The 72089-nt window shown below is 45.8% G+C and overlaps 1 protein-coding gene across 1 annotated transcript; it reads right to left on the reverse strand.

The window, feature by feature from the left end:
* Positions 1-9022: 9022 nt before the first annotated feature.
* Positions 9023-48813, reverse strand: LOC115474092 (UPF0565 protein C2orf69-like). The gene is given in 5 exon segments (XM_030209421.1): positions 9023-9201; positions 9204-9590; positions 9593-9862; positions 9865-9901; positions 48282-48813. Coding segments are annotated over 5 exon segments (1110 nt in total). The 5' UTR covers positions 48582-48813; the 3' UTR covers positions 9023-9085.
* Positions 48814-72089: the final 23276 nt, after the last annotated feature.

Here is a 72089-nt window from a genome sequence, read left to right on the forward strand (position 1 = left end):
AATAAGCTCTTGGATGGAGTCATGCAAAGGAGAGGCTCGAGCAGGCTTTTTGGTACTAGCCACCTAGGCTTCACAGAGGAGGCTGTGCCACTGGCAGGGTCCTCAGAGAGAGCCTGCAGGGCATCAGAAATAAGTGCTGGCAGCTCATCACGGTGGAAAGTCCTCACCGCGGAGGGATCGTCCAGATCCTGAGTCACTTCTGCACCAGGCTCTGGCTCCTCAGACCATGAAGGCCTGCCAGAGTCCTCCGAATCCTCGCAGCCCGACCACGGGGGGGGGGGGGGGGGGGGGGGGAATGGAGGTGCAGCACTCTCTGAAGGGGAAAGAGCCCTTCTGCGCTTCATATTCTGTCAATTATCAGGGAATAACGCCTCAGAGGGCGTACCCAGGCTAGAATCCACCGGGGGGGGGGGGGGGGGCATTAGAAGAGGCCCCTGCAGGGCTTTGTGGGAGAGCTCTTAAGCATGTATGCTTTATGCATTAATAAGACAAAATCAGGGGAGAAAAACTCACCCTGGGCACCCAGATCTCTGCCGGGGCTAGTAGCTCTCATATCAGCCTCACTCCGAGGCCTCCCCCCTGGGTTCAGGACTCTCCGTCTCAGCAGAGGTCGCGCCATGTGGTAAATTCAAAATGGCGTCCGCTGCCAGCTCAGTGCGCGAAGAATCGTCGCTCACCATGCTCGGGCCGGCTCTAACGTCTGTACAGCACGATTTACAGAGCCCTGCTGCTAACTGCGCTTGCCACACTTTGAACAGCGCCTTACTGTCTCCGCAGCCATCGCCGAAAATGGCGGTAAAATTCAAAATGGCGGTTCGTGCCAAATCGCCCCGATCGTGGGCCCACCCCGGAGGAGTCAGAAAACTCTTACCTCACTGGACCGAGTATCACAGCTCCGGTCCCACAGAAAAAGGCAAGGAAAAACCTCTATTCCTTTTTTTTTTTTTTTTAACGCTGTGAGGAAAGCAGAGGTAAATAGAACTCCGGAGGCTCAGGTGAGTGGGAAAGGCAGGGAAAGGGCGAACCTATGTGCCTGCATCCACTGTTGGTGGGGAAGGACAGGGAAAGCTAAGCAATATGTCCACATCCACGGAGGTATGGGTAAGGCAGGGAAAGGGCGAACCTATGTGCCTTTAAAGTGAAGCTGCTATAGCCTCCAACACCCCTGCTAACAACTGGCAAAAGCACAGGAGCAACCTCCAGGCAGATTTTAGATGGAGCTCGAAGAAGCTGCAGCCACTCTGCTAGGGGAGATAGAGAATACTGAAGAGAGAAGTAGAGCAAGCTGGTATGAGGCACTGAAAAAAAGTGTGCTCTCTATCTCCCTCTGCTGGTTGATGGACACAACCCATCTGTAATGGCTGCATCTGCTTGATGACAAGGAAAATATTTTTTGAACCTGAACAATTGAGATCATTCCTTGATATGAAAAGAGACTAGACCTTAATTCAAATAAGAGTCCCGTAAATGAATTCAAAGGGAACCACTGTTTGATTTTGTTATATATTATTTCTTATTATACCAACTTCCTTTGGTTATATCCATCTTGAATCCATTTCTCTAGAGAACTATAAACCCAATTTGGAAAACACTTTCTATGTAGAATATTTCCTTAATTTTATGTATCTAAAATGGTGTATCTGTTCAATGTATCTTTGTATTAACTTTAAAATGGTAAATAAAAGAATTAAAAAAAGAAAAAAGTAGAGAGAAGGACGACAAAAATGATAAAGGGGATGGGATGACTTCCCTATGAGGAAAGGCTATGCAGCTAGGGTTCTTCAGCTTGGAGAAAGACGGCTGAGGGGAGATATGATATAGGTCTATAAAAAATGGAGTGGAATGGGTAGATGTGAATTGCTTGTTTACTCTTCCCAAACATACTAGGACTGGGGGGTGGGGGTGGACTGAAGCCCATGTAGCGGCTCTGCAGATATCTTCCAGAGAAACCAAACTGGAGTCTGCATAGGAGGAAGCCTGAGCTCGTAGAATGAGCACGAATTTGCACAGGAGCTTGCTTGCCCAATGCCACGTAGGCCGAAGTGATGGCCTCCTGCACCCAACCGCGCTATGGTGGCCTTGGAAGTCATAGGACCCTTCTTACTGCCTCCAAAAGGATGAAGAGATGGTCAGAAAGACTAAATTCATTCATCACCTCCAAATACCTGAGAAGAGCCCGTCTCACTTCGAGGCAGCGAAGAGCCCGGAATTGCTCGGGGTAATCTTTCCAGTGAAAAGTCGGCAAATGCAGAGACTGCCCCAAATGGAAACGAGAAACCACCTTGGGCAAAACGAAACTTTCCTAATCGATACCCCCACCTCCGTAAAACGCAGGAAGGGGTCTCTGCAAGAAAGAGCCTGCAACTCTGAAATTCTCCGAGCTGAAGTAATGGCTACTAGGAAAATCGCTTTCAAGGTAAGATCCTTAATCGTAATCTCCAATAAGGGTTTGAAAGGAGGACACTGAAGTGCTTTGAGAACTAGATTAAGGTTCCAGGGTGGCAGAACTGGCACGTGCGGAGGACGCGACTGATTTACACCCCTCAAAAAACGAACCACATCTGAGTGGGAGGCGATCAACGCCCCCTGAAGCCGGCCTCTAGAGCATGCCAGAGCTGCCACCTGCACCTTAAGAGAACTCAACGAGAGTGATTTCTGTACACCCTCCTGAAGAAACGCGAGGATAACCGATACCGAAGCCGCTGACAACCCCGAACTCGCACACCACGAATCGAAGGTACGCCACACCCTAGCATAAGCTATCGAGGTGTATCTTTTCTGAGCCTGAAGCATCATAGCGATAACCGCGTCCGGATACCCTTTCCTTCTCAACGCCCTTTCAAGGGCCAGGCCGTATGACCAAAGGGGGAGGGATCCTCCATCATGACTCGTCCCTGCAGCAAGAGACCATCCTGCGCCTGGAGCCGGAGCCGACGATCGAACAGGAGCGTGACCATATCCGTGTAGCAGGGATGTCTGGGCCAATCCAGGCCACCAGGATCACTCGACCGGAATGACTGGCAATGCGAGCCAGTAAGCTGCTCACCATAGGCCACGGGGGGAATGCATAGAGCAGGCCCCTGGGCCAAGGTTGTAAAAGAGCATTGATGCCTTCCAAGCCCAGCTGTCTTCCCCTACTGAAGAAACGGGGAACCTTCGCATTGAATGCGGTGGCCATTAAGTCCATCACAGGCATCCCCAACAGGCAGCTATCTGATCGAAGGCCAGAGGGGAGAGTGTCCACTCCCCCGGCTCCAACTGATAGTGACTGAGAAAGTCTGCTTGCACATTCTGTGACCCCGCTATATGAGCCGCCGTCAAGAGAGAGAGATGAGTCTGCCCAACAGCCGATCATGGCCGCCTTGCGCGCTAGTGGTGCACTCCTAGTGCCCCCCTGATGGTTCACGTAGGCGACCGCCGTCGCATTGTCTGAGAGAACTCGAACTGGGCAACCACGAAGAGACAAACTCCCGAAGGGCCAGACGAATCGCCCACAAATCCAAACGATTGATGGACCAAGACGCCTCTGTTGAGGTCCAAATGCCCTGGGCTGTCTATTGGAGGCAATGAGCCCCCCAACCAGACAGCGATGCATCCGTGGTGACGATCTTCCATTCCAGGGTTTGCAGAGGAATGCCAGACATCAGATTCTTATGAATGAACCACCAGTACACGATTGTGTGCAGACGGGTCAAACATGGCACCTGAACCTTGCAATCCTCCAAGAGAGGAGACTAACGGCTCAGGGCCACTGCAGGGGGCGCATGTGAGCTCTGGCACACTTTATGACATCCAAGGTGGAAGCCATAGAACCCAGAACTTGTTCATAGTCCCAAGCCTGCGGGATCGGAGTTTGGAACAGAGCTCGCAACTGACCCTGCAACCGCTGTGCTCGAGCTGAAGGAAGAGAAACTATCCCTGTTCGGGTATCGAAGCACACTTCCAAGTATTCCAGCGTCTGGGAGGGCATAAAGCTGCACTTTGGGAAGTTGCTCACTCAACCAAGCGATTGAAGCAACCAGACCACTCTGTTGGTTGCCCATTGACTCTCTTCGAAAGAAGATGCCTGCACAAGCCAGTCTAGATAAGGATGGACTTGAATCCCTTCCTTTCTGAGATAGGCCGCCACTACGACAAGGACCTTGGAAAAAGTCCGAGGTGCTGTGGCTAGGCCGAAGGGCATCGCTTTGAATTGAAAATGACTGAGCACTGCAAAGCGAAGAAAACGCCTATGGGGAGGCCAAATTGGAATGTGTAAATAGGTCTCTGAGATCGAGACGTCAAAAACTCCCCTGGCTGCAATCACCGAGCGTTTCCATGCAGAAATGCCGAACCCATAAGGACCTGTTGACGCACTTGAGAGCTAGGACAGGTCGCCAAGAACCGCCCTTTTTTGGTACCACAAAATAAATGGAGTATCGACTGCACCCTCTTTCTGCTGGGGGTACAGGCTGGACGGCTCCCAGTCGTCGTAAGTTGAAGAGGGTGTGACAAACGCCTGCCCCTTAGACTCGGCAGCCCGTCTAGCTCCAATCAAAGTCTCTTAAAGAGATGCTTACTTTTTTTTTTTTTAAACTCAGGAGAGAAAGGCAACACCAGATCAGGCCCACAGCCCTGGGCGATGGAGGAAAGGAAGGGGGAGACTGGGAGGGACCTGGCACCACCAGGTGTGCACCAGAAGCTACAAACAGCCACTCAACCCCTGACTGTGCTAAACTAGGCCCAAAGGACACCAGTAGTCAGATCAAACCAGAGCTGCACAGAGATCCCTCCACCTGCTAGAGAGAATACTGAGGTTTACTTGGCTGAACAGGTCCACATATAGCAAACCTCGGAGGTTCTCTCTCTCTCTTCCTGCTGGTAGAAGGACACAACCCATAAGTCTCTGGATTGATCTGTGGGATGCTATGGAACAGGATGCTAGGCTTTTTGTACCTTCAGTCTGTCCCAGTTTGGCAATACTTATATTCCCTGGTTCTCACTTGCTATAAATACTACACCACTGTAAGCTACTTCAGAAAAAGTGAAATTGGACACAGAAATGATTAGGGATCAATGGTAAGGGCCCATAAACAAGTATTTGCTTAAGGCCCATTATGGTGATAATCTAGATCTGCTTAGGGGAACAAACCTTGGAGTTACTCAAGGCACACTTTGTGAAGTCTCATGCCGCTGGAGGTAGCTTTTGGCATGTATCTAACACCAGGATGTCATGCAAGTCAGTCACTAAAATCATACTACACTTGGTGCATTTTCTGAAGCCACTGCCATGCTTCTCTAAAATAAACTTTAAAAATGTAGGGAAAAACAAACAAAACAAAAAAACAGTTTCAACTCCAACTTGAAAACATGCACTGGGCACGGCAGACAAAAAAACAAAACTGGACAGAGGCCACATACGATGCTGAAAATAAAGCCCTTATATATTAAGATGAACTCTCCAAGGTGGATCTTGCCAGCACTGTGAGCATGCAAGGATAATGCTTCCTAGCTAGGAAAAACTAGCTGTATTTTTTGAAAAGCTATTAAAATCTATTTCGTGCTGCTTAGATGCTACAAATGTGCTAAAACAAGTCCTTAGGACTATAGAAAGATTTAATACAGATGAAAAATGGAAATGGGATTTTATTTTTAGATTACTGCAGGAGTATGAAGAAAACTCAGGACAAAACATCAAATTACTAACAAAATTTAACTACAATGAACAAAGTTGCTGATTAGACATTAGATTTGTTGACCTTTAGTTTTATATTCAAACAAACCAACCACACTACTTTACAAATTGGACACATGCTGAAGCTGTAAGCCAGTAGTGAAGGAGGGGGGATTGGCTTTCAATCCACAACTTTAGTACATAAAACTTCCTCTTAGTAAGCTAGTTGATCACATTAATCAAATGTATTTATGCATCACAACTCAACAAATGCAAACACTTGGATCAAACTCTGTATTATTTTTTAGCTATTTAAAATGGATGAATCTCTTAATACTCACATGCCATTTTCTCTGATGCAGCAAGAAGAGCTATTTGAGCCAGTATGGGAACGATCTCCCACTCAACCCCACCCCCCCCCCCAAAAAAAAAAAAAAAAATCCAAGTTTAAGTTGTTTGCCTATGGCAAATATCTTTTGGCCCTTATGTACTTTATACACTCATGAAACAGGAACTAAAGTTGTCTCAGATTTATACTGGATAGTAAGTAACTTTGCTCACCAACCAAAGTTTGAAAGTAACATTTCCAGTGCATTTGTAGTTCTTCTATCACTATATATGAAGAACTATATAATCCAAGTTTGGTTAGCTTATTCAAAATACAGATAGGAACCCCCCCTCCCCCCAGGCTGTACAGATAAATATATTTGGTCACACTAAATTATCTTATAGTTATCTTTCCATTAAGAAACATTTTATCACATCAGAAATAGTGGATCTGAATATGTCACACCATAGGACTGAGTGTTATTGTAGAAAATATAAAAAGCATATCACAATCGCTTAGCGAAATGAACTGGATATGTTTTGGAAAAAGTCATTTCAGTAGTTGAATTAGAAAGGAACACCTCTGGAAGGCACGCTGTGCAAACATAGGTATGAATCGCATCAAATGAGAACACACACCATTCTGGAACTCAACAGTTTTCATTTTTACTACAACTCTAGCAGAGCAATGCTATTATGCTTATACATACATCTTGTAACATTAAATTTTAAACATATAATCCTTTTAGTGTTACTATCAAGTACCAATCTCAAGATTTTTAGAAAATGGGTGTAAATACTAATTCCAGTTGTAATAACCTTTTCTTGGCTATTGTTTTAGAAGGCACTCTGCTTTAACTTTTATTTTTGTTTCCCTGAAGTATGAACAGTAAAATGTATATGTGGCCTATATCTAACAATTACATTTCTAGGTCTTTCCCTTACACATGAATGTATCTGCAATTTTACTTTATCATTGTTCGGAACCCTTTTTCACCAAAACTGTTTCCATATTTATCTTATACTAAATTTACTTATATATGAAGCCACTTTCACATTATTCCCTAACCTAGTACCATATCTTCCAATTACCAGCTAATCTGTCCCTGTGTAATATCTAATAAAGCATGAGACAAGTGGAGTACAGAAAGATATTACACTACTGCTGTAGTTCAGTAAAAAAAAAAAGGCTTCTCATTCTTTTAGAGGAATGTGTTGGAAAACATAGTTCAGAGACTTGAAACGTTGAACACTTAATTCACAGTTTAACTTGGTGAATCCTAAACTGTCTCAAGACTTCAAATTGGGTCAAAAAATGCACCAGATGGGACAGTGCCACATTACCTCCCTCTGGGCTTCCATTTAAATTTGTACCTGACGGCGGAAGTGGCAGCAGTCACAGTCAGCCTTGTGAAAGCTAGCTAGCTAGCTTTCACAGGCCCTGTCATGGCCTTCTATGAGGGATTCCTATGAACCTGAAAGCCATAGAAGTGGGGCCTGCGAGTGTGCTGTTACTATGCCACCAATACTTTTCTGTTTCAGGAGTATGTAGGGCAAGAGAGGAGGAAACTTACTTGCTCTTTTATTAATCGGTGCCTTTGGTGATAAGTTACAAAATAGCATAGAGTAGACCCACAGCTTAGGAACAAGCTCAACATATAGTTGTCAGTACCTACCCCAAAACCAACCTTGTTACACTATGAATATACAACATTGCCTGATTTGTATAGCTTTTAATGCAACAGCAATTTGATGCACAACTTTTGATCTGTTTCCTGTTAATCTGGGCTTTAGTTTAATTTGAACAGGCTTCTGCTGAGGCTATGTCACCAAAAGTCCTCATTCAGATAATGCAGATTCTACCCTTTATCAACCTCCTCACCATGTTTGTGAAATGGCTCGAACTCCTACCCTTTTGGGGGTGAGTAGGAATATGAATACTTTCTCTCTAGCATTTCAAGCTCTTAAGTCTAGGAGCAGGATAGCATAGCTCTGGAATTGTATAAAAAAAAAATAAACCCCCACCCAAGGCTTCAGTCTTTTATACGTGACTCAATCAAGCTGACCCTGATTAATTTATATATAATGAATCTGAGACAGATAATACGAATTCCACTATCAATTGACTGGTGGCAGTATTGGACGAATAAGCTAACTGAAAAGCTAAGTCCAGTGCCCAATTTCAGAAGCGAACCACAATGCCTTTTCCCTAACGTGCTGAACATTTGTTTCACTCTCAGGCACAGTCATCCCAATGAGAACTTCACAGGATGGTTTCCAGCTCACATTCTATTCTTTACTGAAGTTCTAGTTTACTGACCATGCCAATTTGCATTATTTTAACATAGCACACTTTACAAATGATATAGGCATCAAAGAAAAAAAATCTTATTCTCATCTGCAAAGGGAGAACTGGTCAAAGACTTGCACACAGACACATGGCCTCCATACTTCTACTGTACTAAACTGTCAAATTGAATTTGAGCTATTACACGTTAGTTTTATTACAAAACTTCTGTACTTATAGTACATCCCAAACTCTGTCATAAGCTAAAGATTTACTGTACACTGATGGTATCAGTTTCTTAGGACTTACATTAGGTTGTGATGCCTTAAAAAGGGCAAAAGATGTAATACATGAAACTTTGGAGACCACATAACATTAGATAACATTTGAAGAAAAGCACACATTTTCTCTCAAAAGGTCAGACAGTACATCATGCTTTCAAAAAGCTATCACAATCTAACAAAACTCCAGTTACCAAAACTGCATCATCAATTTGTCTCGCATAAAAAATTGTTATTTAAATGTATTTTGGTTCTAACATTTACAAATGCCTCATTTTTTATGCACCAACACTGTTTTACAATGTGCCTTCATCCTTTTCTAAAGTTCAGAAATCCTGACTTTTACTGGAAGATATTCATCCAAAAAACACTTTTGTATTTAAGGTTAGACAATGAACTGGAACTTAAGAGTAAAATATATTGAGAAAATGAAAGCATTACAGTAGTTTTGATTAGATTTTCTAACCACTGATGTGAGTTTTACAAAACAAAGTTTACATTTTCATTTTAGACAGTATGTTCATATGTGTTAAAGTCTCAAAATACATTGTGAACTCTGAAATGATTATCCAAAGATGGAGGCTCATCTGCAAAATGAAGTTGGTTATTCACTTGTACGCCATATTCTGTGAGGATCTGTACAAATTTCTTAGTTCTTTTCCAATCCAGGACCGCATTGAGTCCTGCACTTGGTACGGTGTCACATGAGTGTGAACTGTGATTCCTGTCTGTGCAAATCCTTTCAATAATCTAGGACATGTGACCCATGTATTGCTCCCACCTGAATGACCCCCATCCAACCAGTACATTGCTTTTATATTTGTTATGAAGGAATTTATGTCTTTGTCTATCTTAGCTTCATTTAGCTCATAGAGCAACTGATTCAAAACCACACAACCTTTGCTAAAGCCAACTAAACTAAATGACACAGAATCTGGCAATGATGGAGATCCAAAACTGATAGGAAGAAGTTTAGAATAGTCACTTTTATCTGCTGGGCAGCCATTTGTGGTACAAGTAGTATTAAAGTACAGCTGGGTGCTTCTGTATCTTCATCATCTCCATACATGATGTTTTGAGAGAAAGTGTTCTCAGCTAGAGAAAATGCATTAACTAGCAGTGCATGTAGGTGTTTGAAAGCTCCAAAGTCAGTGCTATGTTCTGGTGCCCCAAACATGTTGTTTGCCACAAAATTATCATAGCAGCTAAACTTATGCAAATGCATACGAGATGACTTGATAACCCAAATGTAACTATTGGGGAAGCGGCGAGCAAGAACAGCAGCAGTATTTTCTAAACTCCAGTGTTCCCACGAAAGTTTTCAGGGTGGCAAGCCATGATGTTCTGATAGTTCTAGAGTAAAAGGAAGAAAAAAATTAATGGTATTAAATATTGAACATAACAATGAAGGAATGAAGCCTATAATATTCAATTTAACTGTTTACATTGCCATCATTACCAATAATGTATTGGGGGGGGTTCAAAATTCTACATCCTCAAATCAGTTTCTCCTCTTATCTTTCCAGTAACTACATAAATACATAAGCATAGTCTTTAAACCCAATATCCTTTTTCCCCAACAGAAAAATTTTATGCTGCTCATCCCAGAAGCAAGCAGTGGATTTTCTCAAGTCCACCTAAGAGTGGTTTATGGATTTTCTTTTTTTTTTTTAGGAATTTGGCCAAACCTTTTATGCTAACTGCTTTCACCACGTTCTCTGGCAACAAATTCTAGAGTTTACACACTGAGTGAATACATATTTTCTCCTATTTTAGAGGTACTACTTAGTAGCTTCATTGTGTGCCCCCTGGCCTTGTACTTTTGGAAAGAGTAAAACGATTCATGTCTACCTGTTCCACTCTACAAAACAAGGTAACCACTGTTTATACATCTCTCCTACTGGTTTGTTATGATGATTCTCCCTTGCGGCATTTGTTAATTCTGTTACTCTAGCAAGAACATTTAGTTCTTGTGTTTTTACTAATTATTTAACAAACTAGGAAAAAAAAGAATGTCGAGAGTAGTGGAGAGAACTCTAGGGGCTATGGAGAGATTTGGCAAGCCACTACTTTTTCAAAGCTAATTTTGCTGTCAAGGTAGGAGGGAGAAGGGGTAGAAGACTAGGCTTCTTTTTTTGAACATTCTAGCTATCTGAAAGGAGACTGGGAGAAGTATGACCAGCAGTGTTAAAAAAAAAATAAATAAATTTTGTAATTTTGGAATGTTGAGATGGGATCTGCGACTTGAGTGGAATAGTCACTTGAGTACTGGCTTGCTAAAATTCTTAAAATTTTGGGATAAGAGAAATTGTGAGTTAAATGGAGAATTAGGTCTTCATTTTCTTTCCATTAGTCCTTAGCACTAAGCGAAGATACTTACCTGCAGCAGGTATTCTCCGAGGACAGCAGGCTTGGTCTGGAGCTTATAACAAGCTTTAGAACTTTGTGGAGCACACAATACGCTCCACTGGAGGTTTGACAGAGGGCTTTGACAAAAGCAAACCTCTTGTGAAGCGAGCTAGAGACTGTCCAGAGATGGACATCCTCTACAGATTGATAAGCACTAATTGCACTGAGGTGAACCCTTACGGAGTTGGTCTTGAGACCAGATAGAGGTGTAGAAGGTATTCAAACAGGGTCTGTGTAGGGCAGGCACAAGATCTAGGGCCTTGCCCTCACACCAGATGGCAAACTTCCTCCTTTGAAAGAATAACACCTCTTAGTGGAATCTTTCCTGGAAGCCAGCAAGACTTCGGAGACAACCTCCGACAGACCCCAGGAAGTAAATTCTAGGCACTCAACCCAGGTTGTGAGGGCTAGCGACTGAAGGTTGGTATGCAGAAGAGATCCATCGTTCTGCGTGATGAGGGTCAGAAAACACTCCAATCTCCACAGTTCTTTGAAGGATAACTCCAGAAGAGGGAACAAGATCTGCCGTGGCCTGTAAGGTGTGATCAAGATCATGGTCCCGTGGGCTTGCTTGAGTTTCAGTAAAGTCTTCTCCACAAGAGGTATGGGAAGATATGCATACAGAAGTCCTGTCCCTCCATGAAGGATGAAGGCATTCAACACTAGTCTGCCGTTAGTCTGAAGTCTGGAACATTACTGAGGAGCTTTATGATTCAGATGAGTGGCAAAGAGATCCCACCGAAGTGGTGCCCCACACTTGGAAGATCATGCGGGCAATTCTCATGCTGAGAGATTACTCGTGCGGTTGCACAATCTTGCTCAGCCTGTCGGCCAGACTGTTTTTTTTGCCTGCCAGATAAGTGGCTCGAAGAACATGCCATGCTGGCAAGCCTAGCGCCACATCTGGACGGCCTCCTGACACAGAGGGCGTGATCTGGTGCCTCCCTGCTTGTTGGCGTAACGCATTGCGACCTGGTTGTCTGAATGAGCACAATTTGGTTAGACAGCCGATCTCTGAAAGCTTTTAGAGCGTTCCAGATCACCCAGAGCTCCAGAAGGCTGATCTGAAGACCTGTTTCCTGGATGGACCAGGCTCCTTGAGTGTGAAGCCCATATAGATGGGACCCCCAACCTGGGAGAGGTGCGTCCATTATCAGCACCTTTTGAGGCCGAGGAATTCGGAATGGGAGACCCAGAGTCATATTGGATTGAACGGTCCACCACAGTAGAGTGTGAAAAAGTTCTAGATACACCCAGATGACATCCTCTAGATCTCCCGTAGCTTGACACCACTGGGCTGATCTCATGTGAAGGCATGCCAAGGGAGTCACAAACTGTAGAAACCATGTGGCCTAACAGCATCAACATCTGCTGAGCCGTGACCTGCTGAGACTCGAACCTGAGAAACCAGAGCGACTAGAGTGACTGCTCTTGGTCCTGGGAGAAAAGCTTGAACCTTCTGCATATCGAGCAGGGCTCCAATGAATTCCAGTGCTGGGTAGGCTGAAGATGGGACTTGGGGTAGTTTAAAAATGAATCCTAGTAGCTCTAGCACCCAATAGTCCTCCGCATGGACTCCTGAGCACCGTCCTCAGACGTGCTCTTCACCAGCCAATTGTCGAGGTAAGGGAACACAAGCACCACTAGCCTGCATAGCGATGCTGCAACTACTGCAAGACATTTGGTAAAGAACCTGGGGCTGACGTGAGGCCAAAGAGAGACATGGTACTGGAAGTGGTGTGTTCCAGCCGAAACCAGATTTACTTCTGGTGAGCAGGAAGTATCAGAATGTTGTGTGTATGCGTCCTTTAAGGCCAGGGAGCATAGCCAATCACTTTCCTGAATCAGAAGGGTGCCCAGGGAAGCCATCCTGAACTTTTCTTTGACCAGGAATTTGTTCAGGACTCTTAGGTCTGGGATGGACATCCCCCCATTTTCTTTTGCATGAGAAAATACATGGAATAGAATCCCTGCCCTTCTTCCCCTGTAGGGTCAAGCACCCCCAATACCGATGCACACCATTGCAGGTGGCCATCCAAAGCTTAAGGAGCAAAGCCTGGATACACTCATCGAGGGCAGACACTGGGGAAGACTAGGGCATCAGCTCTGAGACAGGCTGCAGAACTGATGGGGCCGAGACTAGAGTCGGGTCCTGGTTGCTTGGGGCAGATGCCTTGGTACCTCCTGAATAGAGGGGAGTAGTCCCCCCAGCACCGACGCTTTTCGAGTGCCAAATCCCTCTGTGCTCAGGAGCTCCTGGCACCATGTGTCGAGGACGACTGATGCTTCTTGTCCTTGTTGGCAAAGAGGAGTCTCAATGCTGAGCGAAGGGCATCGAATCCTCATGTTGCCTTGGGTTGGGTCCGACGCTGGTCAGATCCCGGGGGTCCTGTTCAGCAGTCTGTGTTGAGACAGGTGGAGACCCACTCGACGCATGACTCCCAGTGTCCATGGGTCTCAAAGCAGCCATATGGACCGATGGTAAAGTTGATGTCGAGGATTCAGAACTGGCTCCAAAAATCTTCTCATGTTGAGCCTCTCAGGACACCTGAGTCATCTTCATCTGAAGTTAAGGACACAGTTGGCAGGGCTATGGTTGGCCCTAAGCACTGAAGACACCAAGAATGGGTGTCTATGCCAGAGATTGTCCGATTGCAGCAGGTACAGCGCTTAGAGCCACTGGGAGGTTTAGTGGACATGGAAGGAAAAACTTCCATAGCCAAATCAAAAGACGCAATGGTGCCTGAAAAAAGGGGCAAGGCATCAGGAAAAAAGTCAAGGGAAAAACCCGACCGAAGACTAGGCCTAAACGTGGCTTAAGTCACAAAAAATAAAGGAAACTTTAAAAAGGGAACAATAAACAACTATATGGGAAGAGAAGGAGACTGAAGCCCAGAACAGGCACAGTGAAAAAATTGCTAAAAAAGCCAAAAAGGCATTTAAAAGGAAAAAAAAAAAAAAAAAAGAGAGCTCTTCCAGACCGGGAGTGAAGAGAAAGTACAAATGTAACCTCTCCTCACTGCAGTACAAAAACTGTGGTAACTGTGCCCTCACGGCATGCGGCAAGGCACCCGCACATGTGCAGTGGAGCATGTCTCATGCTCTACAAAGCTCTGTAAAGCTTGTTATAAAGCTCCAGACTGGGCAACATGGTGCTGTGTTACCCACTTGTGAGTATTAATGGCCTGCTTGACCTCGGGAGAATTCCAGAATCTGTGGGATAGATGTGTCCATAAACAAGCAGGTAGGTAGAAAACTAAAACTGAGCTGAAACACCTCTCTTGGCATCCAGTCCAGCTCTCAGTATTAATGTAGACAAGTAGTAAGGAGAAACTCAGAATAACACACACCAACCATAAACAACTCACTAACCTAACACTAACTAGATGAGCACACATGTGAGGATCTCTCATCACTGGACAACTTGTAGAAAAGAGATAAGCAGGACACACCATGCAATGTACAATCGTTATTTGACCCAAACATTTCAGGAACCTTCCCATTATTCTTGAGACTTGTCCGATCCGAGCACTAACGGAAAGAAAATTTAGCTAAGACCTAATATCTCCTTCCATTATGTAGCTTCCCACTACTCCAGAATCTGTGGGATGTTCAAAAGCAATCCCAAGAGTGGGTGGGATCCTGGCACTGCCACTGAAGATCGAAGCCTTAAAACTAGCTTCCGAGCATACTGCAACATCCACCCTGTAGTTCTTGGCAAAGGTATGCAGTGACCAAGTTGCCACCTTGCAAATATCCAGACAGTTAAAGTAGTCTCCGCCCAGGATGTTGCTGTATGCCTTGTAGAATTATCCTGCAAGGCCCGAGGCTGCTTCTCTGTAAGCAAATAAGCTGACATGATAGTCTCCTTCAGTCATCTAGCAATGTGGGCTTGGAAGCCTTGAGGCCAAGCATCTGTTTACCAAAATGTACAGTCCGTCCGATTTGCAGAACTCATTCTCAACTTCCAGATACGAGGACTACTCGCATTGAAAAGCTTCAGGAAGAATACGGAGCTTTTTCACTCTGTGAAAGGACAGAAGCTCCACAGATTGGTTGAGATGAAATGCTAATACCACTTTCAGAAGAAAGGAAGGAAACGTGTGTAGGGAGACCCCTCATCTCTGAAAAGCAAAGAAAGGGATCCTGATAAAAGTCCGAAGCTCCAAAACCCTACAATGCAACGCAACAGCCACCAAGAATACAGTCTTTAATGTAGATCTTCAAGGAGGTCTTCCAGAGTGGCTCAAAAGGAGGTTTTTGAAGAGCCCAGGACTAAATTAAGGGTTCCACTCTGGACAAGGGTGGACGAAAAGGAGGCCACAAGTGGCCCAGCTCCCCACAGAATTGAATGAGGTCTGGTGAGCTGCAAGAGATGTCTTCTATAGTTGGCCACCTGAAACAGGCCAAAGAGAGCAACATGAACTTTAGAGAACTGAACACCAATCCTTTCTGAAGGCCTGCCTGGAGAACACTAGGATGTGCATGATATAGAAGAAAGGGAAAAGTCTGCGCTCAGAATAACAGCCAATCAAACATCTCCACACCCTCGCATAAGCTATGGATTGTAGAGCATTTCCAAGCCTGAAGCAAGGGTAGCAACGATGATCAGAATAATCTTTTTGTCTCAACCGAGCCCTTTCAATGACCAAGCCTTAAGACAAAGGGTACGGATTCTCCATGAGCACTAGACCTTCCTTCAGTAGGCTGGGTATCTGTGAAAGACAGAGGACCCTGTCCAGCAGTCGACATCAGATCCATGCTCCACAGCCTCCACGGCCATCCGGGGCTACGAATTATTACAACCCCAGTACAATGCAATTCTTTTGAACACACAGCCTACAGTAGGGCATCGATCCCCAACGAGCCCGGCTCTTTCCGACAGCTGAAGAACTTGGGCACTGGCTTTTCTTTTGTCGCCATCAAGTCCAGAAGGGGAGGACCCCATCAGTCCAATATCAGCTGAATCCCCTGGCTGGATAGTTTCCCATTCTCCCGGGTCCAAGGAGTGCCTGTTGAGAAAGTCACCTCCACAGTCAAGGACCCTGTGATTCCAACTGCTGACAGGAAGATTTTTCTTCCGCTCAACTCATGAGGGAAGCTGCCTCCACCGCCAACAGACAACTGCGGGTCCCGCCTTGCTTGTTGATATAAAAGCCACTGCTATCGCATTGTCTGAGAAAACTCAAACCGGGGCCCCAGTCAGAAAGGGAACAAAGTCATGTACGACACTTCACTTTCCTGAGCTCCAAGTGATTTACTGACCTCTGAGACCTTCTGTTCATCCAGGTGCCCTGAACCAGATAGAGCTTGTAATGGAGCTCCCCCCCAACCCGACTTACTGGCGTCATCACCACCTCTCACTGTTATTCAGAAAGAAGCTCCGATGGTCAAATTCCTGGGCAACCACTCCTGCATGCTCCATCTGGCAACCAACGTCCAAGATGAAGGTCGTTATTTCGTGGACACCAGAGATCAGCAGCTGAGCACAGATTCCTGTAATGGCTGCATATGAGCCCTTGCCCATGGCAACCATTTCCATCGCCACAGTCATTGACCCCACAACCTGGACATAGTCCCAGGACCCTGGGCCTGCCTCGACTGAGAAGATGAATCTGTGAATCAGCTTCAACCTCCTGCACTCCATGAGGAAGATCCTCTCCCATGTTATGTCAAACAGAATTCCGAGATAATCCAGTGTCTGCTCTTCTCAAAAACTGATCACAAACCCATGTTTGCAGAAGATGAGAGAATGGTCAATTGCCACTATGCTGTCCCGAATAGGATGATGCATGACTGAGCCAGATATTGAGATATGGGTGAACTCCTGGCGCTGAAGGAAGGCTGCCACCACCATAACATTGGTAAACATTCTTGGAGTCCGTGGCGAGACCAAAAGGCAAACTCTGAACTGGAAGTGATGGCCCAGCACTGCAAAACAGAAACCTCTGACGTGGCAGCCATATGGTATATGCATGTACGCCTCCTTGAGCTAGAGGGGGGGGGTTCAAATTCTCCCCGCTTGAACAGAGGCTATGACTGCTCTTAGTGTCTCTATGTGAAAGCAAGACACTGAGGAAGCAATTTAGACATTTTGTGATCTAAGATCAGAAGAAAGGTGCCTTCCTTTTTTGGGATAACGAAGCACAGTATCTGCGCCTTGTTCCTGTTTGACCTGGAGAACTGGAACAATGGTCCAGAGCATCAGAAAGGAATATGTGGTGGGCTGAACCATGACATCTTTGGTTCTCTCTTGACAAGGAGACTGCAAGAATGGAGAAGCAATGGGTGGGAGAACTCCAACTTGTAATCTTCTGGAAGAATATCCAGAACCCACTGGTCTGATGTGATTTTGGCCCACTCAACTCCTGAAGATGTCCTCCCGCCGGAGGAAGAGACGAGTGGCCCAGCCTCGCATAATTATGAAGCTCTGGAGGCACTGGGTGGTCTAGCTGACTGAGAAGAGGGTTTCCTGACTGCTGATGCCACTTTAGGCAAGCTCTTGAAACAAATTAGCTGCATACTGTCGCTTGAAGGCCTAAACAGGCCACTTGAAAGTCTTGTTTCAGCACGAGCTTCCTATCCTGTAGGTCTTTAAGGCAATGCACCCCCTTCCACCGGCAAGGTAGTCTTAGTCCCCACCAAAGCCAGTGAATCCACCCTGGGAAGCTGCAACTCATCTTCCTCCTCTGGAAAAAAAACAGGTAGGGGCGAGCTGTGGCTCTTCTCACTTTCAGCCCTGTGTTCAGTGAGACCCATCTACTGTAGTCATGGCCTGAATGTCTGTCTGGATGCATCGGGGAGGCCTTAGAAATACCTCTAAAGCCCCCTCACGATCGACAAAGATGGAACCCCTGACATCAAAGCAGAAGACTCCTTAATAGAAAGCAACGCCAGTGCCTCAGAAATAAGAGTACTGAGTTCCTCTTTATGTAACAACCTCAATACTTTTGGTTCATACCTCTCCTCAGGAGGGAGCTTTCTCTCCTCTAACGGCTCCTTGAACGGTGGCTCCTCTGCATAGACAGAAGCCACATCATATAAGGAAGAAGCAAAGGTAGCCTCATCTGCCCACTCCTGGAGGTCTAAATGTGATCTTTTAGGAACCGGAGGGGCAGGGTAAAGCACCTTGCAACAACTCTGACTATCCCTGCTTCAAGTAAATAGGCCTAGTGTAAGAGAAATGATTGCCAGCACGGTTTAATGGCAGCATGGAAAAAGCAGTGAAAGCCAAAAAGGCATCTGCCAGAAAAATGGTACACCATACCCGAATGAGGAAGGCAGGGATGAGCACTAGCACTGGCAAGTGAAATGTAAAACAGTGTGCAAGCTAAGAGAAACTTTAAGCAACAGCTTGCCATAGAGGCAAAAAGCTAATGTTAAAAAAACCCCAAAAGAAAACACTTCACGTACAGTTGAAATGAAGTATACAAGGAATGCAGTGGGAGAGCTAGGTGACCAAAGAGTAAACATTAAAATTTACACACTTGCACCACAGTAGGAAAATTAGTACAGAACTCAGTCAATTTCTAGTTTACACAAGATAAAGTTGAAGTTTCCAAAAGCATATTTTTAGAACAGCCTATTAGAGGCTGGAAAGAAGTGGGCAGCTCCTTGTTTGACACCATGAACCAGATTTGTTTTTACTGTATTATCAAAATGAGTCCCAGCAAGAAAAAGTTGGAAATTCAAAGTAGAAAAGCATTACACAGTAAATGTATGTGTTGTGAAGCTATACCAACTTCCACACTGTAAAATCCTACATCAGGATAAAGGGTTATCCAAGGTCTTTAGTTCTCTCATTGATTCATTGTAATATGCCACTGCTTAGCTCATAGTAAAAAGCCAGATAGCTTTGTGGTGGAAGCAGTGCACAAAATCTCAGAGGCAATGGACTCACCAGAGCACCCTATTACGCAACTACAGAGTGAACTTAACTCATCTATAGCAGGTGTTTCTCTGAGGACAGCAAGACACACCTTACCACAGATGGGTGATGTCCTCCAACAGAACCTGGCATGGATCCTACCCAGCACTCGATCTTTCTTGAAGCCTCTGGCAGCACAAAGACCAGCACTGAAGTATATGGGGGGGGGGGGGGGGGGGGGGGGGGGGGGGGAGAGCAAAACTTAATACGACTCCTATGGGAGGTGGGAGGGTATGTGGCAATGTATGTCCTGCTATCCTCATAAAACACCTGCTACAAGTGAGCAGCATCGCCTTCTCCAAGGACAAAAACAGACATTTATCACATATGGGATTCCCCAGCTACCAGGCTCACTGAAAAGCAAACATAGAACAATAGGGACTTGCAACAAGCAAGACCAATCAGGAACCAACAATCCTGTTGTGCAGCTTGGAACAGATTCTAGACTCCAAACAAATTCTGCAGAACTGTCTGACCAAACTGACTGTTGTGTCAGGAATCCTGCTCAAGGCAGTAGTGAGATGCGAATGTGTGGACAGAAGACCACATTACAGCTTTGCTAGCTCCTCAATGGAGGCTGACATCAACTGGGCGACTGATAAGGCCATGGCTTAGTGAAAGGAGGAAGGCTAAAAATGGAATTGTGAGACTAAAAGATGTTGTGGACTGCTACGTGGAGAGTGATGAAGAAAAAGCGAACATGCTAAACAAATACTTTGTTTTCACAAAGAAAATCCTGGAGAAGGACCATGATCGGCTTGCAAAGGTACATAAAAGAATGGAGTGGTTATCACATTGTCCATAGAAAAAAGCGTTTATGAACAACTTGAGGAAGGTGGACAAAGGAAAGATACTTACCTGTGGTAGGTATTCTCGGAGTACAGCAGGCCGATTATTCTCACATCTGGGAGACCTCATCAGACACACCCTGGTGCAGATGCTGACCAGTGAGTAATGCAGAAGTTTCTTATAGCGTCTCACCTTGCATGCGCCTTCCCACCCGATGCACGAGCATGTGTCCTCCAGTCAGGTGAAAAAGCAAAAAGCAGACTGCATACAACTGAATTCAACTCCTAAGGTAGGTGGGAGGGTATGTGAGAATAAATTGACTTGCTATAGGTTAAGTATCTTTGTTTTCTCTAAGAGCAAGCAAGCTGCCTTAGTCTCACATTTGGGAATCCCTAGCTACCAAGCTCACCAAAACACAAGAAAGCTTTGAGTCTTGAAATGTCAAGATCAAAACTTTAATCAGCCTCAAACTATATACATTCTAGCTGTGTAAGCGCAGCCTGGAACAAAATAAAAAAAGGGCCTAAGAGGGTGGAGCTGAATTCTAGACACCAACAAATTCTGCAAAACTACCTGTCCGAACCAACTGTTGCGTTTGGTATCCTGCTCAAGACAGCAGTGGGATGTGAATGTGTGGACTGAAGACCACATTGCAGCCTTGCAAACCTCCTCTATGGAGGCTGACCTCAAGTGGCTACCAACACAGCCATGACATGACCCTCAAGAGTCAGCCCAGCCTGAGCATAAGAGATGCAACCCACTATCCCAGGGGTAGGCAACTCCAGTCCTCGAGAGCCGCAGGCAGGTCTGGTTTTCAGGATATCCACAATGAATATACAGGAGATAGATTTGCATATCCAATTTAAAAGCGTACGTTTGCTGATGGACAACCTCATTCTGTTGGGGTCAAAAGAAAAAAAAAAATCTAGGAGGACTGTAAGCCCCAGGGTCAATTTGGGCCCGACTGTCCACTAGAGAAAGGTGTGAATCAGCTCTGGGGGAATGCTAACAATATCCGCTAGGTTCCCTGTCGCCCGAGACCTCTGGGATGCTCTCAAGTGGAGACGTGTCTTGGCAGTGACATGCACCGTTAAGGCCATGTGGCCTACCAATCAGCATTTGCCAAGCTGAAACCTGCCGGCTGTTGCGGACCTGTGAGGCAAGCGTTACTAAGGTATCCGCTCTTGCTCGAGGAAGGAAAGCCCAAGCCTGCACTGTATCGAGCAGGGTTCCTATGTATTCTAATTAGCAAACTGGATGCAGGTGGTACTTGGGGTAGTTGATGACAAACCCCAGTAGCTCCAACACCTGAATAGTTAGCCACATGACTCCATGGTTCCTTCCTGAGATTTGCTCTTGACCAACCAATCATCTAGGTAGGGAAACACATACACCCAAGTCTAAGCAGATATGCTGTGACTACCAGACACTTGGTAAACACTCTGGAGGGGCAGACTCCAGGTCAAATAGCAGAACACGATACTGGAAGTGGTGTTTCCCCATGTGAAATCCGGGATACTTCCTGTGATCTGGAGGATTCAAACTGTGGGTACAGGTGTCTAAGTCCAGAGCCCAGGGAAATCATCCTGAACTTTTCCTTGACCAGAAATTTGTTCAGGGCTCTTAACTCTAGGTTGGGTCAGAATCCCCCAGCTTTTTTTTTCTTTTTAATCACAAGTACCTGGAATAGAATCCCTTCTCTTCTTCCCCTGGTGGCTTGAGTTTAACCGCTTGGACCTGTAGAAGGGCAGAGATCTGCTCTACAAGTACCTGCATGTGCTTACAGCTGAAAGATGCTCTCTGTGGGAAATTTGGTTGTTTCTGACACCAGTTCACTGCATACCTGAGATGGACTATTTGAAGAACTCATCGGTTGGAGGTTGCAAGGGGCCATCTGTGTTGGTAAAAAGCGAGCCTCCCTCCACCTGGTAAACTGTCCGGGACAGATACTCGTTGAGTGGCTATGCTCTGCTTGAGCCAGTCAAAAGCCCGTGCCCTGCTTTGATTGGGGAGCTGGCTGGGGCTGGCAAGGTCAGAGTCTCCTAAGCACAGCAAGTGTGTGTGTGTGTGTGGGGGGGGGGGGGGGGGGGGGGGGGGGACCTACACCTTTGGGAGTAATAGGGTCACCACCCAGGCCCGCTGGAAAATCTTCTTGTTGAAGATGCAGATGGAGGATGCAGAGTGTGGATGGTGTCTGTATTTTTTTTTTTTAATGAGGTCAGCGACCTGTTCCACTTTCTCGCCAAACTGTCCCCTTGGCACAGCACATCCACTAATCTCTTGAACTGCCGGTTTGTGGTCAGACACATGCAGCCAGGAGAGTCTGCACATGCCCACACCCATGCCAGAGAGTTTGGATGCAACGTCAAAAGTATCATAGGCGCTACTGGCCAGATCATGCCTACACTCCATCTACTTGTTGGCCAACTGGTGAAGCTCTGCAGCCTGCTCCGAAGGGAGGGACTCTGCTAGACCAGGGGTAGGCAACTCCGGTCCTCGAGAGCCGCAGGCAGGTCAGGTTTTCAGGATATCCACAATGAATATGCATGAGATAGATTTGCATACCATGGAGGCAGTGCTTGCAAATCTATCTCCTGCATATTCATTGTGGATATCCTGAAAACCTGACCTGCCTGCGGCTCTCAAGGACCGGAGTTGCCTACCCCTGTGCTAGACTCAGTGTACTGATCATTAAAGTCTATAGAGCTGGTAGTACTTGATGTGGGCAACGAGCATTGAAGTCTGAAAAACCTCCCTCTAAAGAAATCCAAGGTTCTGGCCTCTCGTCCCAGGGGCGCCGAGGCATAAGAGCGAGAACTCTTGGCACGTTTGAGAGCAGATTCAACCACCAAGAGTGGTGAGGCAGCTGTGCCCTCTCAAATCCAGGAGCCTTGATACAAAATTGCCCATTTTCAAGTCCTTACTCAAAGCCCATCTCTTCTCCCTTGCTTTTGGCGCCTAACCACCTTCCCCATTCATGATACCTACACTGACTACATAGTTTATTACCTTTAGATTGTAAGCAGTTTATTACCTTTAGATTGTAAGCTCTCTTGAGCAGGGACTGTCCTTCCCCTTGTTTAAAATTGTACAGTGCTGCGTAACCCTAGCAGCGCTATAGAAATGCTAAGTAGTAGTAGTATTCACCTTCTTGGGTGCGACCTGCACTCTGAGGGGAGACTCCAAGTTCAACAGTGCGTCCTTATGGATAGGGTGCAATGGTACAGTTACCCCTTCCTTAGGGGGAGACATAGCCCAGGGCAGATATTTCTGCCCTAGGCTCCTCCTCCAACTTAAACGGAACAGCTGCAGCCATCTCCCTCACAAAACCAAACAGCACCTCTGGTGGAGATTTCCGTCTCTCTTGAGGAGGAGAGGGATCAGATGGTATACCACATGAGAAGTAATGTGGAACCTCATTTGACTCCCAAGAACAGTCTCAATCAGCCTCAGATGAGCAAGGTCCATGCCCCAACCAAAGAGCCCTACTCTCAGACTTCCGGGAAGCTTCCTCCCTCGATGTCAAGAGCGGACTACATGTACAGATGTCAACACCCTGAGAGGAGCCTGCATAGAAGATCTGGGCACTTGCACCAATGGAGCCTCAGAGGGGCCCTGGGGCTATTCCGCTGGTGGCACAAGCCCCCTCGATGCCTGAGCAAGAGGTCCCTGTAGTAACCGAACCAGCTCCTCTAGGAGCGTGCTCCGGAACGATTTATCAAAAGGTGGGCAAAAGCATGGGAGTCAGGGAAGGGTGCTCCTCCTGATGCTCCTTGGGCATCAGAGGATCTGATGTCCCGATGCTCCAGCATTGTGCATTGAAGACAGATGCTTATGCTTCTTGAGCTTTCCCTGGTGCCAACGAGGATGCTGCCAAACCTGTGCACATCCTTGGTATCGGGCCCGATGCTGACCGGTCCCTGGGCCTGTTATCAGCACCCGTGTTGAGATGGGTGGAGACCCCTCAATACCGGTGCACTCCCAGCAGATGCTGAAGTCTGAGCAGCCATGGAGGTCGATGCCGATGTGCTGAAGTCAATGTTCCAGCCTTCAAGGAGCCAAAAGGTTGCTCTAAGCCAGTTTCACCCTCTGAGTTTTCATCTGCATTTTTAAACAGAGATCACAATCAACCGGTCCTGGGGCCTGCTATCAGCACCTGTGCTGAGTTGGGTGGAGACCCCCTTGATGTTGGTGCACTCCCAGCAGATGCTGAAGTTTGAGCAGCCATGGAGGTAGATGCTGCGGCCTTTGAGGAGCCAAGAAGTTGCTCTCTGAGCCAGCTGCACCCTCCGAGTTCTCACCTGCATTTTTAAACAGAGATCACAATCAAATGAGTCATGATCAGGCCCCCGATGCTCCATGAGTGCAGGTCCATGGCAGAAATCACCCATCTGGGCGCAACTCTTGAAGCCACTGGGGGTCTTCTGTGATATCGAAAAAAGAATCTCGGCCAAATTAAACTCCTCAATCTTGAACTCTCAAAAAGGGGTAGCATTCAAAACTGAGATCGGGGCTGAAGCCTAAACCGGGAACTCACACCCAAAAAACAAGGGGGGGGGGGGGGGCGGAAACAAAAACAAACAAAACATAAAAAGGCTGAAAAAAACCTTAAGAAATAAAAACAGGGCTTAACTAAAATGAAAAATTAGGATCAAAATAATGAAAAATAAACCCGCACGGGAAGGCACTCTGCAAAAATCAGCACAGCATGAGGAGAGAACACGTCCTCTCAGCTCCTTGGGAAAAAAAAAAAAAAAAAAAGAATGGAGGACCTGTGCTTCTGTGTTGGGATGCTGCTAGAAACTTCTGCATTATTTGCTGGTCAGTGTCCGTACCGGGCTCCGTCAGATGACTCACCCAGATGTGAGAATAAGATGGCCTACTGGTCCTCAGCGAAAGCTACTTAAATTTCATCTTTTCCAGCCTCTTTCCTATTTTCATTTTATAGTCCCTTTCCTATTACTGAATTTGTTTTTATTGCAAACCAACTTGCAAGGACCCACCAGAACCTCTCTGAGCTCCCTCAATATCGTGGGACTGATCCCGTTTTACTTACAAAAGGCAGTAAAACGGGATCAGTCCCACGATATTGAGGGAGCTCAGGGAGGTTCTGGTGGGTCCTTGTAAAGATTAGTTTATTAAATTCTTGGACACGGAAGACGTTCCCCAGGATTAGAGTAAAGCGGATGAGGTCCCTCTTCACAACACTATGACAGAGAAGCAGTGGGAAACTACAGACCGGTAAGCTTCATGTCAGCTATCGGAAAAGCAATGGAAGCACTGCTCAAGGAAAGGACAATGAATTTTCTGGAATCCAATGGGTTACAAGTTCCGAGGCAACATGGTTTTATCAAAGGAAAATCATGCCAAATGAAACCAATTGAGTTCTTTGACTGGGCAACCAGAGACATGCACTAGATACAATCTATCAGGATTTCAGCAAAGTCCTTGTCACAGTTCCTCATAGGAGGCCCAGGGCCCAACTGAGTCCCACCCTGTTGAAGCGGCCACCAATGTTGGGTTCTCCGACGGCACAAGCACCGTCTGGTCCGCAACAAGTCTTGAAAGGCTAGAAGATGACCACCACCAAAAACAGGTCCAGGCGGGAGATCAGCTACACAGTCTCCCATGTCATCCACCGCCCTGGAGGAGGAAGGAGGCAAAGGGCTCTCCAGCCTAAAAGACTTGTATCCATGACCACCACCATCCACTGCGGAGGCGCCAAGGCATCCCCTTCACAGGGAGGAATTACGGAGCCACCAGTTCATGCGCAATTGTGTGAGAACAGCCACGGAAGACTGCGCTGACACTCCTGGGACACAAGAAACCACCTGCCGAGAAGCAAGAGCTGTAGAGGTTGCATGTGAGTACAGCCCACTGCACTACCTCCAAAGTATTTGCCACAGAGCCCAAGACATGAACGTACTGCCACACTCGAGGACTCGGCGCCCTGAGCAGACTTCCCACTAGAGTCTGAAGCTAGATCCTCCATTCCTCGATCAAGAAAAAAATCATACCAGAGCTGTCTGGGACAGGACGAGGTGGCTCATTTGAAGGGTGACCACCCAGCCCAAGGATTCCAACAGTGAGACCCGGGAAGATTAACTCTTGGTACTCGTCTAGAGCGGGATGCACTCTGATGCCGTCCTTGCAGAGAATGCCACAACACTCCCAAACCTAGGACAAGGTGCATGGAGCCGTAGCCAAGCCAAAAGGCAAAGCCTGGAACTGAACATGAGGGGCCAATATGGCCAACCAGAGAAACCGCAGATGAGGGGGCCAAAGAGTAAAGAGCAGAAACACTTCCTAGAGAAGGGCAGGGAAGAATGCTAAATTGAAGTAGCTCTGCAATATAGCTAGCTGTTCAATACAAAGAAAAAATGCAAAAGTGCAATAAAAGCCTTAGAGACACTGCAACATACAGCTAGCTAGAGGTGCCACAGATACAGTGGAAGCTGGAACTGGTATGCAAGTTTAACCAGTGTCAGAGTACAATACTAGAAGAGCAGAGCTGCTGTGGGCAACCACCACAGCTAACCTTTGGCAGTGTACCATAGTGTAAGCTGTCCAGCTATGCCAAGAACTGCTTTTCAAGGCAAGAAATATGGGAGCGTGAAATAAAATATGCCCCATATGAAAAGGAGGAGAGGGCCACAGCTTCTAATACGATGCACAAACCAGCCTAAACCTGTGACCTTCAGGTTGAAAGCCAACCATCTTCCAGAAAACAAACTATTTTTCTGAAACGACTGCACCTGGAGATAAAGCCCCCCCCATGGCAGCACTGAGGTTCCATGGTTACCATGGAGACCAGGGCACTAGCCCCAGAAAACAATATATAACATTTCTCACAGAAACCTGGAGCCAGTGGCGTAGCTAGGGTAGTTGACACCCAGGGCCGGTCATTTTTTAACACCCCCCCTCCAAAATCTAGTACTAGGCAAGCCGAGAATACAAAACACTCAGGACCTATAGAGCAATTCTACCATATTATAAGAAGTCATTTCTACAAATCACACAAGGAAAAGGACAGCATCTTAAACACTACAGTGAGCACTAGAACATCAATTCACCTACTGTAAAACGAAACCAGACAGAATAGTACAGAGATCATCGATCCTGCACAGTCAATGCCAACCGAAAGCCATGTCTTTTTCACACAGATACACCCTAATCCACTATAGAATAAGTGATCATAAATTTAGACAAAAATTAAACTGAACCCCCAAGATGCCAGACTCTGCATACAATGCAACACCACAGAAACAGAAAATGTCCCCTAGTACTGTGCAAAATATAAAGACAGCAGATGTAAATTTGAAAAAAACTAACAAGTACCAATCACCACTTTACAAATTAACAAATAGAAATAAAACAATACCATTTTATTGGACTAATACATTTAGCTTTCAGAGGCCAAAACATCCTTCCTCAGGTCAATACAGTATAGTGCTGATACAGTATCCTATCCTGACCTGAGGAAGGGGGTTTTGTTCTCCAAAAGTTAGCCAAAATGTATTAAAATTAGTCCAATAAAAAGATTACCTTGTTTACATGTTCTATTATAAACATTGGTTAACACAGCTACAATACTACTTTATCCTAAAGCAAAAAAATAAAAATATATTTTATTTACAGTTTGTTGTCTCCGGTTTCTGCTTTCCTCATCTTCTTTTCACTGTCTTCCTTCCATCCAGCATCTGTCTTTGTTCTCTCTCTGCCATTCCCTCCATCTACATCTGCCCTCTCTCCCTGCTCCTTCCATCCACATCTGCTCTCTATCTCTGCCCCTTCCATCCACCATCTGCTCTCTATCTCTGCCCCTTCCATCCACCATCTGCCCCTGTCCCCTCTCTCTCTCCCCCTTCCATCCATTGTCTGCTCTCTCTGCCCCTTCAATCCACCATTTGCCCTCCCTCTCTCATCCATCCAGGGTCTGCCCTCCCTCTCGCTCCCCCTTCCATCCAGGATCTGTCCCCTCTCTCTGCCCCTTTTTTTTCAGCCCCCAGTTCCAGCCTCACTAGTCCCCAGTTTCAGCCCCAGCCCTTTTCTCCCACCAGTCCTGAGCTTCAGCCCCCAGCCACTTCTCCCTGTCCCCTTTTCAGCCCCCAGTTTCAACCCCAGCACTTTTCTCTCACCAGTCCCGAGCTTCAGCCCCAGCCACTTCTGTCTCCTTTTTAGCCCCCAGTCCCCACACTTTCAGCCCCTGCCCCTTTTCAGCCCCCAGTCCCAGTACTAGCCCCCCTATCCCACCTACTCTCCTTTTCAGCCCCCAGTTCCAGCCCCCTTCATCCACATGTCCTGCATTAGGGCCCCCCTTTTCAGCCCCAGACCCATTCTCCCACCTGACCCAGGCATGCCACATTTTCCCACCAGCCCCAGGCATGGCCCCTTCTCAGACCCGTTACAGCCCCCTTCTCCCATCTGAGAACCCCACCCCCTCCCCAACCCAGTCCCCTTCTCCCATCTGAGAACCCCTTCTCCTCCTCTCCCCACCCCCTCTGCCCATCTGAGCACCCTCTCCCTACCCCCGAGACCCCCTTCTCCCATCTGAGACCCCCTTCTCCTCCCCACCCCCTTCTCCCATCTGAGAACCCCTTCTCCCCTCCTCTCCCCACCCCCTCCTCCCTCTGAGAACCCCCTCCCCTCCTCTCCATCTGAGAACCCCTTCTCTCCCCACCCCCTTCTCCTATCTGAGCCCCCCCCCCCGACCCGCGTTGCCTACCAGATGACAACCCTCTTGTCCTGCCACCACCCTGCCTTTAAAAACAAATCTGCGATTGAAGCGGCATGGCAGGCAGCGCCTCGCGTCTGCCCTGCTTGTAAAAGCAGCAGCTCTCTCCTCCTCGTCATCGGGCCTTCCCTCACAACGACGAGGAGAGAGCTGCTTCTTTTACAAGCAGGGCAGACGCAAGGCGCTGCCTGCTACGCCGCTTCAATCGCAGATTTGGTTTTAAAGGTAGGGTGGGAGCAGCAGGAGCGGAGCACCCCCCCCCCCCCACCAGCTGACATCTGGGGTGGACCGCCCCCACCTTGCTACGCCACTGCCTGGAGCCAACAGCACTAAGCCTAGAAAGTAGAAACTCTTGTAATGGTGCAGAAAAAGAAAAGAAAATCTACAGCATCTGATATTCCCAGGCAGTCTCCCATCCAAGTAGAAACCGGGCCCAACCCTGCTAAGCTTCAGAGATCAGGCACACTCAGGGTGCTGTGCCCGTAGGCAATACCTATACTGCCAAAATAAAGAGTTTCACAAAGGAAGTGAGGGAAACTTTCAGGGTATTTCAAGCAACTGCCCTCAGAGGAAAAACAAACAACTAAGGGAACCGAAAAGTCTGTAAATAAAAATACAAAACAGGCCCTTCAGAGAGTCAACACACAAGGAGCCCTGCTCTGATGCTGTTCACTGTTCCCCACACCAAGAACAGCCTTTAGCCAACGCAGGAACTATAAGAAAATCTTAACTCACCACAGACAGTTAGGCCTATTGGAGACTGCTGTCCACAGACAGTGAGGCCCATTGGAGACTGCTGCCATCAATGCACCCACTTAGGCAAACATGGCTTTCCAGCTCAGGTGATTTTTGCTGCCTCTGAGCAGAAAGGGACTGCCCTGAAAAAGACTCCCTCCAAATAGAGGAAGACAGGAGAGCACAAAACCTACTGCTGAGCTGGAGAGTAAAAACATCCACTCTTTGGGGTAAGGTCCCATCAGTGGAGACAGACAGGGAACAAGCCAGAAATCTCCAATGGCTGAACTAAAAAGCAACTGTCAGTTCCCCTACCAAACTTCTGCAACATATAGGCATATGCAGCAGCAGAATGAACTCTGGGGGGGGGGGGGGGGGGGGGGGGGGGGGTCAGAACCCCCAGCTCCAGAGAAGCCCCCAGATTGGCTGGCTGACGTGCATCCCGAAAAACAAGGTGCACCACAGAAGGTCCATTAGATTCCTTCTGGAAAACCTTGTCATCTAGAACCCCTCCGCCCGAGATGGGCATAAGAACTCCCCCGAGCCTGAAGCTATCGAGGGGGGAGGGATGGATGGGGGCGTGTCTTAAGATGGCGGCATGCTGAGTTCTGTGAGCGCGTCTCTGCCATGGTTTTCTGAATTTACTCTTTTTTTCTTCGTGACAAGATGCCCCATACCAAACGTAAGGGGATTGTAAGAGCAGCTGCCTCGACTGTTCTGACATCTTCCCCGGTACAGCAAACTATGGAGAGATACGCTACAAAACTACCTACCCTAAGCACCGAGAGGGGCTCCGCTGTCTCGGTGGGTGAAGAATCCCTGGGAGACTTGGGGCTGGAAATTTCACTCTCCCCTCCGGATCTCAATCCCCCGCCGCTCCCCGAAGCATGCCTATCCCGACGCGATCGACCTGACCCGGAAGTGGTTGGAGGTATGACGGCGTCTCGAGGAAAGGGAGAAGCAGTGCATGAGGGAGGCCTGATTCTGAGTGAGTCAACGGCTGAGCGTTTTCCTCCGATAAAACAAATAGCGGCTGTGTCACTGGAGAGCATTTGGAGTGCTCTCCAGCGGGTAGAAACGACGGTTGCCAATTCAGCGAAAGAAATAAAAGAATTAGTAAGTACAGTCGAAAATCTTTCCCTATCATTTAATGCTGCAAAACAAGAAACATTAGAGCAAATGGGTGCTCTTAAGCAAGATGTTGTTAAGTTGAAGGATATTTCAGCCTCAATTGTAAAAGATAATTTATCTACACAACGCAGATTAGAACAATTAGAGAACTTTAACCGTAGGCTGAATTTAAGACTCTTGAATTTTCCGAAGGAACTGGGAATTAATCCTCAAGATGCCTTTAAAGCATATTTGCTGGAAGTTTTAAAATTTTCCCCGGAAACTATACCACCATTGAATAAGGTTTATTATATTCCAACAAAAAAATCACCTGAAATTTCTGCTGAAGCTATCCCAGATGAAAATCAAGAAGAACTTCTGAATGTATCTGAACTTTTAGATTTAACATTGAATGTGAACTCTGAAAGAACTACCTTAATAGCATCCTTTATTTTCCAACAAGATGTAGATGCGGTAATGCGTATTTACTTTAAAAAAATGCAAACTTTGTTTAGAGGTAAAAAAGTCTGGATTTATCCTGATATTACTAAACAGACTCAGGAAAGGAGGAAACTGTTTCTACTTATGCGAACAGATGTAATATCTTTAGGTGCCTCTTTTTACCTTAATTATCCATGTAAATGTGTTATTAAGTATATGAGTTTAAAATATATTTTCTACCAGCCAGAACAGCTGAAAACATTTATAAATATGAAAAAAATTGGTCAACCGCCGATCTAGATGAGATATATGGAATAATTGGATAGGTAGCATGCTAAGCATATTACTACTTTTGAGTTTTTCCTCCTTTTGTTTTTCTAAATTAGACTAGCCCCTTGCTTTAGTGGTCTAAAGAAGAGTAAAAGATATAATTTCCTTGAATTTTTTTTTGTTAATGGAGAATTTATCTCTGTATAAAATATACATGTCTGTATTTCCTGTTCAAATGTAACGGATTGTTTAATTTGATTCAAAATGAATAAATATATATAAACAGAAGCTATCGAGGGGGAACTAGAGCAGGTTCTCAATGACCCCACCTCCAACACGGCACCCAGCCGCCTCTCCTGGAGCACTGGATCTACCGCAGAGGGTAGGAAAAGCCATTACTGTACCTGAAGAAACCCTCAAAAGGGGCGGGCTACAGACAAATGTGGAGAAAAAGGAGGAAGAAATCTGGGCACAAAACAATTCCACCGAATCAGGAGAGTCGGTACAAAGCCGGAAGGGGTCCCCATAGCAGAGGCAAAGCAGCTAACTCAGCCAACAGCTGGAAAGCGGGAGCCGCATTGGGAGGTGCCAAAAGAAAATGGCATGTGAACCAGACACCTCAGAGCAGGAATCCCATTTGAGAGGAAGCAATGCCTGGTGCCTGCCTCTGTGCACCCGGCAACACACATCCCCGCTGCCGCCAATGCTTGCTCAGAACATGAGCCTCCTATGGTGGCCTCAGCCGCCAATACCGCGCATCCCCCAACGGCAGAAAAAAAATGCACTCACTAGAGATGCGCAGCCAGACTTCCCGCTGACAGTGGGCCCTCCCAGACAAGCCTGCCACCAAACCAGCTCAGCAGGCTACACACACACACAGTGACTCCAGAGACACTGCCCCAAAGGCTCCTCTTAGCAACCTGCTGCAGAGCCTGTGTCCAGAATTGCTTTTTTTTTTTTTAACAGCTGCTAACAGCAGCAAACATGAGGTCTGTTGCGGACTAGAGGGTTCCCCCCCCCCCACCCCGGTGAGGAAGGCTATAGTCCGAACAACAGTTCAAACTCTGGGAGGAAAGGGACCACAGGGTGAGGCAGGGACCCAGGCCACCAGGTATGCCCCTAAAGTTGGCATACAGCCCAAACACCCCCTAAGCTCAAGTGGCCAAAGGCCCAGGAGCAGGCCCAAGAGACAAATCCAGGAGCTGCAGAGAAACCATCTACCACCTGCTACAGATAGAGATATACTGAAGTGAGGGAGGAGCAGACCATCTGGTATCACCGCCTTCAGCTTTGTAATTTTTATCTCCACCTGCTGGTAGATGGACACAATCCACCAGTTCCTAGATTCATCTGCTGCATATGGTAAAGAAACTTTGTTTAAGGTGGATCAGCTACTAGGGCCTGAAGCTTGCTGACCCTGCATGCTGAAGTGACTGCCACTAGACAGAACCTTCCCTAGTTAAGAAGGAAGTTTGGTATTCCATTCAGGGAACCATTCAGATGTTGGGAGTCCCTAGGGTTCATCATAAACTACACAAAGTACCATCTCCTTCCCACTCAGCGATTTGCAGCTCATAGGAGCCCTGTTAGACAGTTCAAGTCCGGGCCCTTCCTTCCAGAATCTAGGGCAAAGGTGTTAGTGTCCATAGCCCTACAGGTCTGGCATAACTAGCAGGTTTCAGATCAGCAAGTGTTGAGGTTTTTGGGTCATATGGCTTCCACAGTGCATGTGACACATATTTTGGGCAGGAAGGCACCCGTGTATGCGCAGTGTGGTGCTGCCAAAGCTTCAAGAATCCACTCAAATGCTGGGTAGTATCCGTGCAGGCACTCTGTCAGATGTCACCCATATGTGAGAAGATAATGTTCTGCTTGTCCTCAGAGAATGTCAACTCATTCCTGCTACAAATATATCTGTATGCACACTAAGTGGAAGTAGTAGTTAAGAAATGCTATGCCGAGTCAGATCAAAGTCCATTAAGGCTAGCATCGTGTCCAACAGCTCTAGGCGGGATCACAAATGCCTGGACACCCAAAGTTTCATGATTTTAGATATACTGCTTATATGTACACAACTGCTTACCTGGGCAGATTCCTTTGAAAACTGTCCTAATAGTGCCTCTATTCTTTATATATCCTTCAGAGGCACAAAAGAAAAAAAGCTGAATATCTTTTATTTCTTCTATTTTGGACACTTAAATCCTTCTAGATTTATACCTGACATCTGTAAATCTCACTCTTTAGCGCAATCCACCCTTGCATTCTCTGGTTGTACCAAAGGCAATGGAAGATGAAGACAACTTGTCCAATTTCCCTGTTATCTTATTGTACTACTGTAACCACCAGGCCACACCATCTGAAGCATCTGCTTGCACAAACTTCATGCTCACTCACAACTTGCTACTGCCATCACACCCATAACCAGTCTCTGAAATGTTCCCTACACTGCTTCTGGATAGGTGAAGGGTGGGGGAAAAGCCATGAACAAAAATCTCAAAACGGAATAGGTGGTGTAGGAAAGAGTGGAGGAGGCTATTGGGAGCTCCAAGAAATGAAGTAAATGTGGATGTCCATGTCTAGAATCCAGTATGTAGTGTTAATCTGGCTCTGGCAATGAGACAGTGGCATCTTGTGGTTAAAATAACTGTAAAAATCTATTCTTTCAAACCTGTTAGCGACTTCTAATAGTTTCATATTTAGCTACTTCACCAAACTGCCTCTCCTCTCAAAGTCAAAGACACACACAGGCTAGAAAGAATTTCACTAACCATGCTCCACATGCTTTCCCCATTTGTTGACTAAGCAAAACATCCAGGAAGTAATGAAACCTAATAGACTCATTTTCAATAGTGTTTGTGGTGCTAATAGTTTAGCATGACACCTGTTGTGAAGAGCTTGTACTTGCTTCAGATCTTACATAATTCATTTTAAATTTGTGTGTCTGTTTCTTTATTCTTTCCAACCCAAATGTTGGCAACAAGTTATGCACTAGGAATCAAGCATCAATTTTATTACAATTTTTTTTTTATATACCACAGTAGTTCAAAGTGGTTTTAAACCAATATAAAACTGTCTAAAACACAGCAATTTAACCTGCACATTCCCCTGATCATAACCCCCCTCCCCCAATACAAAACCTAACACCCTGTCTGGATAGTAACATTATCTGTCTCCACTACCCAAGATAAACTTGCTGATAAAAGTGGAAGTAATTTATGCTTAAATTTTTAACTTAAAAGATCATTCTAACTACCTGTGACACCAACTGTGCCAATGAGAATTCAGCATCCAAATAATTCCCCAAACACCATAACAGTTGCGTAATTCCCAAACTTTGCAAAAACATTGGCCCATCCCATAGAGATCTGGTTTACCAATCCAAAGAAGCTGTCTTGAGAACTTAACTTCATATCTATATAAATAACATCCCCCCTCAAACGTTCTGAAGCTCACTCCGTGGCAGTGAAGTACTGAACTCCCGTACTCTGTGTAGGCTAGGCTATGTGGACCACTCACCCTCACTGATAGACCCGCCCTCAGCCACGCCCCATCTGCACATAAAAAGCAACCTCAACATTCTAAACTTTGTGGCTTCAGAGTTCGTAAGTTCGAAGCTCTGTAACCACTTTTACAAACCATCTAACTCTGCCCCGCCCTCACGTCAAAACGTTATAACGTCAGGGGCGGGTCATAATGAACAGAACCACACTAAGCTACTGAAGCCCATTGCTTCATCTGTGTTTAAACGAGGTACGCGTCGCCCCCCCCCCCACAAATCCCCCCCTCTCACACATGCCCGTGCACATCACCCCCCCCCTCCAAAAACGCCAAACCACTCCCATGCCTCCACCCGCCCAACGCCCCTCCGCTCCCCGACATACGCTCCGCCCATCCCCAGTACGTGCATGTGGGCCCCCCCCCCCCCCCCCCCCGTTTACTACCCTCCCCTCCTCTTACTGGAGTCCCAGCTGCAGAACGTACTTCGAAGATTCTGCTGCCTTCCGCTCTGTTCGCTATGAGCTGTGTGCCCTGATTGGCTGCTCCCGTCCTCAAGGGCGGGAGCAGCCAATCAGGGCACACAGCTCATAGCGAACACAACGGATTAAGGCACCAGAATCTCCGAACTACCTTGCCCTTCACTTCTACGGCTGGGACTCCGGTAACAGGAGGGAGGGTAGTAGAGGGGGGGGGGGGAGTGGAGGACCTTGCTAGCGCCCGTTTCATTTGTCCCTGAAACGGGCCTTCATTACTAGTGATTACATAAAAAAATCTGCAATCTCCTGAAGCCTACTATCTAGCTTCAACATATCCACAGCCCTTCAAAAGAGAACAAGAGCTGAATTTATCATTACTTTGGCTTAAAAAAACATTGGTAACCTGATGCAGAGTTCTCACGGGCTGCAGATACAAAAACAAAATAAGGGACAAGCAGGACCTCTGAAGCACACCTACCCTGTTGAAAATGGATCTTTACTATCTTGAGCCAACATACAGTGAATGATACATACCTGTAGCAGGTGTTCTCCGAGGACAGCAGGCTGATTGTTCTCACGACTGGGTGACGTCCGCGTCAGCCCCCACCAACCGGAAGAAGCTTCGCGGGCGGTCCGCACGCAGGGCACGCCCACCGCGCATGCGCGGCCGTCTTCCCGCCCGTGCGCGACCGTTCCCGCCAGTTGAATGACAAGCAAAAAGATGAAAACGCAACTCCAAAGGGGAGGAGGGAGGGTAGGTGAGAACAATCAGCCTGCTGTCCTCGGAGAACACCTGCTACAGGTATGTATCATTCACTTTCTCCGAGGACAAGCAGGCTGCTTGTTCTCACGACTGGGGTATCCCTAGCTCTCAGGCTCACTCAAAACAAGAACCCAGGTCAATTGAACCTCGCAACGGCGAGGGCATAACAAAAATTGACCTACGAAGAACAACTAACAGAGTGCAGCCTGACCAGAATAAATTCGGGTCCTGGAGGGTGGAGTTGGATTTACACCCCAAACAGATTCTGCAGCACTGACTGCTCGAACCGACTGTCGCGTCGGGTATCCTGCTGGAGGCAGTAATGTGATGTGAATGTGTGGACAGATGACCACGTCGCAGCCTTGCAAATCTCTTCAATAGTGGCTGACTTCAAGTGGGCCACTGACGCTGCCATGGCTCTAACACTATGAGCCGTGACATGACCCTCAAGAGCCAGCCCAGCCTGGGCGTAAGTGAAGGAAATGCAATCTGCTAGCCAATTGGAGATGGTGCGTTTCCCGACAGCGACCCCTAGCTTGTTAGGGTCGAAAGAAACAAACAATTGGGCGGACTGTCTGTGGGGCTGTGTCCGCTCCAAGTAGAAGGCCAATGCTCTCTTGCAGTCCAATGTGTGCAACTGACGTTCAGCAGGGCGGGTATGCGGCCTGGGAAAGAATGTTGGCAAGACAATTGACTGGTTAAGATGGAACTCCGACACCACCTTCGGCAGGAACTTTGGGTGGGTGCGGAGCACTACTCTGTTGTGATGAAATTTGGTATAAGGAGCATGAGCTACCAGGGCTTGAAGCTCACTGACCCTACGAGCTGAAGTAACTGCCACCAAGAAAATGACCTTCCAGGTCAAGTACTTCAGATGGCAGGTATTCAGTGGCTCAAAAGGAGGTTTCATCAGCTGGGTGAGGACGACGTTGAGATCCCATGACACTGTAGGAGGCTTGATAGGTGGCTTTGACAAAAGCAAGCCTCTCATGAATCGAACGACTAAAGGCTCTCCAGAGATGGCTTTACCTTCCACACGATAATGGTAAGCACTAATCGCACTAAGGTGATTCCTTACTGAGTTGGTCTTGAGGCCAGACTCTGACAAGTGCAGAAGGTATTCAAGCAGGTTCTGTGCAGGGCAAGAACGAGGTTCTAGGGCCTTGCTCTCACACCAAACGACAAACCTCCTCCACTTGAAAAAGTAACTCTTTTTAGTGGAATCCTTCCTAGAGGCAAGCAAGACACGGGAGACACCCTCAGACAGACCCAACGCAGTGAAGTCTACGCCCTCAACATCCAGGCCGTGAGAGCCAGGGACTGAAGGTTGGGGTGCAGCAACGCTCCGTCGTTCTGCGAGATGAGAGTCGGAAAACACTCCAATCTCCACGGTTCTTCTGAGGACAACTCCAGAAGAAGAGGGAACCAGATCTGACGGGGCCAAAAGGGCGCTATCAGAATCATGGTTCCATGGTCTTGCTTGAGCTTCAGTAAGGTCTTCCCCACCAAAGGTAGGGGAGGATAAGCATACAGGAGGCCGGTCCCCCAATGGAGGAGAAAGGCATCCGACGCTAGCCTGCTGTGTGCCTGTAGTCTGGAACAGAACAGAGGCAGCTTGTGGTTGGTCTGAGAGGCGAAAAGGTCCACCGAGTGGGTGCCCCACTCTCGGAAGATCTTGCGTACCACTCTGGAATGAAGCGACCACTCGTGCGGTTGCATGACTCTGCTCAGTCTGTCGGCCAGACTGTTGTTTACGCCTGCCAGGTATGTGGCTTGGAGAAGCATGCCGAACCGGCGGGCCCAACTCCACATCCCGACGGCTTCCTGACACAGGGGGCGAGATCCGGTGCCCCCCTGCTTGTTGGTGTAATACATTGCAACCTGATTGTCTGTCCGAATTTGGATAATTTGGCAGGACAGCCGATCTCTGAAAGCCTTCAGTGCGTTCCAGATCGCTTGGAGCTCCAGGAGGTTGATCTGCAGATCCTTTTCCTGGAGGGACCACAGACCCTGGGTGTGGAGCCCATCGACATGAGCCCCCCACCCCAGGCGAGATGCATCCGTCGTCAACACTTTCATGGGCTGCGGAATTTGGAATGGACGTCCCAGGGTCAAATTGGTCCGAATGGTCCACCAGAGCAGTGAAGTGCGGCAACTGGTGGAGAGGCGGATGACATCTTCTAGATTCCCGGTGGCTTGGAACCACTGGGAAGCTAGGGTCCATTGAGCGGATCTCATGTGAAGACGAGCCATGGGAGTCACATGAACTGTGGAGGCCATATGACCCAGAAGTCTCAACATCTGCCGAGCTGTGACCTGCTGAGACGCTCTGGTCCGCGAAGCAAGGGACAGGAGGTTGTTGGCCCTCGCTTCAGGGAGGAAGGCCTGAGCCGTCTGGGTATTCAGCAGAGCTCCTATGAATTCCAGAGACTGGGTTGGCTGGAGATGGGACTTTGGGTAATTTATCACAAACCCCAGCAGCTCCAGGAGTTGGATAGTGCACTGCATGGACTGGAGGGCTCCTGCCTCCGAGGTGTTCTTGACCAGCCAATCGTCGAGATATGGGAACACGTGCACTCCCAGCTTGCGTAGATACGCCGCCACCACCACGAGGCACTTTGTAAACACTCGTGGGGCAGAGGCGAGCCCAAAGGGCAGCACACAATACTGAAAGTGCCGTGCGCCCAGGCGGAATCTGAGATACTGTCTGTGAGCTGGCAGTATTGGGATGTGAGTGTATGCGTCCTTTAAATCCAGGGAACATAGCCAATCGTTTTTCTGAATCATTGGCAGAAGGGTGCCCAAGGAAAGCATCCTGAACTTTTCTTTGACCAGGAATTTGTTCAGGCCTCTCAGGTCTAGGATGGGACGCATCCCCCCTGTTTTCTTTTCCACAAGGAAATACCTGGAATAGAATCCCTGCCCTTCCTGCCCGGGTGGGACGGGCTCGACCGCATTGGCGCTGAGAAGGGCGGAGAGTTCCTCTGCAAGTACCTGCTTGTGATGGGAGCTGAAGGATTGAGCTCCCGGAGGACAATTTGGTGGCAGGGAGGCCAAATTCAGGGCGTATCCGCACCGCACTATTTGGAGAACCCACTGGTCGGAGGTTATGAGAAGCCACCTTTGGTGAAAAAATTTTAACCTCCCCCCGACCAGCAGATCGTCCGGTACGGACACTTTGAGGGCGGCTATGTTCCCGTGGATCCAGTCAAAAGCCCGTCCCCGGCTTTTGCTGTGGAGGCGCAGGGGGCTCCTTAGGCGCACGCTGTTGACGAGAACGAGCGCGCTGGGGCTGTCCCTGTGCCTGAGGCCTTCGGGCCGGCTGGGTGTACCTACGCTTTGCAAAAGAATAGGGTGCAGCCTGCCGGGCCCGGGAAAAACGTCCACCTGCTGAGGTGGATGCTGAAGGCGCCCGGTGGGAGAGCTTGTCGAGGGCGGTTTCCCGCTGATGCAGTTGGTCCACCAGCTGCTCGACCTTCTCACCAAAAATATTATCCCCCCGGCAAGGGACGTCGGCCAGTCTCTGCTGGGTGCGGTTGTCCAGGTCAGAGGCATGCAGCCATGAGAGCCTGCGCATCACTATACCTTGGGCCGCAGCACGAGATGCCACGTCACATGTGTCATAGATACCCCTGGACAGGAACTTTCTGCACGCCTTCAGCTGCCTGACCACCTCCTGATAAGGCCTGGACTGCTCTGGCGGGAGCTTATCGACCAGGTCCGCCAGCTGCTTCACATTGTTCCGCATGTGGATGCTCGTATAGAGCTGGTATGACTGGATGCGGGTCACGAGCATGGAGGATTGGTAGGTCTTCCTCCCAAACGAGTCCAGAGTGCGAGACTCCCGCCCCGGGGGCGCCGAGGCGGTATCCCTCGAACTCCGTGCCCTCTTGAGAGCAGAATCCACAACCGCCGAGTCATGGGGCAATTGGGGCCGCATTAACTCTGGGTCAGAGTGGATTCTGTACTGGGATTCCGCTTTCTTGGGGATGATGGGATTAGATAGCGGTCTCATCCAGTTCCGAAGCAGTGTCTCTTTGAGGACATTGTGCAACGGCACCGTGGAGGACTCTCTAGGTGGTGATGGATAGTCGAGGACCTCGAGCATCTCAGCCCTCGGCTCATCCACGGAGACCACGGGGAAGGGAATGCAGATAGACATATCCCTGACAAAGGAGGCAAAAGAGAGGCTCTCCGGGGGTGAGAGTTTCCTCTCCGGTGAAGGCGTGGGGTCAGAGGGGAGGCCCGCAGACTCCTCTGAGGAGAAATATCTGGGGTCCTCCTCTTCCCCCCACGAGGCCTCTTCCTCGGTATCGGACATAAGCTCATGTAGCTGAGTCCTTAACCGGGCCCGGCTCGATGTCGAGGCACCGAGGCCTCGGTGTCGTTGAGCGGTGGACTCCCGCGCCAGAGGGGACGAAGCTCCCTCCATCGACGTCGACTCCACCTGCGTGGCGGTCGAGACCGGCGCCGCAAGCGGCGGCGGTGTCGACGGCCTCGGCACCGGGCTAGAGCTCGCCGGCGCCACAGTCAACGGCGCCGAGGGCGCAAGCACCCCCGGCGCCGGCACAGCCTGGCGCATCAGCCCTTCCAGTATCCCCGGAAGGATGGCTCGGAGGCACTCGTCCAGGCCCGCTGCCGGGAAAGACGGTGGGGCCGGTAGAGGTGTCGGTGCCAGAAGCTGCTCGGGTCCAGGAGACGGCACCGAAGTGCTGGGACCCTGACGCGGCAGTACCTCCACAACCGAAGGGGATCTCTCCTCTCGACGAGGATGCTTCGGCGTCGACTCCTTGCCGGCACCGGAACCCTGGTGCATCGAGGGCGACCGATGACGGTGCTTTTTTGATTTTTTGCGATGCCCGTCATCGGCGCCAGGTGGAGCAGAGGAGGAGGAGGTCGATCCCCCTCGGTCACGAGGAACCGGGTCCGACAGGGTTCGGTCCCGAGGGCCATGGGCCGAGGGAGTGACCGGGGCCGATTGTCCACGCGGCCTCTCACCCCTACCTTCACCGGAGGACCGGCGGGCCGACGGGACCTGTGCTCCTGGGGTCGATGCCATGGGTGCCGATTTCTCGGGCATCGATACCGGTACCGAAGAACCGGCCGTCGATACCGATGCCGTCGAGGTCGAGGGGCCGGCGCAAGTTCCAAAAAGACGGTCCCGAAGAACTTGCCTCGCAACCTGAGTCCGTTTCCGGAGACCGAGACACAGGGAACACGACTTGATATTGTGCTCCGGCCCAAGGCACTGGAGGCACCAAGCGTGGGTGTCGGTCTGCGAGATCGGCCGGCCGCACCGACCACACTTTTTAAATCCACTCGGGACCTTCGAGGACATCGACGGAAAAATCGCGTCGGCGAAGTTAAAGTCGTCGATGGTGGCGGTAATCACACCTCGAAAAAGAAATCGACCGTGCGGCCACTAGGCCGCAACGCGACGCCCCCGCTAGAAACGAGGGAAAATGGGAGCGCGTGCTCCTTTTTTTCTTTTTTAAAAGAAAGAAAAGTGGAGCGCGCGGCAACGAAATAAAATAAAATAAAAAGGTTCGCGTAAACGCGATGGTTTTTCCGGGGCTGAAAACAGAGAGAGCGGCGAAGGCACGACTCTCTCCAGTCGCGGAAAAAAAGGAACTGGCGGGAACGGTCGCGCACGGGCGGGAAGACGGCCGCGCATGCGCGGTGGGCGTGCCCTGCGTGCGGACCGCCCGCGAAGCTTCTTCCGGTTGGTGGGGGCTGACGCGGACGTCACCCAGTCGTGAGAACAAGCAGCCTGCTTGTCCTCGGAGAAAACTGAGGATCTTCCCCATATGAAGGGCTGAACCTGCGACAATGCTTTGGATCTCATGGCTAGCAGACTACAACATTTAAAGCAAAATGTCCCAATCAACTAAACCATAGGCTGCAGACAAATCCAGCATAATTAACATAACCTGTTTGCCTGTGTCAGTAAGGGCCGACTCAACCCCATGGCTAGGATGGAACTCCACCTGTGCTGGATCCAAAATTTCTGGTCTCCTCCACAAATTAACTCTGGTCTAAACTACCAGTTTTTTTCCCATAGCAGATCAATGATCTAACTCTCTCCTTCAATAGAGGAGTAATAGTAGAGGGGCAGAGTTTTTCAGGAAACAAAAACTTCCTCTAAAGACCTTTGCAGCATCAATAACTTCTTTTGAAAAGAACAGTAAGCAAAGCGCTACAGGATGGATTATTTGAAATTTCTTAATTAATCCACTGATGGTACTCTGAATTCCCCCAAAGGTATTCTGAACTAAGTTCATACCTTTTTTTCAGTTGTGGCATTGATGCAAGTTATATTCAGATATTTTCCTGATCACCAGAGTCAATGGAGTATTAAGTGACTTGTCCAAGATTACAAAGAGCCACTGTGCTTCGCTGGTTCTTAGCCCACTGCTCTATTAGGCTACTCCTCCATTTTATATTCCTCCAAAGCCACACCAAACATAGGAACATAAGTGTTGCCATAGTGGGACAGACCAAAGGTCCATTAAGCCCAGCATCCTGTTTCCAACAGTGGCCAATCCAGGTTACAAGTACCTGGCATGATCCCAAAACAGTACATTTTAGACTGCTTATCCTAGAAATAAGCAGTGCATTCTCTCCAAGTCCATCTTCATAGTGGCTTATGGACTTCTCTTTTAGAAAGCTATCCAAACCTTTTTTAAACCATGCTAAGCTAACTGCTTTTACTACATTCTCTGGCAACAAATTCCTGAGTTTAATTACAGGTTGAGTGAAGAAATATTTTTTCCAATTTGTTTAAAATTTACTACTTTGTAGCTTTATTCTGTGCCCCCTATTCCTAGTATTTTTGGAACGAGTAAACAAGCGATTTACATATACCCGTTCCACTCCACTCATTACTTTATAGACCTCTATCGTATCTCCCCTCAGCCATCTTTTCTCCAAGCGAGCCCTAGTTGCTTTAGCCTTTCCTCATAGGAAAGTCATCCCATCCCCTTTATCATTTGTCATTCTTCTCAGTACCTTTTCTAATTCCACTATTTGAGATGCAGTGACCAGAACTGCACAAAGTATTCAAGGTGCGGTCCCACCTTAGAGTGATACAAAGGCATTACAATGTCCTCATTTTTGTTTTCGATTCCTTTCTTCATACCACCTAACATTCTATTTGCTTTCTTAGCCACCGCCACACCTGAGCAGAGGGTTTCAACGTATCAACATTGCCCCTCTTCTCCATCCCCGTCTGCCTAGGAGCAAAAGAACTCTTCAGACTGAATGGAATGGGCCCCAATTAGTCATATGGTAAGAACTGGGGAATAGAAATAGGCCATACTGGACCAGGTGTTCCACAGAAATAGTCTCCAAAAATATCCCAATGCACTTCTATACGAGAGGCAATTAGAGTAGTTATAGAATCTGTTGACAGGGATATATAATGGCTACGTTATCATTCACTTAGCTTAATCTTGTTTTTTCTAAACTAATGGAATGCTGTCAGATACCCACTCAAGCACAAGATGTGGCCAGAAAGGTACAGAAATTATCCTGATTTTGATCAAGCTGTTGGGGCACCCAGTACTGAGAATTTCCAAGCACAACTTGGTATACTGCCTGTGCACGTTAGACCTTATGAATTCCAGAATGAGGCTCTTTGGAACAATGCCAAGTGTCGCGGTGAGTATTGGCACTGAATCAGAGAATGAGAATATGCAACATATAATTCGGGTTTTTTTTGTTACATTTGTACCCCGCGCTTTCCCACTCATGGCAGGCTCAATGCGGCTTACATGGGGCAATGGCGGGTTAAGTGACTTGCCCAGAGTCACAAGGAGCTGCCTGTGCCGGAAGTGGGAATTGAACTCAGTTCCTCAGTTTCCCAGGACCAAAGTCCACCACCCTAACCACTAGGCCACTCCTCCACTCAGAACAACAAATACATTTACACAACTCCCCTATTCCCCCAGACACACCCATACACTATTTAACATTCGTGCTCTACCTCATCACCACCGTCCCTACTGGGTGGCCTTTTGCGATTCTGATGTGCATTTCATTTGTAGTCATTCCAACCCAATGTAATACTTAGGTACCATGCCATTCAAACTGCACCTTCCCTTTTACACACACACACAACATCTTTTCCCAACTTATTAAAAGTTAACATGACAAGAAGCAGACTAAAAAAAAAATCAGTTACATCTTATAAATTAAACCATATTCTAAGGCAGTGTTCTTAAATGAAAGAACCAGGAGCCAATGGTGGCCCTTGGAGACCTCCAGGGTGGCCCCCCATTGTCTTTTTCTGCTACTGTGCCTCTACCCCGGCTCAGGACAGAAAGGGTAAACTGAATTTGGGGTGGAGTGGGGGGGGGGGGGGGGGAGGGGGGCGGAGGAAGAGCCACATGCTTGAAGGACAAGGCATTTTTCAACAGACAAAAAGAAAATGATTTGAACATGCTCATAACCTTGAGGATAACTCCCCAAGTTTGAAGGTGGGCTGGTGAGCATGATTGTCTTTAACACACTGACAAGCAGTGTTGGGGCCCAGCAGGGGAAAACATTTGGCAGCTGTCTTTCAGCTCATTAGAATCTAAAGTGGCCCCAGCTTACAAATTAATGAAGACCACTGCTCTAAGGGCTTGAGAAAGTGCTTTTAGGCTCACTGGCCCTAGACTAGTTGTTTCCTCAAGTCCGGTTCTGGAATGCCCCTTACCAGTCAGGTTTTCAGGATATCCACAATGAATATACATGAGACTTGAATAGAATGGAGGCAGTGTATGCAAATTAAGTTCATGCATTTTCATTGTGGATATCCTAAAAACCTGACTGGCAACGAGTACTCCAGGACTGGACTTGGGAAACACTGCCCTAGAATATAGAACAGACTGCCCACGGAAAGAGAGGCTGACCGAATTTTGGTAAGCTATTTTAATTTTCGGCTATGTTTTCGGTAGAAGCTGAAAAAGTGTACTTTGTCCCATTTGTCTCCCTTCCTCCCAAATAGGAAATGTCTCTCATTCCCAGGCCTATCTTACAATCCCTGGTGGTCTAGGGGTGTGGTTGGGGCAGGAGCAATCCCCAGTTACTCCTACCAATTCTGGCTCTTCTCTCAAAATGGCTGCTATGACTGGGGCCATGGCTCCTACCTTCACTATATCAGTAGACCATCAGGGATTGTAAAAGTAGTCCATAGAAGGTGGTGGAGAATACTGTTTAATTTTTTTTTTGTACTGCAACTACAAGCCATGCAGTTTTGATCTTGCACAATAGCTTATATGGTAGAATGCTCCAAATAAATGCTTTTGATACACAAATTTAGCCAAAATTTAAGTCTCTAAATTTTGTATAACTCCATAGAGTTAATTCCTAAGGAGCTTATGACATCAGCCGCAGTCTGGATTAAAACTACATTGGCCCCTAGGCAACATACAATTGTGGGCCCTCTTACCATGGAGCCCCATTTTTCATTTCCTCACCTCCCCGCCTCTCAATTCAACAATCTTACCTCTGCCTTGGAGCACCGTCCCTGTCTAGGTACTGTTATAAGATTAGCCTCTCAGCTGAGTATGAAATAAAGGTAGAAAGAGAATTACAAGGCCTGGTTAGCAGCCATGATTAAGACAAAATATTTTCCTTGTCCCCTCTCCCCACTCAGATATTCATTCATGGCCTTCCCCCAACATTTCACCTCTCCAGAAGTAGCGAAGTGCAAAACCTACTGTAGCTGTGTCAGTGCGACTAGGCAAGCTATGTTTTGAATGGAGTGGCTTAATGATTAGAGCTGGAGTGCTCCCAAGTTACCAATTTCCAGGAGAGAGATTTTAGGTCGGTTCTGGATTTCTGACAACCTTATCCTGGTGCATTATTGGACATGCAGCACCTATACCAATGGGTAAAATCAGGGACTACAAATAGCACAAAATTTGCATACAAGTTCAAAAACAGTACTGGCCAAAAGTCTCCCTCCTACTACTACTACTACAAATCATTTCTATAGCGCTACCAGTCGTACGCAGCGCTTCAAAAATTTAACATGAAGAAAAGACAGTTCCTGCTCAAAAGAGCTTACAGCTTGGTAACTTGGCAGTGCTGGAGAAATGGGCTGAGAACCAGGAAAGTTGGGCAAGCCATTTTCACCCTCCATTGCTTCCATTGGCCAATTTGCTTTCATTGTCAAGGGTAGACTAAGAGTGAGATTAGGTCTAGGTAGTATATAAATACTTAAAATAAATTTATCTATGAGATATAAATGTAAATTTTATATGTGAAAAACTTCATAAATAGAAAAATCTCAAAATATTTAGCTCTCTCTGATACTTGTAAAGGAGACAGACAAAGTGGAGGCAATATTAGGCCAGTTTCAAAGGAATTTTCCGGGTAATGATAGCAGTACAAATCTTCTAGTTTGAACATTTCCCTTCCATTTAACATATGCACAGATACATTTGTACCAGTGGACTTCCCCACTGCAGCTCAGATTTTCAAAAAGAAGCTCTATTTATGTGATACTGTCTCCACCAGTGACACTATGGACTCTCACTCTTCACATATGTGCACTCCCTTGCTCTTCACACACACATGCACTCTTTCACTTTCTAGACATCCTCTCTCTCGCTCCTGATGCTGAGTGGCTTCTGCTACATTTGCTCAGTTAGTCCCCTTCCTCCCCCATTTCCATCTGTAGCCAGCTCTTCCCATCATCCTATACAGTTCTTTTATTTTCTGCCTGTGTCTGCCTCTCACTTTTTTCCCCAACCCCTCTTACATTCCCACCTTTTCTCAACAACCTCCCTCACCTCTAACACTCACTGGTTTCCCTGGCTGTCTCTAAGCCCCATGCAGTTTCTGGGCAAATACTTCCAGCTTATCCCTCCTTCCTGTGACTCTAGCAGCTTTCCCATTGGTTGGACTCTTTAGTGTCTCTACACTGGAAAGGGGGAGGAAGCATTAGAGTTAAAAAGGCTAAGTTAGATTCTGAAAAATATCCAGACCCTTTAGCCATCCTTCTGACTTCAAGACACTAACTTAAAAAAAAAAAAAAAACTATAGAAGCTGAAAAAAATCCAAAGAGCTGGCAAGCCTAAACTCCTGACTTCCGAGTATATTTGAGAGGCCCCCCCCCATAAACTTTTGGGCCCCAGGCATATGCCTAGCTTGCCAATGCTTTAATCCAGTTCTGATCAGCTGTCACTCTCCAAGTGTAATACAGTCAAGCACTGTAAAAGCACCCTGGATTTTAATTTCAGTTCTCATTAGCTGTGGTTCATGCGTATGGAGGCTATTTTGCTTGGAGACAATATTTAAATTATTACATTCTGACTTGGATACTGTGGGTTTAGCAGAGGGATGCAGACTGCAAGCTCTGACAAATCCCCTGTGGCCCTCACCGGTTCACATTCACACAAAACTTAAATTTTTGTTTTCAGCTTTGGTTGAAACCAGGTGATAAGTTTCAGTTTTTGGCTGAAAGTTTTCTGACAATTTTGGTAAGCTTCTACACAAAAATCTGCAGTGTGCTGGATTATTTAAGGTCTGGAGCTTGGCTTTTTAGAACTGTAATTACTTTTATGTTTTATTCTCACCCCTGAAGATTATACAGTTGCTGCTAACTGGGTTTCCAACAGGTATTTGAGACCTGGATTGGCCACTGTTGGAAGCAGGATACTGGGCTAGACGTCTGATGCAGTATGGCTATTCTTATGCTCTTATAATCAGTATGTGTCACAAGACCATATAAACGGAGCTACAGGCCAAATAACCACCAAAAATAAAAACAATATATCAATACACCCAAGTATTATGCAGACACTGTGTTCCAAAAATCAATTACAAACTCTATTTTAAATACTTTCCAAAAATTAAAGTAACCAAAAATCCCCACACCATGGAACATCCATGAAATAAGGATATTTCCCTTGAGGAAGCCTACAACAGGCGTGAAAAAAAAAAGCTACTTAACTTTGCACAAATGTTCAATCACAAATAAGTTTACATATGGAGTGGTGATGAGTCTGTTCCAATTTTTTTAGTGTTATTTTGAGACCCATGATGAGAGAACACCTTTCTCCAAAAATATTTTGACTGGTGATTTTAAATGAGGCCCCTTTTCTCAAGTTTAATTTGGAAAGTGTATTTACTGTAAGGTTCATAATTATTGATTTTTGGAACACACTCCTCTACATAATACCTTTATATATATATTATTTTCGGCAGTTAGTATGTATCGAAGCATTTTTTTAATTTTATTTGTTGCATTTGTATCCCACATTTTCCCACCTTTGCAGGCACTTTTCCACAGTACATATTTATTCTATTCTGTTGCTCTTTGCACGAGGTCTATAGGGCAAATGGTGTGCAATACTTAATAAAAATAAACACGCAATTCTCCTATATATTGTGTTTTCTATGATTAGTGACATGAAGACCATGTCCATTATTTCCTATGGTGAGAAATAGCTCTCTGGTGCCAAGGTGTGTTATTTTCTATGGTAGATATATTTGCTGTACTGCGCAATTAATTCTCTCGTATATGGGGATTTTATTCTTCTCAGCTTATCGGGTTGTCCCTTGCTCGCTCTGCATGCCGCAGCACATACCTGCACGTCTCCAGGGAAATACACGACATGATGCTGAGGTGGATGCCCCGAGGACTGCGGGGGGCGGCGGCGAGTCGGGCTCAGGGAGGGTTGCGGTAAGAAGAGCAGCAATTCATTGGTTGAAAGTGGCTCGGAGCCCGGCACCGGCGGCAACCTCACAAGGGCCGGAGAGGGTGGCAAGGAGGCGGGGTGAGTCACGCCGGAGCCGCCGCAGAGGCTCATGTTTCTGGGGAAAGCTACAAGCGAGAGGCAAGCAGTGCGGAGAGCGTCTCTCAGCGCCGCGGCCCAGGAGCTATACATGAGGCGACAGGAAAGAGCCTTCTCTATGCTAGGGCCGCGCCTTGTGGCCGTTGCTCTAGTCGCGCAGCAGATAACGATGACAGTCAAGCTCACTTCGAGGCGCCACGCCCCCTACGGACCACGGTTTCTACAGGCCCAGCAAACACGCACACGCCTTTCTCCTCCAGTCCACGCCTACACGCAGGGGGCGTGGAGACAGAGTACGTTCGATTTGGGGGGCTCGCCCACATCTTTCCGTTTGTTTTTGGCGGGTTTTTTTAAAGGTACTGAATTAAATGCCTCTCCTCGTGCGTGCAGTCGCTCACGCATATGTTATGAAGAGTACATTCACACACCCACACCACTTTAAAATCATGCTTTAGTGGCAAGACCTTTGCTTTGTTAAATATCTTTTAGTATTTTGGCTGATTGTAAAAATCAGGAAAGTTTTCGTATAAATATATATTTTCAGAAATATAGATCCCATTTATTTATTAATGTATTTATACCCCACATTATCCCCTCAAACATGCAGGCTCAATGTGCAATGGGCCCCTGTTGCATTTTTATTGAGCACATTTATGGAACGATATAGTTGAGCTTATGTGTTATGCTTGAAATAATTCGATAATCCAATACAAATATTTTGATGAATATATTTTGTTATTATTTTTGTGTTTGTCTCTGCCCATTTCTTGCTACTGTAGGCGGTCCATAGAAGTGTCGGCAGGGAGAAAAACAATCAGCTGCTGGCTGGAGGAACAACTTTTCAGGAAGGTGGGTATGGAACAGGGAATAAAAAAATGTAGGCACTGTTGGAATTTAATAAAGTAATGAAATTAGAAGGCTGAAACTGCAGTGGTGTAAATTCCACTTAATTAGGGTTACCATATGGCTCCAGAAAAAGGAGGACAGATTAAGCCAGTCCAGGTTTTACGTCCATATAATAGCTCACTGCTCTGCAGAAACAGGGGTGGGGCCCAGGGGGAGGGAAGCACAAAGAAAGTGAGGGATTCCCAGCTGCTAGGGGAAGGAAACTGAAGAGAGCCAGATCACTGGGGAGTGGGAGGGAGCCAATGCATGAGATCAAGCTACTGAAGTGTGTGAGCTGGAGAAGGAGCCTGAATGCGTGTGTCATATGTTGAATGCATGTGACTTGGCATGTCTGAACTCTGATGTAAGTGTGGCACCTTCCTTAGCATGTTTCCTCCGGTCCTGCTGTTCTTACTCTGAGAACAGGGCGGGCTTAACCTATGTACCAGGTGAGGCTCTGGCCCAGGGTGCCAGAGATAAAAGGCTCCAAATGCCTGAGCCTGTGATGTCACTGGCCCTATAGATTAAGCTGGATACTTTGATTTGACAGTCCCTCCTTTGACATAACTTCCTGTTTCCACAGGGGAATGGCAGAGGGAAGACTCAGGGGCTGATGTGGGTAGCGTTAGGTGAAATGCTGTAAGTATTAAGGACTGGAAAACTTTCTTTAAAGGTAGGCTGGGGGGTGGGAGGGATGGCCTTGGGGGGTGCCAATGGGAGGGTGCCAACCCAAAAGATGGCTCAGGGCACCACAGTCCTTTGAGCCAGCCCTGTCTGAGAATTACGTAGAAGGGAATCTGTACCATGACAGCTATAGGCAGAGGCAGGAGAGTGATCTCAGAAGAGGCCATGTGGCATCTGGCACAGCCGCATATATGCACTCCAAAGTAGCTCTTGGCTGTTTTGTAACATCTGGCCACTGGTGAATGTGTAACTTTGTTTGAATATTGGGCCATTGTTTTCTTATTTTTATTTTTTTAAATATTCCTCAGTTTATTGTTGCTGATGAAGGGATCAACTTAAAAGTTGAGAGGGTGTCAAAATTTTGGGCATGCTTTTAGATTGTCAGTGGAACCACAAATCAATAATTTGATCTGGAAGGCTTATTTCAAGTTAAAACAACTTCGGCTGCTACACTCTTATTTATTGGGGGATCATTTTAGAGTTGTTATTGTACAATTGTCTTTTCTAGCCTTACTGGACTATGGTGACTCTTTGTATTTAGGTGTGGAGGTAAAGCTTATTTCTAAGCTTCCGTTAATTCAAAACTGCAGCTAGATTAATTTTTTTTGTAAATCAAGGTGTTAGATCATGTTTCTTCTTTGTTGATAGAGTTAAATTGGTTGCCAGTTCAGGCAAGGATTTCTTATAAGGTGTTATGTTTGGCATTTAAATTACTGTGTGGTGTTTGCTCTGAGGATTTATCATAATTGGTTAAACACTATTTCAACCTCTTGGACTTGTAATCATCTTATTTTGGCTTTTCCAACTATAAAAAGTGTGAAATTCAAGGATGTTTATTCACATTCTTTTTGTTATTCAGCTGTTTTATTGAATTATTGATGTTACTGTGTATATATCTCGTTTGAGGGAGTTGGCGGATTATAAATTCTTTATAACATAACATGTTGAAAGTGTACAGATGATAAAAAAACTCCTACTTTAATACATTTTGAATTTTATTTTTTAGATAGCAGAATGTGAGGACTTTTACTTTAGGAATTCCTTGGCAGTTGTAAGAATTCAGTGGCCAGATGTTAAGCTTTACTCTTCAGTCCTGTAGTTAGTCATCCTGGAGGAGCCATGCTCAGTTGCATGATTTCCTTTCAGCTTTTTCATCAAGCTGGGATGGGAGGGATAAAAGCAGCAGTGTGTATAGTTAGTGCTTCAAAATCATCCTTGATAATTAGAGGCTGCATGTAAATTAAGCTAACAAGAGCAGATTAGGCAGCTTGTTTCTGCCACTGGAAAACACTCCAAACCTATTAACAGAAGCCCTGCAGTTAGGGCTGCTCCAAGGTGGAGTTTGAATTGGTGCAATATTCACAAACCAAACTTTTCAGCTGGGCTTTGGGATTTTCTTTGGGCTTTATCATCAATGATGTTTGTACGTTTGGGTAGCTTGCCAGGTGCCCTTGACCTGGATTGGCTGCTGTCGGGGACAGGATGCTGGGCTCGATGGACCTTTGGTCTTTTCCCAGTATGACATTACTTATGTACTTATGATTTGTTCAAGTTGCCCCAGACTCAATAATTGGTCCTTTTATCATCCATTCACAAACTAGCATGTATGCACTAATATGAAATTCATTACGTAGGGTTGTTTGTGAGGAAATGTGGTAAGATGGGGGCTGTTTTCCCCCATATACTCCTTTGCAGTGCTCTCTTTGTGTTGTTTGGACCAATGATCCTGCAAAGCAAACTTCAGAAAAGTGCACCTGAAACTAGCTTTTTCCAATTTGAAATGGCATTGAAGAGCTGATTACATTCTGTGGCCTTTTGGATGTAGGACGGAATATTTGTGAGTTCTTTGCAATTTATTTCACATTAGTTCATGCATAATTGGATTTTTGTGCACAGATACTTTAAAAGAAAAAAATGGACCAATGATAATTTAGACCCAGATGCACAAAACTTACTGAGCCAGCAATATGCTTGTCTTACTGGTTCTAGCCGGTTTAGTGTCACGGAGTTCAGCGAGACATACACAAAAGGGTTCTGCATGCTCTTTTCCTCTCACTGTAGCAGCCAATGAGAATTGTATGCAAAATTATTTAAATTTATTTTAATGAGCTAATTACTATTCAAATGTGTATTCCGAGTGATGCACAGCCATTTTCCGAGTGATGCACTGAAAGGACCACCCATCTTTAGGATGAAATTTTTATGGGTGGTCAGGAACTGTCGTTGCATGACAACTGCGTCTTGGAAGTGCAGTCAGCTCATTGTGCAGATCTGTGATGTTCTTGGGCAGCCATTTCCTGCAGAGGAAGAGCGCCGGTGCTGGGCACAGGAGACACTTGTGGTCAGACTACAGCTCCATGCTGCTGCTGGGCAGGGGGAGAGCATATCTCTCCAGAAATCAGGCTCACTGCCAGCATTACTTTGTAGAGCTTCCTGTGAAAAGTGCTTGTGCTGCTGATAAGTAAAAAAAAAAAGAATGCACACGGCTTTCATACACGCAACTTGTACGCGTGTATGAAAGCAGACAGTAGCACGCACTGCTCTGAGCATGCGCAGAGCAGCCACGCTTAGCGATTGGCTGTTCTGTGCATGCTCAGCTGACTGATTGGCTTCCCTTTTACTGAGCTGCTCGCTGATTTTACGAGCAGCTCATTTGCATTGTTTTTTTTGGGCAAAGCTTGTTATTTCCACCTCGGTAATTTTTACCAAGGTGGAAATAGTGATCAGTGCTTTACCAGGACATTGGTGCATCTGCCTCTTGGTCTTAGGATCATAATAAATGCCCCAAACACTGCATGATAGTCCCAAAGAAGAGTCCTGCTGAATTTGTACATATACTGCTATTTTCTTTGTAACTGTTGTGGTATTTAAACCATGAAAACTTGAGATGTATAATAAAACTAGTAAAAAAGGCACGTTTCTGACACAAATTAAACGGGCGCTAACAAGGTTTTTCTCGGAGTGTGTATGTTTGAGAGAGAGTGTGTGTGAGAGTGACTTTGTGAGAGAGAGAGAGAGTGAATGTACAAGTGTGTGTGTGTGACAGAGAGAGAGTGAGAGTGGGTGCGAGTGTGTCTGTGAGAGAGAGTGAGACTGGGTGCGAGTGTGTCTGTGAGAGAGAGAATGTGTGTGTGTGAGAATGAGAGTGTGTGCCAGGGGCCCCCTCCCCCCTCCCTTCCAGTTCCAGGGTCATTCCCTCCCGCCCTTCCTCTGACTTTCAGGGTCGTTCCCTTCCTTCCTCTTCAGGGTTGTCCCCTCCCTCCTTCCAACTTTCAGGGTCATCCCCTCCCTCCGAGTTTCAGGCTCCCTCCCTCCCTCCCTCCGAGTTTCAAGTTCCCTCCCTCCGAGTTTCAAGCTCCCTCCCTCCCGAGGAGTTGTTGTGGCTGCCCACACACCCTCCCATGGGGCCCGGAGGGGCAGCTGCGGCCATCGCCTGCTATCCTCCTCTTTCGCGCCGCTCCGACTCCTGAAGTCCCCCCTCCCCCGCGCCAGCACAGGAATGCACGAGCGCACCCGCACACTGGCTCGGCACAGCAGCATGCTCTCCGTGGCTCTGCCCCCTCCGCTGATGCCCAAAGAGGACTCCGACCTTTCTTTCCCTGCCATTAGTCGCGACGCTGTTGGCTACTCCGTCCCTCAACGCTTCTGTTTCTTTCAAGCTCCGCTTCTGCCCCTGTGCCCTGCCCCTTTCACCCCTCCTCCTCTGGCTCTGGCATTCTACGTGACGTCAGCTTGATCTACGGAGCCAAGCAGACCAACTGCGAAGAAAGCCACGGACACAGGCAGCAAGATAGAACGTTGGAGGTGAGAATTATTATATAGGATATTTAATTATAATTCAAAATATCTTTGACTGGATGGTAAAGTACCTTTCATTCCAAGGCAAGGAGACAGGCTTCCCAACTACTGCTCTAATGTGTGACTAGTCATGTCACAAAAGTGCAAGAGATACTGCAAGATTCATAAAGCCAAACAGGACAGAAGGGTGCTACTTTGTACACAAGCTAGGATGTGGTTCTAAGTGGAAAGGAGGACTCCTGTTTATTGATGAATAAATTTATGTAAGAATGCAGTCATTTGCTTGTATGTGTTATATAGTTAGGATTTTTGTGTGTATTATTGTAATCCACCTAGACTGTAAGATGTGGAGCGGCATTTTAGAAAGGACAATCAACTAAGAATATCACATGGATGTCCACCTCACATGTAGTTTAGAACAGGATACAGCCTGTTCTAAAGTACACATGTGATGGCCATCCATGTGCTGGAAATGTCCAGCATAAGTACATAGGTATTGCCATACTGGGAAAGACCAAAGGTCCATCGAGCCCAGCATCCTGTTAACAACAGTGGCCAATCCAGGACACAAATACTCGGCAAGATCCCAAAAATGTACAAAACATTTTATACTGCTTGTCCCAGAAATAGTGGATTTTCCCCAAGTCCATTTAATAACGGTCTATGGACTTTTCCTTTAGGAAGCTGTCCAAACTTTTTTTAAACTCCGCTAAGCTAACCACCTTTACCACATTCTCTGGCAACAAATTCCAGAGTTTAATTACACGGTGAGTGAAGAAACATTTTCTCCGATTCGTTTTAAATTTACTACATTGTAGCTTCATCGCATGCCCCCTAGTCCTAGTATTTTTGGAAAGGGTGAACAGACGCTTCACATCTACCTGTTCAACTCCACTCATTATTTTATAGACCTCTATCATATCTCCCCTCAGCCGCCTTTTCTCCAAGCTGAAGAGCCCTAGCTGCTTTAGCCTTTCCTCATAGGGAAGTCGTCCCATCCCCTTTATCATTTTCGTCGCCCTTCTCTGCACCTTTTCTAATTCCACTATATCTTTTTTGAGATGCGGCGACCAGAATTGAACACAATATTCGAGGTGCGTTCGCACCATGGAGCGATACAAAGGCATTACAGCATCCTTATTTTTGTTTTCCATTCTTTTCCTAATAATACCTAACATTCTATTTGCTTTCTTATCCGCAGCAGCACACTGAGCAGAAGGTTTCAACGTATCATTAACGACGACACCTAGATCCCTTTCTTGGTCCTTGACTCCTAACGTGGAACCTTGCATGACGTAGCTATAATTCGGGTTCCTCTTTCCCACATGCATCACTTTGCACTTGCTCACATTAAACGTCATCTGCCATATAGATGCCCAGTCTCCCAGTCTCGTACATCCATTTTACAAACTGAAATGTCCAAATTATCATAGGCATAGTTTGACTGTTTCATTTGGGGGGGAGCAAAGGATGGGGTGGGGCATATTTATATATATATATGCAAATGAATGTGCTAATATGGAGGAAGGAAGGAAGGAAGGAAGGGAGAAAGAGCTGGCTTTTTGGGGAATAACCTTCTTTCCTCCTTATTCAGAACTCCCTCTTCCTCTCCAGTAGTATGTCCCCACCCCCTTTCCCATACCATGCCAGTGTAGACCTCATTTATTTATTTAGATTTTGCTCACACCTTTTTCAGTAGTAGCTCAAAGTGAGTTACAGTCAGGTACTCTTGATATTTCTCTGTCCCAGGAGGGCTCACAATCTAAGTTTGTACCTGAGGCAATGGAGGGTTAAGTGACTTGCCCAAGATCACAAGGAGCAGCAGTGAGATTTGAACCAGCCACCTCTGGATTGCAAGACCAGTGCTCTAACCACTAGGCCACTCCTCCACTCCACCTTAGAAATGCATAAGCTCTATATGTAGATCCTTCAAGAGGTAGTGTGTCGTGATTTAGGCTCTACACCTTTTCTGATGTTTTGGTGCCACCTCAGTAAGGCCAACACACAGAGGGGCATAATCGAAAGGGACGCCCAAATTTTGCTGAGGAAGTGCTCGCAAAACGTCCCCATGGAGGGGCGGGGAAACCCGTATTATCAAAACAAGATGTACGTCCATCTTTCGTTTTGATAATACGGTCGGGGATGCCCAAATCTTGAAATTTAGGTTGTCCATAGAGATGGTCATCCCTAGACTTGGTTGTTTCTGATTTTCAGTGATAATGGAAACCAAGGACGCCCATCTCAGAAAAGACCAAATGCAAGCCCTTTGGTCATGGGAGGAGCCAGCATTCGTAGTGCACTGGTCCCCCTGACATGCCAGGACACCAACCGGGCACCCTAGGGGGCACTGCAGTGGACTTCATAAATTGCTCCCAGGTACATAGCTCCCTTACCTTGTGTGCTGAGCCCCCCTAAAACCCACTACCCTAGATGTGGGTACAGTGGGTTTCTGGTGGGTTTTGGAGGGCTCATATTTACCACTACAAGTGTAACAGGTGGGGGGATGGGCCTGGGTCTGCTTGCCTGAAGTGCACTGCAGCCACTAAAACTGCTCCAGGGACCTGCATACTGCTGTGATGGACCTGATTATGACATTTGAGGCTTGCATAGAGGCTGGCACAAAATATTTTTAAAGATTTTTTCTGAGGGTAGGAGGGGGTTAGTGATCACTGGGGGAGTAAGGGGAGGTCATCCTAGATTCTCTCTGGTGGTCACCTGGTCAGTTTGGGCATCTTTTTGTGCCTTGGTCGTAAGAAAAACAGGACCAGGTAAAGTCGTCCAAGTGTTCGTTAGGGACGCCCTTTTTTTTTCCATTATGGGTCGAGGATGTCCATGTGTTAGGCACGCCCAAGTCCCACCTTTGCTACGCCTCCGACATGCACCTGTGAACTTTGGCCGTCCCTGAGACGGAAAGCAGTTGGAGACGTCCAAAATCAGCTTTCGATTATACCGATTTGGACGACCCTGTGAGGACGCCCATCTTGCGATTTGTGTCAAAAGATGGGCGTCCTTCTCTTTCGAAAATAAGCCTGACAATCTCTCCATTGCAAATCATTATACACAAACTTGTGCAAAAACCCACTCATAACCTTACCAAACCATAACAGCACTAATTCCAAGGACAGGATGAGCTACAACCTTATGCATGGAAAGGCAGCACTGTAATTACACCGGGCTCTAAAACACCAGTACACTACCTAGTGACAAAAAAAAAAACCCAAAACAAAAGGGCTGCAAATACTACACACTAGCAGAATACTGCACCTTGGTCAAACATGAAAAACACATGACACAACAGATATGACACAAGGAACTAGAAATAAAAAAAATATGAAGGCAAAATACTGAACTGGAAAGTTATCTCAAGAAGTCAGACTCAGCATGCAGCAATACTAGAAAAATTGAAACTTATATTCAAGATATCACAGATACACATTTCCAAAAGCTGACATATTCCAATTAATACATTCTGAATAAAATACTTTTTTCTACCTTTGTTGTCTGATCATTTAGTATTTCTATTCGCTTTGGTCCCAGTGTCTTCTGTTTTATGCAGTGTCTTCTTTCCATTTGATATTTTTTCTCTCACCATGTCCACCATCCTCCTGTGTCCTTATGCGTCCTGTCTACCATCTGTAGCCCTGTCTCTATCCTTTCTCCAGTTTCAGCATATGCCCTCAAAATGTTCTGATCCAACCCTTAAATTCAGCAATTTCCCCTCCATCCATATCCAGCATTTCTCCTCACTCCCTTCCCCTCCATCCCTGTGCATCTACTTCCTCTGTCTTCCCTTCCCTCCATCCATGTCCAGCATTTCTCCTCTCTCCCTTCCTCTCTATCTGTGTGCATCTCCTTCCTTTGTCTTTCCTTCCCTCCATCCTTGTCCAACATTTCTCCTCTTTCCCTATCCATGCCCAGCATTTCTCCTCTCTTCTCTCCCCTCCATCCGTGCTTCTCCTTCCTGACTTCCCTCCCCTCCATCTATCCATCCATGTCCAGCAACTCTCGATTCTCCCCTGCCCTCTCCTCCATCCATCATAAGTACATAAGTAATGCCATACTGAGAAAAGACCAAAGGTCCATCGAGCCCAGCATCCTGTCCCCGACAGCGGCCAATCCAGGTCAAGGGCACCTGGCAAGCTACCCAAACGTACAAACATTTTATACATGTTATTCCCGAAATGGTGGATTTTCCCAAGTCCATTTAGTAGCGGTCTATGGACTTGTCCTTTAGGAAACCGTCAGATAAGGTCACTCTCCCCAAACTTCCTGATGCACAGGTAAATGACTTATAAAGTAAAACAACTAGCTAGCCTTAGTGGAGGATGAATCTGCTTCGGATTTATTACCATCAGTAAAAATAAAATTAGATTGAATAAGCACCTGCCATGATTTGTTGTCAGGAATGCATACATTGCATGGTCAGAAGCTTTACAAGTGTGTTTCTGAATAAGCAGAGATCATAAATCCCATTCATTGGGGTGTAACCCCAGCATGCACCTGATTCACCATTTGCTTTTCCCTGTGCACTGAGGTTGATTCAAGAAAGGGTGCCAAAAATTAGGCATGAAAAATTTGGGTGCTAAGTGCCAATTCTGTAATGGCAATTCAACTTGAAATTGCTGTTACAGAATAGAATGGCATTCACACGCCTAACTTTATGTGTTAGCTTAGCAGAGTTTAAGAAAGGTTTGGACGGTTTCCTGAAGGAAAAAGCCATAGAATGTTATTAAAGGAACATAGGGAAAAATACACTATTCCTGGGACAAACAGTACAAAATGCTTTGCTCCGTGGATCTTGTCGGGTGATTGTGACCTGGATTGGCCACTGTTGGAGACAGGGTGCTGGGCTAGATGGACCTTTGGTCTGTCCCAGTGTGGCGATGCTTATGTCTTATGGGCCACAGCAGAGAGGTTCTGTCAGCCACAGACAGTCTGGGCCCTGTACAGAGAAAGGGGCTGTTGAGGTGAGCACAAGGGGACACAGCTAGCTTCAGGGACACAGAGAAGAGAGGAGGAGATGGCCTCGGGAGGGGGGAGAGATGTTGAACCTGGGAAGAGAGGGAGAGGGCAGAGTTGGTGGAGCTGCGTAGGGGGGCAGAGATGGTGCATTGAGGGGAGGGAGAAAGAAAGAGAGAGAGGGAGAGATGTTGCATCTGGGAGAGGGGAGGGGGAGAAATTTAATCTGGGGAGGGGGAGAGATGTGAGACCCAGGGGCAGGGGACCCAGGATCCTCTTAGTGCCTGGGGGCCCAGATCCTTTTCAGGCTGCCCCTGGCGCTAAGTTTATAGAATAGTGCCTAAGTGTAGTTGCATGCATAACTACAAATTAGTGCCAATTAGCACCAATTAACCCCAAATTAGCAACAACTAAACCCACTTCAGGGCTATTATTGGTACTTAAGGCCAATTGGCATCTAATTTAACAATAAAGATATTTATTTATTTTATTTATTTACGTCAATTTATATACCGTATCTTATTGCAACTGCAAGACAGAACGGTTTACAATTTGTAAAATAGAAAAAGAACAATACAACATTATATGTACAGTTTGGAGAAACAATGGAACTGCAATCATTACAGGAAAGTACAGCAAAACCAAAAATTAGCTACATAAGATAAAAACAGTATAAATCATGATTTAGTATACAGGAAAGCACCACAAATACAGAATTGAGTACATAGTATAAACTACACAAACATAAACAGTACAAATTATGATTTAATATACATTGAAGATACCCTTTTATAACCTTGCTTCCATTATTCTAAATTCTGTTCTACATAATTGGTAAAGTAAAAGGTTTTCAAAAGTTTCCGAAAATGAAAGTAGGATTTCTCAATTCTGATCTCTTTTGGAAGGCCGTTCCAAAGAGAAGGGGACAAGTAGAAAAAAGCCGATCTCCGCATAGATTCCCATCTGGCTCTAGCGAGAGGAGGAATCACTAACCTGTTATCTGTTAGGGATCTAAGGGTTCATGTAGCAGTGTAAGGAATTGTTAAATTCGACAGGTAGTCAGGGTTTAGTGTGTGAAAAGCCTTATGGGTCAAGACTAAGGCTTTAAACTTAACTCTTGCTTCAACCGGAAGCCAGTGCAGTTGATGTAATAAAGGTGTTACTCTGTCATCCCTCCGGGCCCTACAAATCATACGCATCGCTGTATTCTGTATTCTTTGTAGTCGTTTCAAGCTAGCTTGAGTAATCCCTGCATATATGATATTACAATAGTCTAAGCGTGTGGTGATGTAAGCAGATGTCAATGTTTTAAGGGAATCCCTACTAATTGAATTCCTAACTGACCTAAGTCTCCTAAGATGGAAGAAAGATTTTTTCACTACATCGGATATTTGTTCCTCAAAAGCCAGAGCAGAATCGATTATAACCCTGAGGTATCTAAAGGATTTAACTGTAGAGATGTTCTGGCCAAATAGCATAGGTACCACTGCTGGACATGTACCCTGTCCTACTATCCAAGATGTTACAGTCTTATCTGGGTTTAATACTAATTGATATGTTGTTAGCCAGTCTGCCACTTTATCCAGACAGATTTGAAGCGGTGTAAGGTCTATATTAGATGGTTTAACATAATGAATAAGAAGGAAATCGTCTGCATATGAGTAAAAACTAATACCCATTGTTTGAATGAGGAGTGCCAAGGGACTAACATATAGATTAAACAGTAATGGAGACAGGACCGATCCCTGTGGAACCCCACATGATAGATTGTATGTTGTAGAAGAAGATTGCTGCTGAACTACTTTGAATGAACGATCGGTAAGAAAGAATATAAACCACTTCATAATTGTCCCTGAAATACCAGTCTCACTTAGTCTGTCAAGAAGTAGTTTATGATTAATTAAATCAAAAGCTGCAGATAAGTCGAGTAAAACAACCAAGGCGACATAGCCATGCTCTAATTTTGCATGAATCTCACTTAACAGCGAAGTCAGAATAGTCTCTGTGCTATGGCCTTTCCTAAAGCCTGATTGTCTAGGATGTAACAAATTTTTGGAGTTCACATAAGTTTGCAATTGACTGAACACTATTGTCTCTTATCACTTTGGATAGGAACGGAAGATTAGAAACTGGTCTGTAATTGTTGGGTGTTGAAGGATCCAATGAAGGCTTCTTCAGAATAGGCTTTACTAGCGCCTCTTTCAGAATAGTAGGGACTATCCCATCAGAAAGACTCCGTGTGATGATTGAATACATAACTGGCAGTATTCTATAAATTGTGCATGTAAATTTGGAAATTTGGGCACACAACTTTATAGAATTTGGGTGTAAGTGTTCCCAACCCATTGCTGGAAAGTCAGCAGGGAAGGGAGAATAGATCAGGGTCAGATTTAGGGAAGGGCAAGCAAAGCAGTCATGCTGGGCACCATCAGTTCCAGGGCAGGTTTTCATTAACATCCCAAGGATAAGTCCAGACTAATGGGTTATGCTCATTTGCCAGCAGGTGGAGATAGAGATAGAGAACATTAATGAACTGTGCCTGATAAGGTCCTGTGCATAGCAACTCAGCCAATATTCTCTATCTCCAGCAGGAAAATAGCAGCTCCTGTGCAGTTCTGTGACTTCTCCGTGTGGGCTCCTGTCCTGCTTGCAGGTTCAGTAGAGTTTGGGGTTGAGAATATCCTGTGCTTCAGGTGTAAACCTAGTGGTCTAGGTCCCTCCCTGCTCCCCTGTTGCTACTATTCTGCCTCTCTCTCTTTCCCAGCTATTTTTTTCTTGCTTCTTAAAAAACAAAACAAAAAACAACCTTAGTGGATGAGGAGCGGGAGCAGGCCGGTACTCAATCTTTTTTAATTTACAGAAGAAGTGTGTGTGTGTGTGTGTGTGTGTGTGGGGGGGGGGGGGGTCTTCCATCCATCCATCCAGTTCTGGACCTCAAAGGAGTCAACAAGTCTCTCAAGGTGCAGCACGTATGGATGGAAACCCTCTAGCTGGGTGAATTTCTCAACTTATTGGAACTCAGGGAGGTTCATTTCCACTCGTGACTGACCAGCTCTGCCCCGAAACAGGAAATTATGTCAGAGGAAGGCAGGACTGGCAGCCGTGAGCAGGAACAGTGCAGCCCTCGTGATCTTTTTCTCTGTTTTTGCTGCCACTGCTGAAACAGCAACAGCAGCAGTGGTGGCCGTGGTAGGGGGGTATTAAGTGGGAGTGAGGAGAGCGGCGGGCATCCAGGCAGAGCTTCTGGGCCCCCTAGAGCCTCTAAGCCTTCGGGCACTGCCCAGTTGCCCAAATGGTCAGTCTTAGGGTTACCATATGGCCCCAGAAAAAGGAGGACAGATTGAGCCAGTCTGGGTTTTACTTCCATTGCTTTCAATAGAAGCAATACCCAGACTGGATCAACGTGTCCTCCTTTTTCTGGAGCCATATGGTAACCTTAGTCATTCTGCCCCTGTGGTGGTCTGTGTTCAGCTGTCCTCTTTCCCTCCTCTACTGGAGATCCTTTTTGACTTAAGAAGAATTTCATCAATGTTTTTCTAAATGCCATGGATGCTTCTCAGCCTTGCTACCTTCTCTTTTAATTCTTCCTTTTGTTTTGTGAGCGATTCAGCCTGCAGACATCTTGTACATGGAACTAATCTTTTGCCATAGATCATGCTGTCAATCTGGACAGAGGCAGAATCTATATTGGGGCAATACCTTTGCTGAAATAATGTTTCCCAGCCATACTTCAGTTGTAAGAGTTTTAGTACCTATTGAAAGAAAAGAGAACACCTACTAGAGTCCCTACCTTTTCCTTAGCTGTCCTATAAGTCAAAAGATGCAGCTAGCCTCTTTTATGTAAGATATAACCCCCTGTTCTGATTCCTTGTGTGTAGTCCTGTTTGATTGTTCACTTGTTTTGGGGGTATACAGTGGTTTATCTTATCCCTTCAGACTTCAAAAGTGTATCTGATGTGTGAAATCTAGTGTGTTCCTATTGTAGGCTTACCTCAAAGATTTAAGAAAATATTACTAATTAAAGCATCCAGAAATATAATTAATTGTTCTTTTTTAAAAGATAACTAAAATCTGACCAATTTACTTCATTGATTTTCCCTTCCAACCAATACCAAACACTTCCATTTAATTCAAGTCACCTAATTGATGAGTGGGTCTAAATGGCAAGACTGGAAGGTAGGGTGGATGGGAGTTGAGTTGTGGAGAGAGGAAACATAGACCTCAGAAGTTCTGAGACTTCAAAGAGTATAATTAGCTTGCCTCTCCTTTTGAACTAGAGGTTAAAAAAAGCAAGTCCTAGAGCAAGCAAATTATTTCCTTAAGAATAAAGAAAACAATCCTCTTTTACTAAAGCAACAGAAAATAACCCAACAGCTAACCCAGCAATATCAATTTTTAAATAAAAATCAAGTAGAGCCCTTGATGTTAAAAAAAAAAAGCCAGAAAAGTGCCTGTTTACAATGTATCCTCTCGGAAAACTGAGAATAGGTGTAACTAAACAAGGCTGGATGGCAGTATTTACAAGTGTTATAAGCATAAATCAACTGTATGTTTATAGAAAGTAGGGCGTTTTTTGAGGGGGTACTTGGGGGTACTGAGTACCGGCACCTTTTCCACTGTCTGCTAAACTTGACCCATGGTTCTCGTATTTTAATGAAAGAGCTCAGGTTCGACATACAAATTCTGCCTTGTCATAGATTCTATGACTGGTTGCAGGGGTCCTGGCTATTGTAGGGTGGGTCCCTCAATGATCACTCCACCCTTGAAGGGTGGCCTAGCATTTGAGTACCGGCACCTTTTTTGCTAGACAAAATGCACTGAGTACACCTAACAGTTGGTTATTCATTCTCCTGTGGCAGAATTGTTGAAAGGGACATAAATTTCTACAGTGCCAGAGCCCAGATAGCTAGCTATGGTGCTCTGACAGGTGCTGAGTGCATGAAAAACAGGCTACCACAAAGCGCATTAAATCATTTTGTGGTAATTTGCCTGTTAGCATTCTCTAAATGCATGTTAACTATTTAAAAACAAATATATTTTTAGAAGGGGCATGCCATGGGTGGAGGATGGGCATGGAAGTGTTAACTAGTTAGCATGTTCAGATTAGCATGTGGTAATTGACTAATGCTGATTTAATTTTGGGTGTACTTAGTGCCTCCTAAGTGGGAGGTGATAAGTCCCGTGGGCTAATGAAAAAAATTACTGCGAAACCTGCAAAATAAAATGAAAAAGTCCCTAAATGCTACCTCATTGAACTTAGACTTTGTACATGGGAAAGTCCTTCGTTAAGATAGGGCCCCTATATAATTTGGGGTAGTTATCCTCATGCAGTATTATCAGCTAGACAGGAATACCATCTAGTCCTTGCCATGTTGTATAATGAGTATCCTCCCACTGTTTCCTTCCTACTATACTCCAAATTTCACCCGTATGCTGGAGTGCAACTGGCCCAGTGAGCAATATGAGTGTTGGGAGGATCTGGTGTGCCTCACCTGTCTCTGTAGTCAGGTCTGAAAGCTCCACCTCTGCATCTAGCTTCTCTGCTCCAGAGGGCATGCTGCATATTCTGTCTCCACTGGCTCTCTTTGACAGGGCTCCACTCTACCAGGGGACATATTCTGCTGCCATCTCAAAATCCCAGAGTGTTTTCCTTATCAGGAAGGGTTTTATCACTTGGGGTTGGGTTCATTGCTTAATAATTTTAGCTGTTAATGATTCCAGGTAGTACAGCTTTCCCAGATTTAAAGAGATCCCTCTTTGTTCAGTTATGAGTTCAAACACTAAACAATAAAATATACAAACTCTTTCTATCTTGCTGTGCCTGAAACCCAGCTGTCCAGAGTTTCAATTCCATACTTATTGGTTGAGGTGAGAATCTACCTTCACAGTGAATGTACTGTATTCTTGACGCCTTGTCTTACTGTCCCCGACATCTCTCTTTCTATATATATATCTCAGCCTTAAATTTGTATTACTATTTGTGTGTAGAACTAGTGAGTCAAAATTATGTATTATCAGTGAAAGTCAGGAATTTGCACGTTCTGCCCCTATGTAAATACTTCTAGTTTGACATGTCCTAGGTATTCCTTCCCAGAATTCACAGCAGTGTTCTGATCACTAGCACTGTTGGGTCACATTTTATTGTAGGAGTCCTGTCCTTATGTGGTTGAAATTCATTCTAGCTAAAGAATAATCCTTTTCTCCAGTCCCCTCCCCCCAGATCTATGGGCAGCGGTTTCAAGCACATGAAAGATTCAGCACCTACTCATCTGAACTTTTGATAAAAAGAAAAATGAGCCCTAAAAAGCAGGGATTTAAGTCCTTCCCTGATTAAAGGCAGAGCTTCCAAATTACCAAGTTCCAAGAGGGAGCTTTTAGGCTAGTCCTGGATTCCTGACAACCTCCAGCACTGACTTCAATGAGTAGAATCAGAAATTACAAACACCACACTGCTTTGGGATGTAAGTGCAAAACCAGAAGTGGCCAAAAAGTCTCCCTCCCGGAATTGGATGACTTAACAGCTCTGTAAAGGGAGGGGTAGATATTCAGTTGGCAGTGGCGAGCATTTTTTAAAAAGCTGCTCCCAGCATTAGCTCCGGATATTGAATGCGGGGTCATGTCTAAGCACTTGCATTGAATATTCAGGTTTATGTGGTCGGCTATCTCTTATGTGGTTAAGTGCGACTTTCAGCCCTTAACTGCCTAAGCAACATCACATAAAGATAGGACTGTGTCTTATGTAGTCTGATTTGGTTTCCTAACATAGGTGGTTATGGGCTGAATATCGGACCACCCACAAAATAGCTGAGTTTCAGTTTAGCGTAGCCGTCAGTTCTGATTTTCAGCAGCACAGTCTGGTTAAGTGACGCAGAATAATAGTAGATAGCCCTGCACAAGTGATTTAAGTGACTCCTGGCTGCGTAAATTGTTTTGAGTATCAACTGGGCAATGTTTATAAATTGGGAGCTATAACAAACATCAAAACCTATTCCCTGTACTCGAAAAGCTGAAGAAGGAGCTAGAAAACACTTCCCGAGACAAGGGAACTCATGTTGTTCCTTTTAAAAAAAGTTGGAAGTTCAATTAAACATTAATCATCAACATTAAAAAGAAAACCTCTAAGGAAAATATTGTAGATAGTCAGTGAGGTTCTTACATTAGAGATGATGGCTGTTAATCACTAAAACTCAGTCTGATTGCCCTTGTTTGAATTTGAAATGGACTTCTCCATGATTTGGAATTTTTGGAGCCTGTCTAACCAGGATTCTAGCAGAATTCAAGCTGTGCAGAGTGATTGACAAGTAAGGCTGGGATCACGTTATATTTGGCAGTGAGAGAGTGTGATAAATTACTGGCAGTTTTCCAAGACAGAAAACTAGGAGGTGTGAATGAATGAGTATGAGAGGAAATATGTATCTCAGAGATGCCAAGATACCGAATTCCATGCTGAAGATTTTGGGACAGTCCTGGATTTCTGACCACACCATCCTACTGCATTATGAGACGTGCAGCATGGGCAGGATCAGGTGCTACAAATCCCATGGAAGTTCAAAACCAGGACTAGATAAAAAGTCTCTAGCTTGGAACAGATAGCCAGGCATTTCTGGCATCTTAGCCTGGGGCACAATTGGCTATTTTAATTTTTTTAGTTAGCGATAATAGTTTCAAAAAGGTATCCAGATCTTCGGTAGTGAACACTTACCACTTGAGTTTGCAGAAGATGGTTGTGGAAGGAGAATAGTTTATTATTTTGTGTTTGTATACTCAGGAGGAAATGAAAGGAATGATAACTCATCAATGTCTGTGTACTCTGCATAATTAAAATCTCTTCGCTAACTAGCAAATGTTGCGAGACCTGGTTAGCGTAGTTGAGCCCTCCCCAGCAAGCTCCATGGCTCTTTCAGCACTCCTGGCCCGATGCTCAAAAGCTGACGCCTGTGCTAAAGGTGATTATTGCAGGTGTTAGTGTGCTGCCCAGTGCTCTAATGGGTTCAACACTGGTACTGAAACCATTAGCTCAGACTGCATTTAAATGCTTTTAAATGCGGTCATTTAGTATTCCTGCAGCATGCTAAAAAATAGCTGTCATGTGTGTTTAGCATTGGCAAAAACAGTGCTAGGTCTGGGACAGCATTAGAAGGGTTGGTTGAGAGAAGGTTTGTCTAACAACACCCCTTCTTTCCCACCAACCCGACCATCCTGCCCTGAACAGGCTTTCTGTGCTGCCCCCGACCTTTAAAAAATGTCTCTGGTGGTCCATGGACCCCTCCTGGTCCCCCTCACAAAAGGTCCTGGTGGCCCAGTGGGCCAAAGCCCTGGTGGTCAAGTATACCTCTAGCCTGGCCAGGCCCATCCCCACCCTCACGGCCCTGACATACCCTGTAGATAGCAGGGAGGAAGGAGTAGGCATCCTTCCTTCCTCCTTCCCGGGCAGTATCATTAAAATGGCAGTGCCCTGCCCCGCTTTGTGCATTCTGGGATGCACTGGGCAGGGCCTAACTACCAAATAAGGATTTATTTGATAGTTAGGCCCTGCCTAGTACATCTCAGAATGCACCGGGAGGGGCGCTGCCATTTTGATGATGCCACCCATGAGGGAAGATGGTTATCTATGAGGTATGTCAGGACTATGGGGGGAGGGAGGGGTGGGAGTGGGCCTAGACCACCAGCTGGACTTCAGGGGGGGGGGGGGTTCTGGCCTGAACAGGCCAGGCTGGGGCTATACTTGACCACCAGAGCTTTGGCTATGGTTTTTGGGGGAGGTGCTCAGGGTACACTGGACAACCAGGGCCTTTTGTGAAGGGGCCAGGAGGTGTCTACTGGACCACTAGGACCTTTTTTTAAAGGTGAGAGGGTGGAAGGGGTCACCTGATGATTGGGGGGATTTGCACCTAATGTTTGTGGGGGGGGGGGGGGGGGAGGAGTAGGATGGAGATTCAAGCCAGGGTCAGGGCCAGTGGTGGCATGCTTTTTTTTACATTTTAAAATGACAACGTTCTTGTCAGTGCCTGAATCAATCAGTGCTCAGGCATTGACTGAAAATTAGCACAAAATAGTGAGCAACTAATTAATACCACAATTTTAACACAGTATTAATTTGCATGCTCATTATTCTGAACATGCTGCGGTAAGTTTGTTGTGCTAGGTTCATGGTAGAATTTTATTAATGCCTCTTATTTAGGAGGCAGTACGTGGTCCCTCATTAACCTCATGTTAGCCTGTTAGCACATAGTAAGTGCAGCGTTTGCCTGGATAACACTTCCATGCCCATTGACCGCTCATGCCCCACCCCTAGCACAGAAAGCACTTAGTGTACGGTTCACTGCACATTATCTGCTAGAATACCACAAAACCCCTTAGCACAGTTGTTTGCTAGTATTTACTGTGTGGTAAACTGTGCTTTAAATGCTTAATGCACTTTAGTAAAAGGGATCCAAAGTAAAGAATTGAAGATACTGTATTTATTTATTTATTAGGATTTATTTATCGCCTTTTTGAAGGAATTCACTCAAGATGGTGTACAGTATGAATAAGTCAAACATGAGCAATAGGCAGTTACAGCCAGGGGTGTGCTGGTAAATTGTTAACAGGGGGCTCTCTCTCGCCAGCAAAGTAAAAGAGAATTCAGGAGGGGCCCAAGCCCACATTTTGGCATCCATTTGTTAAAGTAGCCATGGAGAACCGGCTCCCAAAATTCTTAAAAACTTAACAAACGGCTCTCGAGAGCCTGTGAGAGCCTGCTCCAGCACACCACTGGTTTACAGCAGTAAAAATATTCAAATAACAATACAAAGTATGGTATGGTATACTACTTACAAAGTCAACACAATTGGTAATTAATAGTTTATAGTGAAGGGTAAAGCAAAGATGTAACATATAGATAGGTAAGACAGTAGGAAGAGTTAGAAAGTAAGGTGACTGATTTAAAGAAAGTTGCACATAAGTACGGAGAGATGGTTAAATATTACCTCAGCTAGGGTAGAAATTGCTATTTCTTTTTTTCTCCGAGATATCTGTTTCTCGTTTTTCACCTTTGCCATATTAGCCTGTATGCCTTCAATCTGGGTAGTTCATCTATCGGACATAATATTTTCCCCAGATCCTTCTGTTACCTTCCACAGATTAATATGTATGTGGATGTATGTATGTGTATATGTGTGTTAGTGTGTGTGTATGTGTGTGTGTGTGTGTGTGTGTATATATATATATATATATATATATATATGTATGTGTATGTGTACATGTGTATATATATATATGTTCTTTTTAGTCACTTCTCAGTCTGGTATTTAATACCATATACACCTTATTCCTACTAGCTTCAAATCATGTGATTCTTTGTACATAAACTCTTGGATACTTTGTACATGCAATTTTGCATTGGATACTTTGTTAATATTTGTACATCTCTTCTCTTTCACAGACCATTTATACACTATTCGCCAGTATTTCTTATTCTGGATCATCATTAGCTGTCTACCTTAGTATTTAGGTTAGTCCTTTTTCGTATTTTTAAATTACGCCACATACATATATATATATTTTTTTTCTTCACTCATATATTTTTTCTTTACTTATTTTTTTCTTTACATATTTTTTATTTTTTTCCTAATTATTTTTTCAGTTATTTTTTCCATTTTCCTTCTTTTTTGTTTTTTCTTTTTTTCTACTTTTTCTTCTGTTTTATACTGTTGCACAATGTTTTAAGAATTATTTCCCTACTGACACATTTTTCATTTTGTTTTGTTTTATTTGGTTTATTCGTTTTATTTATTCTCTCATACATATCTACATTCTTAATTGTTACGCATGTATTATTATTATTATGATTTTGCTGTTGTTCTGATCATTTGATATATATTTTGCATTTGTATTTGTATTTTTATTAATATTCTACATATTATTATAATGTTTTTATGTCGTTTTATATACATGTCTTATTTAGATTTATATATCAATTAATTTTTATGTTATGTCAAATGTTTATTTTTACTGTTTTTATTTGTAGACTCCTGATGCAGGCCTTGTGGCCAAAACACAACGGTTGTGTCGAGTCAAATATACTAATTAATAAAATTTGGTTTTAGCTTTACTGTGATCCAGTCTCTGGGACTCCTGGTTTTGTGCCCACTTTTCTGTTTGTTTTACAAAGTATCCGTGGGTCTTTGAGTTCTCCACGCTTTGTGGATTCTCTATTTCCTTTGCAGTCACTCATATGCAAAAAACCCAAAATATTTCCTGTTAATAGCATCCCAATGCTTTAACACAAGCTTGCTTAAAGAATGAGGCAGAGGTGTCAAACGCAGTAAAAACACCTGAGTGAAAGTTCTTGCGGAAGGAAAAGGTCTGGAAAGAACACATCTTGAGCTTTCAAATGCAGAGCTACTATGCAGTAACTGGGTTCATTAAAGTGATTTCTGAGCCAGACGTTAAGTCATGGGCACACACAGAACCCGAATTTCTCAGTTCACTTACAAGACCGAATTAGCAAGGCAAACCTCTTAAATCCACTCTAATTTTATTTATTTGCAGCATTTTCTGCATCATAAAAGACCAGTGTCGAGTTCCTGATATCATTGTTTTGATTCACAATACAAGCATTTTTGTTGCATATGTATTTTTCTTTGGATTTACAGTAAGTTTATTTGAGATTTATAGACTAGTGCTTTCTTGAGAACCAGGCCTTCGCTTTGAGGTATCTCTGGTTGTCCCTACATCTTCTTGGCACTATCACAAAAGTCCTGCTCACAAAGTCATATTTGGCAAATGTACTATAATAGTATGCTCCCCATTAAACAATTTCAGTGCAGACAGGCTTTAACAAGAGGTTGATTTATTTGTGGAAGAGGAAGGGTAAAAATGACTAGGAGATCTGCCAGCTTATAATCGAAAGAGAAAAACGCCTATATTTTGACCCAAATCGGGAGATGGGCGTTTTTCTCGCAAAGGCGCCCAAATCGGTATAATCGAAAGCCGATTTTGGGCGTTTCCAACTGCACTCCGTCGCGGAAACAAATAAAGTTGATGGGGGTGTGTCGGAGGCGTGTTGGAGATGGGACTGGGGCGTGGTTATCAGCTGAGGAGAGATGGGCGTCTGTAGCTGATAATTGAAAAAAAAAAGGCGTTTTTACCGCGATTTTGGGTCACTTTTTTTTGGACCCTTTTTTTTTCACGAACAAGTCCCAAAAAAGTGCCCCAACTGCCCAGATGACCACTGGAGGGAATCGGGGATGACGTCCCCGGACTCTCCCCGTGGTCACTAACCCCCTCCCACCAAAAAAACCCACCACTTTAAAAACTTTTTTCCCAGCCTGTATGCCAGCCTCAAATGCCGGACCCACCTCCATGACAGCAGAACGTGTTCGATCCTCCCACAGCCTTTCCCTGGGTTAGATGTGACTCTCGGGTGCACTACAGGGTCACATCAGCATTGCATTGTGGTGGGTGTAGGGTATTGGGCTCTGTGATTTCATTAGCTTGTGTTACAGTCTCACGATGTGGGTAGTTGGTAGGCTCTTCTCCCATGGTGCTTTTCCCCCTGCCTACTGGGTCAGAGTGTGCCCTGTTGTGTTTCCTGTTGTAGTCCATGCGGTAGTGGCCATTTTTGTAAGCCAGTTTTAGTTCCCTTTCCTGTGTTAGCCACGTTAGACAACTTAGTTCTTACATTGAGTGTGGCTGAAAGAGTGCATTGTACAGCATTCTGCCAGCTCTGACCTACTGCTAATCTCAGTACCAGGGAGACTCATTGCCAGTGGGGCACAACCTCTGCAGTTTTTTTTATTTATTTATTTTACATTTGTACCCCGCACTTTCCCACTATTGGCAGGCTCAATGCGGCTTACATGGGGCAATGGATGGTTAAGTGACTTGCCCAGAGTCACAAGGAGCTGCCTGTGCCTGAAGTGGGAATCGAACTCAGTTCCTCAGTTCCCCAGGACCAAAGTCCACCACCCTAACCACTAGGCCACTCCTCCACTCTGTGAGTAAGAGTGCTTATTCCAATAAAGGACGTTTTCGGAGAGATTAGTCTTCACGTATCAACTGGTGTGCCAATGTTATACAGCAGCAACAAGTCCTAGAGGCCTGCGTGTATGCAGGTCCCTGGAGCACTTTTAGTGGTTACCGCAGTGCACTTCAGGCAGGTGGACCCAGGCCCATCCCCCCCCACCTGCAACACTTGTGATGGTAAATGGGAGGCCTCCGAAACCCACTGTACCCACATGTAGGTGCCCCCTTCACCCCTAAGAGCTATGGTAGTGTTGTACATTTGTGGGT

Source organism: Microcaecilia unicolor, chromosome 7, assembly GCF_901765095.1.
Source record: "Microcaecilia unicolor chromosome 7, aMicUni1.1, whole genome shotgun sequence".
Taxonomy (NCBI): Eukaryota; Metazoa; Chordata; class Amphibia; order Gymnophiona; family Siphonopidae; genus Microcaecilia; species Microcaecilia unicolor.